This window comes from Eubalaena glacialis, chromosome 3 (assembly GCF_028564815.1).
Source record: "Eubalaena glacialis isolate mEubGla1 chromosome 3, mEubGla1.1.hap2.+ XY, whole genome shotgun sequence".
NCBI lineage: Eukaryota > Metazoa > Chordata > Mammalia > Artiodactyla > Balaenidae > Eubalaena > Eubalaena glacialis.
Genome location: NC_083718.1, coordinates 32457963 through 32527480, shown reverse-complemented (window position 1 = coordinate 32527480; position 69518 = coordinate 32457963). Strand labels below are relative to the sequence as shown.

The 69518-nt window shown below is 49.4% G+C and overlaps 4 protein-coding genes and 1 non-coding gene across 5 annotated transcripts in view; 2 read left to right on the top strand and 3 right to left on the bottom strand.

Moving 5' to 3' along the window:
• IL24 (interleukin 24) overlaps positions 1 to 3574 on the top strand; it is a 4044-nt gene extending 470 nt beyond the window's left edge. Inside the window, exons 2-5 of the mRNA XM_061185454.1 lie at positions 794 to 856; positions 1737 to 1895; positions 2355 to 2429; positions 3330 to 3574. Coding sequence (XP_061041437.1) covers positions 794 to 856; positions 1737 to 1895; positions 2355 to 2429; positions 3330 to 3413 — 381 coding nt within the window. The 3' untranslated portion in view covers positions 3414 to 3574. The remainder of the gene's footprint in view (positions 1 to 793; positions 857 to 1736; positions 1896 to 2354; positions 2430 to 3329) is intronic.
• Positions 3575 to 5366: 1792 nt separating this feature from the next.
• FCMR (Fc mu receptor) lies at positions 5367 to 25824 on the bottom strand. Its single transcript, XM_061185453.1, has 8 exons — positions 25788 to 25824; positions 11059 to 11394; positions 10182 to 10313; positions 8981 to 9203; positions 8693 to 8829; positions 8211 to 8369; positions 7874 to 7932; positions 5367 to 5570 (listed from the first exon to the last, which is right to left on the bottom strand). Exons 1-8 carry the CDS (start codon positions 25822 to 25824, stop codon positions 5394 to 5396), a joined length of 1260 nt encoding a protein of 419 aa, XP_061041436.1. The 3' UTR covers positions 5367 to 5393.
• Positions 25825 to 30471: 4647 nt separating this feature from the next.
• On the bottom strand, positions 30472 to 47992 carry PIGR (polymeric immunoglobulin receptor). The gene is made up of 11 exons (XM_061185452.1): positions 47862 to 47992; positions 40742 to 40837; positions 39667 to 40011; positions 38272 to 38925; positions 36748 to 37080; positions 35852 to 36175; positions 34295 to 34469; positions 33781 to 33902; positions 33013 to 33144; positions 32831 to 32889; positions 30472 to 31773 (listed from the first exon to the last, which is right to left on the bottom strand). The coding sequence occupies exons 2-11, from the start codon at positions 40782 to 40784 to the stop codon at positions 31678 to 31680; spliced, it is 2283 nt and encodes a 760-aa protein (XP_061041435.1). The 5' UTR covers positions 40785 to 40837; positions 47862 to 47992; the 3' UTR covers positions 30472 to 31677.
• A 10622-nt stretch (positions 47993 to 58614) lies between these two features.
• On the bottom strand, positions 58615 to 66954 carry FCAMR (Fc alpha and mu receptor). The gene is given in 6 exon segments (XM_061183714.1): positions 58615 to 58799; positions 59444 to 59562; positions 60210 to 60966; positions 61927 to 62265; positions 65414 to 65557; positions 66900 to 66954. Coding segments are annotated over 6 exon segments (1578 nt in total). The 5' UTR covers positions 66934 to 66954.
• LOC133089356 (U6 spliceosomal RNA) lies at positions 64489 to 64595 on the top strand. Its single transcript, XR_009700718.1, has one exon. It is a non-coding gene; the product is annotated as a U6 spliceosomal RNA (small nuclear RNA).
• Positions 66955 to 69518: the final 2564 nt, after the last annotated feature.

Here is a 69518-nt window from a genome sequence, read left to right as displayed (position 1 = left end):
AAATCCTTTGAGACCCACTAGAGTTTTCACCTACTGCTTTGCCAGCTCTTACTAGTCTGTTCCCACCTGCTTAGGCCTTGAGTAAAGGTCGAAGAATGTTTAATGCTGAGCTGGGAAAGAATGGTTAATAGAGCTTGTGACATGTACTCCTTAAAGGACAATCCAGATGCAAGGCAGAAAGAAGGAGCTTGATGAGGCAGCTAGGGAAGAGGGAAGGGTGCTGCACTGGAGACAGGGCACCTATGTATGATCTTCACCTTGAAACCAACCCGTACAGCAACCCCTACCTTCACCCCCATCAGTTTCCTTATTTGCACAATGAGGAGGTGGGACAAAGGAGCTCTAAAACTCCTTCCTCTCAAGCATTCTTTGGCTCAAAATTCAAGAACTGGGATGAGTGGTGGGCTGCAGGGGAAGCTCCAAGGGGCAGCCCCCCGACCCACCTCAGAATATGGAGGTAACATCCCGCTCCTAGTGGCTCTTAAACCACATGGGCTTATTTCTTCCTGCCTCAAGTGACCAAAGGAATCAAACACGTCCCTCATCAAAGCTCTAAGAGCTCCTGGGATTCCATCTGCCCCTGGGGGCCAAGATTGGTGATTTTCTGGGCCTGGAACCTTGAACCCCTACCCCAGGGGCCAGCTCAGCATGGCCTTTCCTGGGTCCTCCCTCTGGCCTCTGAGATCTCACAGACTGGATAGATTTAGGGGTCTGGGGAAGCAGCGTGTATTTGCAAAGTTGGTTTCTATGCTGACCCCCAACCTGGAGACATCTGTTCTTTCTGTTTGCAAAGCAAGCTCAGGATAATGTCACAAGCGCCCAGCTGCTGCGGAAGGAGGTTCTGCACAATGTCTCGGTAATCAGATGCTGGGGAAGGATGGTGCCTCCTCTGGGTGGCTGGTCTTCTATGGGTGACGCTGAGGGGTTGTCTAGGGGAGGCTGACAGAAGACTTCACTTCTGCCCTGGGCTGAGCCTGCACAGGACAGGGCTTGGTAGTGAGCCAGAGAAGTAATATCTGGGGTTGTCACCTCAGTATCTGGGGTATATGAACATATGGCATGAGGAGAGGGGCGGGGATTGAGGCTTGTAAACCTCTGTCTCCATTTAGCCAGAGTTGCCATCAATCTAGATTTCTCTTTCGCTTTTGTCAGCCCAGTGAGCATGTGCTTAGGCCACTTCCATGCCCCTACTTTTTTCTCACTTGTTACTCATCACCCATCTAGGCAGTGAGCACAAACGACTGAGCCCTGATCCCTGAGAGATGCTGAGCTTCCCTCTGTGGCACTTCAGAGGGCCAGTGTGCAATCTCTGTGCTCAGGGATACTAGTTTTCTTTTCTCCTCATTTCTTCTCCTTCCAAGCCTTTTCCCTGCCGACTCTCAACCAATCAAGATCTGGTGCTTTTCAAGGTCCGTCACCGCCCAGAGCTATTAGAGAGGCCATGTGGTATAGAAGAAAGAATACTAACCAGATGGGAGTCAGGAGTCCTGGGGGCTAGGCTGTGTCTGCCACTGACCGGCCATGGGACCCTGGGTGAGTCCCTCCTTTCTGGGTCTGCGGTTCCTCCTGTCAAACAAAGGGGCCTGAAGGCTCCTTAAGATCTAACATTTATCAGCATCTCCTAGAGGATCGCTGCCTCTACTGTGCTTATCTTGCCTTGCGTGGCACGTGAGTGGTTCATCCAGGGCTGGGGTGGGCAGAGGTCTTGGCTCCGCAGTGACCCCGCCCCTCCCCAGGAGGCTGAAAGCTGCCACCTCATCCATGCCCTGCTGAAGTTCTACTTGAACACTGTCTTCAAAAACTACCACGATAAGGCAGTTGAATTCAGGATCCTGAAGTCATTCTCTACTCTGGCCAACAACTTTATTGTCATCGTGTCCAAACTGCAACCCAGTGTGAGTAGAACAAAGCTGGGACTGAGGCCCACAGGATATGCTATGTTTTCAGAAGACTCGTCTTCCCTTATTTGGCCCTGGCTTTTATGCCACGACAGGGAGCTGCAGGTGTCATGGAAAAGAGCACAGGCTCTGGACACCAGCAGTTCTGGGCTCAAATCAAGGTCTGCTTCTAACCAACTGGGTGTGCATTTGCAAGGTGGTCAACCTCTCTGGGCCTTGGTTTTCCTATGTATAAAATGCTGATAATCACCCCTATGTGGCAAGACTACAGTGAGAAGTAAAGGACGCAGTCCCTGCTGCATGGTGGGAGTTCAGCATTGGCCACCTTGGGGACGTGGGATTCGGAGCTGTCCTCTTAGGCCTGGGGCACCCCTTCGGCGTCCTTAGGAAGGAGTGGGAGGGGGCTTGCCTCTGCTCCTACCCGACACTTGGCACACTTTTTTTTCTGTTATCCAGCAGGAGAAGGAGATGTTTTCCATCAGTGAGAGCGCACGCAGGCGGTTTCTGATGTTCCAGCGAGCATTTAAACAGGTAATCAAAGCCAGGAACTGAGAGCTGCCCAGCTGGAAGTAGACTAGCCTGAAGTGTCACACGATTGTTCCTCAGGGACCGAGTGCAGAATCCAGTGCAGCTGACTCCACCTGGCTGGCCCCAAAGCCACCTTACTTAGAACAGCTGTAGCTGCGTCAATTGCCATATACTCTGCATAAATACCACAAATGGCAGCCTATTTTTCTGCCAGTTTTCAAGTTAAAATGCTATTATATTTCCCTACAAGACGATTTCACTACCAAGGACATTCCCAAGTGAGAGTTTTATGGGTACTTGAGGTGGGCGATTGGAGTCAGAAGTGAGGGGGAAGGAAGGGAGAACCCCCAAGCACAACACACATTGCGTGTTTTCCATGATGTTCAAAGGGTCTAGTCTGTGAAAAAGAATTACGGGAATCATGTTGCCTTTTCCTAAATTAAGACAACAAAGAAAATCCCAATTTCATACCCAGCTCCCCCCCAAAGCAAATACAATTTTGGTCATTTTTTGAGGAACAGATACCCCAGTTTATAAATAAATGTTGAAGAGCAATAATATACAAGGGAAAGGGGCCACCCGGGCCTCAGTTTCCTCATCTGCACAGTGGACTCAGGGGATGGACGGAATCCACCCTGCCCTGGGATTCTGATTCTTGGTGACAGGGACTCCAGATGCTTTTCCCTTGCTCCTTATCCGCTGCCACTCACCAACCCATCTGTCCTCACCTCTGAAGCAGACAACACTCATAGACGGGGAATAATTGATGGGTAGGTGACTTTGTCAGAGGTCATCCCAAAGGGGACTCAGCCCATGATTTGGAGTCAGACCGGGTTCAGGTGCCGGAAGGAAACCTATTCTTGTGGCTAACATGACAGATCTTCAACTCTCCTTTCCCTTTAGTTGGACAGAGAAGCAGCTGTGACCAAAGCCTTTGGAGAAGTGGACATTCTCTTGACCTGGATGGAGAACTTCTACCAGCTCTGAAGGCCTAGGCCAGGATACCCTCCTCGTTCTCTGTGTCATTTCAAACAAGCGTCCCTCCCCATGATGTTCTCTGGGTGCTTCACATCCTTGACCATGGGCCCCATCCTTGGCCCAGGCTTATCCTCAAAGACTTCATTCTTTAAGTGACCCCAACAACAGTCGTGGAAGGTTCCCTTGGGTGCTGCGAATAACCTACAAAGCAGATTCTTATATTTATTATAACGCTATTTAATTCCTATCAGTGTTTTAACCGATGCCATATTTATTTGTCAGAATGAAAGTTCTGTGAAGGCAGCAACGACAGTGCCCCATGCTTCTCTCTGATCCTCCACAATCCTTGCCACCACGTGGGGTAGAGGATGGGTGCTCAGTAAATGCTTAATAAATTGGATTTTTTTTAACCTGTCTTTGAATTGTTGAGGAACAATGAGGGATGTTGGGATGTGAAGTTGAACTTTAGGGCATGGAAATCACATTGTCATGACACCTGCAGGGGTCATCTGCAGAGCACTGGGGTGAGGGTGAGGGCACTGGTTTGAAATATAAATGATAAAAGATATAATGCAGGGGTGTGCCCAGAACAAAGCAAACTCTCCCTAAACACTGCATTTCTTGCCCACACTCCCCACCTTACTCCCACCATCCCTGCCCCTTGAGTGCTCTCTTTCTTATCCTACTCACTCTTCCCTTATCTGCCACTTGGGAGGGTGCCAGTGTCAAGCTGACCTCGTGGATGGTGTCATCATACCTGGATGACAGGTATGATGGTGGTGTGAATATAATTTAGGGTTAGGTTAGGGTTAGGGTTAGGGTTATGTGTTATCCCATCTGTGATGACATTCCCTGCTCATAAAAAGCAGGCACCTCGGGAACCTTTCCTTTCTATCACTGGACCAGTGCCCAGAGAAGCTGAGTTGTGTGTCTGGGAAAGGCCTTCTTCCTAAAAGCAAGACTGGACATTCTCTAGTCTCAAGCTCTGACTGAACTTTGTAGTTGATTGCAATCCAAAGATATAATGTCTGCCTAACTCTGCTCTTGTTCAGAACACTCAAGAGGATGAATATATGTAGGAGGTGGGATGTCTCTTCTTCCATGACGTGAGTGCTCTTGCAGAACAACTGGCCTTCCAGGAATCCCATATCCTTGTTCTTCCCCACCTGGCTATAAGCCACCTGGACTGGCAAAGAGAGGAGGTGCATTTCTGAAAGCAGAGAGATGTAATGGCTTTGGATAGCTCAAATAGACCAAGGCTAAGATAAATGCACACATTTCAGTGCATGGAAGAAGGATAAATAGATGACAAAAACTATTCTATTTCTGAAAGGGGGAATGCTGGAGTCAGGGTGCTTAGGTGCATCAAGGGAGGAAGACTTAGAGTAAAGAGGGTATCCACATATATCACTAGCACTAACAAGCATGGTTCTGAAAATTTACAACCCTTCATCACATCAAAATAAATTGCCCTCACCATAGGACTCCAGACAAATAGAAGATCACTAGTAAATGCCAGCCCTAAGATCAGGGCAAAGAGGTTGTAAGGGGTGTTTCATAACAAGGTCCCTTCCTAGCTCAGGGCTGAAGCATGTCCTCACAAAGAAGTTCAGGCACCTTCTATTGGTGGGAAACCCAAGACCGAGAAGGGCTTTCAAAGCAACAGCTATGCCTAGGCTCCAGTCCAAGGCCATGTGGTCTAGAGCCAGGGCAGCAAAGACCGTGTGATCAAAGACACTCTGCAAATCCCATAGCCTGTTGCATGGCTTGGAAAGGAAGCAAGTGGCCTCAGGACAAATGCTCTGCATTCCCAGAGCCCACCTGAAAACCACAGGGGGCTGCAAAAGTGTCCAGGAAGAGCTGGGGGAGGGGGGACTGAGCAGTACTCAGGGCAAACAGACAGGGATGAGACTCGAGGTGGGACGTGGGAGTAATGAGGGTTCTGAAAACGGATGGAGTGGGTGTTGGAAACCAGCAGACAGACAAGACTCATTGGCACCAAGGTCTGGGCCCAGGGGGACAGCTGGAGAGCTGAGTCAGGCAGGGAATATTGACGTAGTCATCGGAATCCGTGTCCTCCATCTTGGCAGCAGGCTGGTGGTAGAAGCTCACATATTCACAGCTGATCTTCACAGATGGGGCATGGAGCCAGGGAGTTTCCGACACCTGGGAACAACCAGAGAAGCATCACTGGATCTGGGTAGGGTGATTGTAGCATCGACAGCAGGCAATGGGGCGGGGTGGGGGGGAAGCATGCATGTGGTTGCTGTCTTCTAGAAGGCAAAATACAGAGGTGGTTGAGCCCCATCAGGTGGCTCAGTCCTGGGGATTTTCAGGGTGGCGTCTCAACCCCAAATAACTGGAAAACACTTAGATCTAACGTGACAGGAAATGCCTTAAACGGGGCTCAGACTAAAATCATGTGACTAAGCATGGGTCTGAAGGAGAACCAGCTGCCGGAGGAGTTTCCCCTCTGGGATTAGATGGTGTGACTTGTGGAATAAATATGCATCTTCTCAGGGAGTTATCAGAAGTAGGATGAGTCATCCTCTGCACCTCCATAGGGCTTTTATTCCATGGAGAGCTTGTGACGTGACATGACAGTGCATTCCAGGAAGGAGCCGGCTGGTGAAGCGGAAGAAGGTGGCATGCCATGTGGAACTCCACTTCCCCAGAAAGAAAGTTCAGGATCATCTGCCTTCAGGATGGATCAGTTCTCGGAGGACAGGGCTACGCCCTGACTCTAACACGGCACAACTATTGTAACATCCACCCAGGAAGGCTGCAGTAGGGAGAGTCACACATTTTTAACACAAGCGCTGAGAACCAGAAGTTCAGCCCCCTGAACATAGTAGGCACTGAGTGAGTGCTCACTGAAAGGAGCTGTTACTTTCTGTACTTTACCAGAGAGGGAATGAGCAGCAGCTTGCTTCAAAAATACATCTCCCACTGCCTGATACAGTTCATCATTTGAGATTTATTTGGCTTAAAAAATTTTAAAAAGTCACTCCCTGTGAAGGCTTAAAATACTCAGTCATTAATCATAGGCACCTTGTTGTGAACTTGCTCCATCAAGATTTTTATCCCTGATAGCGGGAATGTGAGTTTCAAGCAGGGAGGAAGGGTAAAATTTGAGCAAGGTACTGGCCCAGGTGAGGGCATGTGTGGTCACAGAGCAGTTCCAGAGAAAAGGGCTGAGGTAAGTGTAGAGTAGATGGGCACCGCTGGACCTACCTAAGCTACTATGAACGTTCTCCAGCAGGGCTGAGTAAGGGCAAGCTCAAGAAGCTGGGCATGATGGGGGCAGAGCTGTTGCTTGTTGCCAGGCATCACTCTCCCCTTTTTAGCAAGGCACGGTTACTGAGCTGGGGATACATTATTCAGCCTCCCTTGAAGGCAGGTGTGACCACGTGACTAAACTGTGCCCAGTGGGATGCAGGTAGAAGTGATGTGTGAAATTTCTGGGTCATGGTCTTAAAAAAGCAACTTTCTCTTTCTCCCTCCCATGCGCTGGGATGCAGACATGGTGCTGGGGATTGAGCATTGACCACGGACGGATGGACGCGGCAGGACTCCAGGGGATGGTGCAGCAACAGGCAGAAGGCATTTGAGTCCCTGGATGACCCCATGGCTCAGGCTACCTCCTCCTGGCTCCCTGCCTTTGCTTGAGAGGAAAATAGGCTTCCATGTTGTGGGCCGTGGTTTAAGGTTTGCTGCATTAGCTTAGCCTACACCCCCTAATTAAATCAGGGACACTTGCCACACTTAGTTTTTACTGGTTCCTGAAGTAATAATGTTTCCGCTATGGTAGGCTGCTTTAGAGAATAAAATGGGAAATTTGGGAAAACAAACACGAATGAATAGTTTAAAGGTTTTTCACACATCTGCCAAATGACCATCGATAGAAAGATGAGAAGAAGAAAAAAAAAAAGTTAGAAAGATGAGTTCCCTATGTCCAAACCTAGATTTCAAGAGGAATCTTCTTCATCCGAAGTGTTGAATCTTATCTACGCCTCTAGGCCAGGCTTAACTGCCTTCAGTGATGGGTAAACAACCTCCTGTCATCTTCGAGGGCTTACTAGAAAGTACTTCCTCATACTAACGCGAAACTGGATAACTTCCACCCCCTTAAGATCTCCTAGAAATCGAATCTTTTCCACACGAAAGCCCTTCACGTAGTTGTAGAGGTACCATCTATCATCCTCTACTAAGCTCCCATTTATCCCATGAGAAATGCTTGGCTAAAAGCCGTGTAACTAAGTCTACCACAATTGTTGCGTAGTCGTCTACTGACACCATCCAAGGAGGAAACTGATACTAGTTCCCAGACTCAGGGCCCGGGGAGCCACTGCGAAAGCCCGCGCTCTCCAGCTAAGCCGAAGCTCCACCAACTACGCTCGGGTCCAAGCCCAGGTCTGGGGCCGCCCATTAGGGCCGCAGCTGCCAATCAGAGGCGGGGCGGAGCTTACCTGCGGCGGGGCTGGGGGCGCCGATGCTCCGGGGCCTGGGAGAGGTGCCGCCCCTTCACCTAATGGGAACCGGGAGGGCCGACATGAGGGCGGGGCCGAGGGTCCAGCCCCACCCACAGCTCCGCCGGAAACCCTGGGGAGGAGGAGCCGGCCGCGCGGCACGCGGCTGTTCTGGAAGCGGGGTTCTTCTGGCTCACCCTCTGCGCCGCGCAGTTTCTACTGCTCCTGCGTGCACGCCCGGTCCGCCCCGCTCTCCCCCAACCTGCCCCGCTTCCCCCAACCCGCCTCCCTCTCCCCCCGACCTGTCCCGCTCTCCCCCACCTACCCGCCTGCTCACCAGCAGCGTCCACCTCCCGAGGGCGCCGAGGGCAGGCGCTGTAGACGTTGTTTTGGGTGCGTGGCCGCTGCGACACGCGTGGCCGCTGTGACAGGGGCCGCTGTGAAGCCTCCAGGGCGCGCATCCTCACGGCCATTCGGCGGACCCGTCTGGAGAGAGCTTCTCGGTAAAGCCAAAGGGAAGGAGAGAGGAAGAGGGCGTCAGAGGCCCGTGGCCACCCCCTCACAGTCTTAGAAAACTAAAGGCTGCCTGTTTCCCGGTGTTTGGCAATGTCTGACATGTGGGTGCTTACTGAAGACCAAAGGGCCCAGGCCGCGCTCCTCCCCGTCCCCATTTCCAGACCATTGAGCCCCGTGCCACGTCCCCCATACCCCAGGCTGCTCATCTAAAGCTCCTGAGTGTCCCCGGGAGATCAGAGGGGTCTGAATGCGCTGGGATCTTTGGGAAGCTCGGCTCTCCGAAAAGGAGCCCGACCCCCTCACCTTTCCTCCTTTGAATGACCCTCTTCGCCACCAGCCCCAGAAGTGCCAGCAGGATGAGACCCAGGATGGTGGGGGTCAGGATGTAGAAGCCTTGATCTTCCATCCCAGACACCGGGCCTGGGCCGTGGTTGAGTGCTCTGAGGAGGGAAGGAGGGGGAGAGAGAAGGGAGAGGTCAGGAAGGGAGGGGGTTAAGGCAAGCACGCAAGTGGCCAACTTTTTTGGAGGTAGCTCACAAGTTTGTCCCTTTGTTAACAGAATTCTCGCCCTGGATGGTGCAGGCCTCTTACCTCTGCCTGTGAAGCCTGCTTTGGTGGTTGTAGCTGGCCGTCTGGAGCCTGAGCAGTTCCTCCCGTGCTGAGGTTTTGGAGGCTGTGGCAGGTGGCAGGAGGGTGGTGGGCTGGGCAGTTGCTACTGAAGATGCCCTGTAAACTCGAGGGCGGTGGGCGATTGAGGTGGTGGGGGAGGCATGGTGTGCTGGAGGGGCCTCGGTCCTTTGAGCTGCTGTGGTTACTACAGAAGACAGCAGGAAGAAGTGACCTTCCACACACACACTCTAGTCTCCAGCAGCCTTGGGCCAACCATTTCTTTCCGGAACACATGCTTCCCTTTTACCTAGACTACCTTTGTTCTCACAGTCCTCATCACCTGAAATGCCTCCTGAGCATGCCATCTGCATGTAGTACGTTCTATCTATATTTGCTTCAAACTCCATTTCCTACAGGAAGTCTTCCCTGACTTCCCAGGCAGAAGAGCTTGCCCTCCTCTAAGCATGGACAAAACCTTGTTTGTAGTTCAATTCCCACTCTGCCTTGTGTTGTATCTATGTGCTTGTCTATTCTCCCCCATCCCACACCTGTCAGTCACAACCTTGAGTATACAAAGAGCTCAGTTACACGATCCCTCTCTCAATGGCCAGCAGTCTTTTAGTGTAACAATATTAAATTAATGTATCTACCTCACAGGGCAGATGTGAGGATGTGATGGAACTATTGCATGTCAAAATGCATTTAAGACAGGAAAATGGTATAGAAATGTAAAAGTATCATTAGTATAATCATGATTAATCTTTTTATGGTAAAATAGAGCTGTTAAATCAGTATGCCAGCAAATGGAAGACAGCCCTATGGGGAGCAGGAAGCAGGAGGACCTCTGGCTGGGAAACGTCTGCCCAGTCTTGGTTTCCCGAAGTCATTCATAAAAGAGCTAGATTTTTGTGAATGGAGCACAAACTTCATTACATGTGGTGCCACCTGGTGGTGATGGGTAATTTCTGCAACTAGTGCCAAGTGTACAGGCTGAAGGATGGGCTTGAAAGACTTGGAACGCAGATCCCAGGGAGGTACCCCCTCCTAAGGCAGGGAAATACACATCTGAGACGCAGCTCTGCTCTGCCAACCATCCTATGAGCTGAACATATACCGCCTCCTCCATTTTCACAATGCCATAGAATCTCCCCCACCTCCCCTACCCTACCTTTGGGGAACTGACCTTTGGATATGAATTCCAAAGAACTGGCATGTTCAGGCATCTGGAACCAAGGAGGCATATGCATTTGGAGAAATCTATTAAACCATGCTGGAGGCTCAGGCACTGGCTCTTCTTCCCAGAAAGGCCCGTAATCTACCGGAGGCAAGAGGAGTCCATTGGTGGTCTCTAGGACGAGACTGAAGCCTGGGGAAGGGACTGCTGGTATGAGCTGAGGCTGACTCAGCTAGGGCAGATGGCAGTGAGGGGATGAGGGCAGGGAGCAGAAAAATAACCAGGCTGGGGGCTTCCCTGACAGAAATCCTCTTTCACCCTAACCCCGTCGGCATTCCCTGCAAAACCATCGGAGACCATTGGGAATCTAGGTTGTTGAATTAGTGCTGTGTATGTCTGAGGAAGTCAGTGGAGAAAAGAAAAAAGGAAGGATTTGGGAGAAATAAAGAAAGGATCAGATCATAAAGTAACAAATTTGGCCATCAACTGTGAAAAATGATTGTCTTTCCTTTATATTTATCCCTGATATTTTTCATGGGACAATTATGGTAATAATTATGTCCTTTTGCTTCCAATTTCCTTCAGTCTCAGAGCCCCTCCTCAGTCTCACCCCACACTCGCCTCGTGCCCTGGGTAGGATGAGTAAAATACCACACAAGGAGAGCACCTATCCTGTCCCTTTCATACAGTTTGGATAGAAAATTTGGTGGACCATGAAGTTCATTGACTCTATGAGGTTTCAACTCTACAGATCCCAATTCCTACTGGACTTGCTAATATGGCAATAGTGTAAGAGTGTGGGGACTGCAGTCCCATTGTTGTCCCAGCCTTCCTGAGTGGAAACGTTTTCTGGGTGGCCAAAGCCTCCATCAGGTGGGGCACCTACCACTGTGAACAGACAGGGTGACCTGCTGGGTCTTGCCCCGGTCTGTGTCCATGCCCGCCCCACAGGCATAGACCCCGCTGTCACTCTCGACCAGCTCTGTCATCTCCACCAGGAACAGATTCCTCTCTGGAAACAGCGCCAGGGTGACTCGATGCTTGAATTCCTTCTTGACGAAGTTCCTGTTGGACACCACGGTGGCGCATCCTCCAGACGCAACAATTGTCCGGCACAGATATAGCCTCACATGCATTTCAGGAAGCGGGCACTCGATGACAACAGATCCTCCCAGCATTCCCTCCACCTTTACTTCTGGAAGGACCCTCAGGGCTCCAGCTACTGCAGGGAGAGGGAGTTAATGTAGAGGAAGCCCCATCCCCAGCCACATCCCCAACTCCAGCCCTGTTTCCAACCCAGGCCCCAGCCCAGCCTCACACTCATCCCTACTTCCAACTCCATCCCCATTAGCAGCCCAAGCCTCAGCCAGCCCTGAGCCTCAGCCCTCTCATGATCTCTAGCCCTGGCTGCATCCTCAGCCTCTTCCCATCCCCAACCCTATTTATAGCCTTGGTCCAGCTCTATGTCCATCCCTAGCCCTATGCCCAAGGCTGAGTCTCTCCCCAGCCCAAGCCTTAATGTAATCCTCAGCCTCGTTACCAAACCTGAACCCATATGGACCCAGACATCAAACCCCTGAAAATACAGTCAAAGCCACTACCCCACTGCAGAGGGAGAGAATGTGCCACAGTGATCCCCCCAACCAGCACATGATCCCTGAGTGACTTCAGGGTGGTGTCGGGAGGCATATGGTACAATTAGCTCCAACAGGTTTTCTATCTAGTTTTGTTTTGCTCAGATCCATCCAACCAACCAAAACAACCATTCACCTCCAGTTTTTTTATTCAATAATTCAACAAGTATCTGTTGAATGCCTTTCATGTGATAAGGTAGCTGGCATCCCTCCCTCACAGAACGAATCATTTATTGAATGATACAAATGGACGGCCACTATGTGACAGCAGAGTGTAATAAATCCCATGGCGTAGGTACACAGGGCTCCTTGGAAGCAGCAAGCAGGAGCCCCTGATCCAGGCTGCTGCAGAGGATGATATAATTTGAGGAAGGCTTTCTGGAAGACATGATGTGTGAGTTGTGACCTGAAGGACTGGGTGTGGAGGGCAACTCAGAATGATGGTTGTCTTCACTGAGGAAGGGAACACAGAAGGAAACAAGGGTATATTTGAGTGTGTGTGCACAGTGTATGTGCATTGGGGGTGGTGTGGAGCAGGGTGGAATAAATGGTGTGGTTTCTGAGTCCCTGACATCAAAAAGCTTATGCTTTGGCTGAGAGAAGGCAGGTCTAAGCTGGAGAAGAAAGTAAGTCCAAGTATGATTAATTGTCAGCTAAGTGGGTCCCACTAAGTGTCTGTATATTTCTGGGAAGACAATTCAGAGGATGAAGTGTGTGTGGGGGGAGGGGGCTGTGGACTAGGGTGGAGGAGAGACCCTTCTAGACAGTGAGAACCACCCCCAAAAAGGCTGGGACAGGAGAGAGGACATGGCATGTTCATGAGGCGGGGAGGGATGTTCACAAACTTCCTGAAATTCATCCATAGAGCAAACATTAAGAATAGCTCTAGGACTTCCCTGGTGGCACAGTGGTTAAGAATCCGCCTGCCAATGCAGGGGACACCGGTTCGAGCCCTGATCAGGGAGGATCCCACATGCTGCAAGCAACTAAGCCCGTGCGCCACAACTACTGAGCCTGTGTGCCACAACTACTGAAGCCCGTGTGCCACAACTACTGAAGCCCGTGCACCTAGAATGCATGCTCTGCAACAAAAGAAGCCACCACAGTGAGAAGCCCGTGCACTGCAACAAAGAGTAACTCCCAACTCACCGCAACTAGAGAAAACTCACGCACAGCAACGAAGACCCAACACAGCCAAAAGTAAATTAAAAAAAAAAAAAATTCTCTCTTTAAAACAACAACAACAAAAAGAATAGCTCCAAGGAGTCAAGGAAAGAAGTGGGGCTGGAGCCTCCTAGATGAGCAGAGAGAGTCGAGGAGGATGTTCTGGGGAGAGGGAAGGAAGTGGACAACAGAAACAACCATGGGAACATGAGATAGGGGTAGAGGAGGCTAGAGAGGGGCTAGCTGGGGACACTTACAGGAGTATGTTAAGATCTGAAAGTGTAGCTGGTCAGTGTGGTGGGGAGAAGAGGGGCCCACCAGACATGTATCATCTGACATGGAAACCCTTCATGAATAACCCAACACTGCTTTAAATCCCCTGGAAACAGACGTGTGAGGTAGCCCTGTGACTGGAATGTGCCAGTGGAAGGGTGACCCATCAAAGGACAAACACCCAACCAAGGGGATAGGCGAATCCCCTGTATGTCCAGAAGGACCATACCTGTGTGTAAAGCCCAGCACCTGAGAATGAGCATACAAACATTTTTGGACCAACCCAGCCAGAAAAGGGCATGCCTGCTGCTTTCTCAAGGGTGAGATGCTGTAAAATAGGCAGGCGCAAGACAGAGCAGAGAGGGGTCATCAGATGCCTCCAGTGGCCTCTGTCTGCTCAGCAATGAGCTGCTGGTAACCCCCTGGCTTGCCCAGATCCTCTGTTATGGACTGTATGTTTGTATCTCCCCAAAATTCATGTGTTGAAACTCCAACCCCCAAAGTGATGGTATTACGAGGTGGGGCCTTTGGAAGGTAAGTAGGGTTAGATGAGGTCATGAGGGTGCAGCCCTCATAATGGGATTAGTGTCCTTATTCGCTCCATGTACACAAGAAGAGACCATGTGAGCACACAGGGAGATGGCTGCAAACCATGATGAGGGCCCTCATGGAGAATCATACCTGCCAGCACCTTGATCTAGGACTTCTAGTTTCCTGAACTGTGAGAAATAAATGTCTGTTATTTAAGCTACGCAGTCTATGGTATTTTGTTACAGCAGCTGGAGCTGACTAAGACATCCTTATTGTGCAAACTTTGGATGGATGAAGCACAAGGAAAGCTTCTGGGTACACTGAACTCTGGTCCCAAGGAAGCACTAATGGGTGAGATAAAAATGACCAGATCCCACTCTCCTTGGAGTTCATAGTAGCTTCTAACAAAAGCAGATTTCCCAAATAGAAAAAAAGGTAGATATAACCTCCAGGTTTAGAACTTAGGCACAGTGTGCGTAAGACTCCTGTGGGGGAACTTGCTAGGATACAGATAACCTGGTCCTGCCCTTAAGCAATGTGATTATATCTGCTTAGGATGGGGCCTATGAATCTGCATTCTTAGATAAGCATCCCAGGTGCCCTTGAATTTTTGCAATTCTGGACCCTTTAACTACATTTCCAAATGATTCAGGGGAAAAAAGAAAGGGGTGGTAGAAGGTATCTAAAGGAACCAAGCTGTTTAATATTGATATTTTAGAGAGGCTGCTGACTAAGTGTCATTAATCTCTAAGTTGGTGATTTGATTTTCAGTGGTGATGGTAGGGGAAACGGATATATGTAGCTTAAAAAGTCACTCTCAACATATAATTGGATATAAATATCCAATTTGGAACATAGAAAATATCTTGTTTTCATAATGCAAAATAAGGTAAAGGCCCCCAAGGCCTTGGCTGGTGGCAGTGCTCTGGGAATAGACTTTGGATTCCGTGTAGCAGTGATTTTCTAGGTGGGAAAAGCAATGAGGACCCTATCAACTCAAGTCACAGCAGAATCTCTGGAAGAAGGGAGCTGACCTGAGAGTTTTATGTTTATCCAATGGAGCGTGGATTTTTTTAAAAGGATGGGAAGCATCCTATGCTCCTTCCCACTTCTGCCCACACTAACCTGTGTGTGTCTGGGCCCACTGTCTGCCCTCGGCCCTGTCGCTCTGGATGGAGTGTCCCCCTCCTCTCAAAAGCCAGTCCTTTCACCTTTATCCTGAATCCATCCCATCACCTTTTTTAGAGCATGTCTTCTGCAATCACCCCCTTTCTCTGTCTGTCTCACTGGTTCTTCTCCTCCAGCATTGCCATGGCTTACACACACGCCCTGATATGGCCCATATTGGAAAAACCTTTGGTCGACTTCTCCCCTCCCCTTCAGCTGCCACCCCTCTTCTGTTCACTTTCTCAAAATTACTGAATCCACTCCTCCATCTCCCGATTCCTCTTCCACCTACATCTGTCAGAATTATGGCTCCAGTATTCCACTGAAACTGCTCCGGTCAAGGTCACCAAAACTTTCCTTGTTGCCATGTTGGATGGTCACTTCTTTATCTTTTTTTGCTTGCTCTCCTGGCAGCATTTGGTGGAACTGAGCCTTCCTGCCTTGAAATGCTTTCCTCTCCTGGCTTCCCCGACATTACACTCTCAATGGCTGTTCCTTTGCAATCTCCTGACTTACCTCTCCTTATCTGTTCACTTAGTTCTCCTCCTCCTTCCTTCCTTACTTCCCCTTCTCTATCAGCATTGGGCCTGACGCTGGGCCTGTTCTCTTCTCTGTCCTCCTTGCTTCCCCCCCCACTAGCTCATTTACTTCCATGGCTTTTAATACCAACTCTATCTAGGTCTCATCATAATATGGATCTCCAGTCTTGTCTTTACCTCTGGGCTCCAGACTTGCCTTTCTGACACCTGCTCTTGCACTTTACTCAAACATATATTTTCCAGACTTACAATGGCAAAAACAAACAAACAAACAAAACCCTCTTGATTTCTCTTCCAAAGCCTGTTCCTTCACAAGCTCTTCCCATCTCCAAAACTAGCACCAACATCCGTCCAAGTGCTGAAGCCCCAAAGTCATCCCCATATTAAAGAATCAAGAATAAATTTTAGGTATGCGTATGTGTACTGGGTCACAGCATCAAGTGTATGTATGTATTATTATTATGGGTCAAGGTAAAAAATGTTTGAGGGAGGGGCAAGATGGCGGAAGAGTAAGACGCGGAGATCACCTTCCTCCCCACAGATACATGAGAAATACATCTACACGTGGAACTGCTCCTACAGAACACCCACTGAACGCTGGCAGAAGACGTCAGACCTCCCAAAAGGCAAGAAAATCCCCACGTACTTGGGTAGGGCAAAAGAAAAAAGAAATAACAGAGACAAAAGAATAGGGACGGGACCTGCACCAGTGGGAGGGAGCTGTGAAGGAGGAAAGGTTTCCACACACTAGGAAGCCCCTTCGTGGGCAGAGACTGCGGGTAGCAGAGGGGGGAAGCTTCGGAGCCACGGAGGAGAGCACACCCACATTGGTGCGGAGGGCAAAGCGGAGATTCCCGCACAGAGGAGCGGTGCCGACCAGCACTCACCAGCCCGAGAGGCTTGTCTGCTCAGCCGCCGGGGCGGGCGGGGCCTGGGAGCTGGGGCTCGGGCTTCGGTGCTAGCCGGGAGGGAGTCCGGGAAAAAGACTGCAGCTGCCAAAGAGGCAAGAGAATTTTTCTTGCCTCTTTGTTTCGCGGCGCGCAAGGAGAGGGGATTCAGAGCGCCGCCTAAACGAGCTCCAGAGACGGGCGCGAGCCGCGGCTATCAGCGCGGATCCCACAGCAACAGGGACGCAGAGGGAAAAACGGAGAGATTCCCGCACAGAGGCTCGGCGCCGAGCAGCACTCACCAGCCCGAGAGGCTTGTCTGCTCACCCGCCGGGGCGGGCGGGGGCTGGGAGCTGAGGCGCGGGCTTCGGTCGGATCCCAGGGAGAGGACTGGGGTTGGCTGCGTGAACACAGCCTGAAGGGTCTAGCGCACCACAACTAGCCGGGAGGCTGCACGAGAAAAAGTCTGCAGCTGCCGAAGAGGCAGGAGACTTTTTCTTGCCTCTTTGTTTCGCGGCGTGCAAGGAGAGGGGATTCAGAGCGCCACTTAAACGAACTCCAGAGACGGGCGCGAGCCGCGGCTATCAGCGCGGACCCCAGAGACGGGCATGAGACGCTAAGGCTGCTGCTGCCGCCACCAAACAGCCTGTGGGCGAGCACAGGTCATTCTCCACACCGCCCCTCCCGGGAGCCTGTGCAGCCCACCACGGCCAGGCTCCCGTAATCCGGGGACAACTTCCCCGGGAGAGCGCACGGCGCGCCTCAGGCTGCTGCAACGTCACGCCGGCTTCTGCCGCCGCAGGCTCGCCCCGCCTCCTCCGTACCGCTCCCTCCCCCCGGCCTGACTGAGCCAGAGCCCCCGAATCAGCTGCTCCTTTAACCCCATTCTGTCTGGGCGGGGAACAGACGCCCTCAGGGGACCTACATGCAGAGGCGGGTCCAAATCCAAAGCTGAACCCCGGGAGCTGTACGAACAAAGAAGAGAAAGGGAAATCTCTCCCAGCAGCCTCAGAAGCAGCGGATTAAAGCTCCACAAACAACTTGATGTGCCTGCATCTGTTGAATACCTGAATAGACAACGAATCATCCCAAATTTAGGAGATGGACTTTGGGAGCAGGATATATTAACTTTTCCCCTTTTCCTTTTTTTTGTGAGTGTAGATGTGTATGCTTCTGGGTGAGATTTTGTCTGTATAGCTTTGCTCTCACCCTTAGTCCTAGGGTTAGGTCCGTCCGGTTTTTTTTTTTTTTTTTTTTTGGCTTAAAAAAAATTTTTTTTCCCTAATAAATGTTTTCTTAATAATTTTTTCCTTATTTTCTATTTTTAAAAAAAATTTTAATAAGTTTTTTCATATTTTTTATTTTAAAAAATTTTTTTTCTTAATAAATTTTTTTCTTATTTTTAGTATAAAAAATTAATAAATCTATTTTTAAAAATTAAAAAAATTTTTTTTCTTAATAAATTTACTCTTAATAATTTTTTTTCTTATTTTTTATTATAATTGCTTTATTTTATTTTATTTTATCCTCTTTTTTTCTTTCTTTCCATTTTTTCTCCCTTTTATTCTGAGCCGTGTGGATGAAAGGCTCTTGGTGCTCCAGCCAGGCATCAGGGCTGTGCCTCTGAGGTGGGAGAGCCAACCTCAGGACACTGGTCCACAAGAGACCTCCCAGCTCCACGTAATACCAAACGGCGAAAATCTCTCACAGATCTCCATCTCAACATCAAGACCCAGCTTCACTCAACGACCAGCAAGCTACAGTGCTGGACACCCTATGCCAAACAACTCGCAAGAGAGGAACACAGCCCCATCCATTAACAGAGAGGCTGCCTAAAATCATAATAAGGCCACAGACACCCCAAAACACACCACCAGACGTGGACGAACCCACCAGAAAGACAACATCCAGCCTCATCCACCAGAACACAGGCACTAGTTCCCTCCACCAGAAAACCTACACAACCCACTGAACCAACCTTAGCCACTGGGGACAGATACCAAAAACAACGGGAACTACGAACCTGCAGCCTGTGAAAAGGAGACCCCAAACACAGTAAGATAAGCAAAATGAGAAGACAGAAAAACACACAGCAGATGAAGGAGCAGGGTCAAAACACACCAGACCTAACAAATGAAGAGGAAATAGGTAGTCTACCTGAAAAAGAATTCAGAATAATGATAGTAAGGATGATCCAAAGTCTTGGAAATAGAATAGACAAAATGCAAGAAACATTTAACAAGGACGTAGAAGAACTAAAGAGGAATCAAGAAACGATGACAAGCACAATAAATGAAATTAAAAATACTCTAGATGGGATCAATAGCAGAATAACTGAGGCAGAAGAACGGATAAGTGACCTGGAAGATAAAATGGTGGAAATAACTACTGCAGAGCAGAATAAAGAAAAAAGAATGAAAAGAACTGAGGACAGTCTCAGAGACCTCTGGGACAACATTAAACGCACCAACATTCGAATTATAGGGGTCCCAGAAGAAGAAGAGAAAAAGAAAGGGACTGAGAAAATATTTGAAGAGATTATAGTTGAAAACTTCCCTAATATGGGAAAGGAAATAGTTAATCAAGTCCTGGAAGCACAGAGAGTCCCATACAGGATAAATCCAAGGAGAAACACACCAAGACACATATTAATCAAACTATCAAAAATTAAATATAAAGAAAACATATTAAAAGCAGCAAAGGAAAAACAACAGATAACACACAAGGGCATCCCCATAAGGTTAACAGCTGATCTTTCAGCAGAAACGCTGCAAGCCAGAAGGGAGTGGCAGGATATACTTAAAGTGATGAAGGAGAAAAACCTACAACCAAGATTACTCTACCCAGCAAGGATCTCATTCAGATTTGATGGAGAAATTAAAACCTTTACAGACAAGCAAAAGCTGAGAGAGTTCAGCACCACCAAACCAGCTTTACAACAAATGCTAAAGGAACTTCTCTAGGCAAGAAACACAAGAGAAGGAAAACACCTACAATAACAAACCCAAAACATTTAAGAAAATGGGAATAGGAACATACATATCGATAATTACCTTAAATGTAAATGGATTAAATGCTCCCACCAAAAGACACAGACTGGCTGAATGGATACAAAAACAAGACCCATATATATGCTGTCTACAAGAGACCCACTTCAGACCTAGAGACACATACAGACTGAAAGTGAGGGGATGGAAAAAGATATTCCATGCAAATGGAAATCAAAAGAAAGCTGGAGTAGCAATTCTCATATCAGACAAAATAGACTTTAAAATAAAGACAATTACAAGAGACAAAGATGGACACTATATAATGATCAAGGGATCGATCCAAGAGGAAGGTATAACAATTGTAAATATTTATGCACCCAACATAGGAGCACCTCAATACATAAGGCAAATACTAACAGCCATAAAAGGGGAAATCGACAGTAACACAATCATAGTAGGGGACTTTAACACCCCACTTTCACCAATGGACCGATCATCCAAAATGAAAATAAATAAGGAAACACAAGCTTTAAATGATACATTAAACAAGATGGACTTAATTGATATTTATAGGACATTCCACCCAAAAACAACAGAATACACATTTTTCTCAAGTGCTCATGGAACATTCTCCAGGATAGATCATATCTTGGGTCACAAATCAAGCCTTGGTAAATTTAAAAAAATTGAAATCGTATCAAGTATCTTTTCCGACCACAACGCTATGAGACTAGATATCAATTACAGGAAAAGATCTGTAAAAAATACAAACACATGGAGGCTACACAATACACTACTTAATAACGAAGTGATCACTGAAGAAATCAAAGGGGAAATCAAAAAATACCTAGAAACAAATGACAATGGAGACACGACAACCCAAAACCTATGGGATGCAGCAAAAGCAGTTCTAAGAGGGAAGTTTATAGCAATACAAGCCAACATCAAGAAACAGGAAACATCTCAAATAAACAACCTAACCTTGCACCTAAAGCAATTAGAGAAAGAAGAACAAAAAAACCCCAAAGCTAGCAGAAGGAAAGAAATCATAAAGATCAGATCAGAAATAAATGAAAAAGAAATGAAGGAAACAATAGCAAAAATCAATGAAACTAAAAGCTGGTTCTTTGAGAAGATAAACAAAATCGATAAACCATTAGCCAGACTCATCAAGAGAAAAAAGGAGAAGACTCAAATTAATAGAATTAGAAATGAAAAAGGAGAAGTAACCACTGACACTGCAGAAATACAAACGATCATAAGAGATTACTACAAGCAACTCTATGCTAATAAAATGGACAACCTGGAAGAAATGGACAGATTCTTAGAAATGCACAACCTGCCGAGACTGAACCAGGAAGAAATAGAAAATATGAACAGACCAATCACAAGCACTGAAATTGAAACTGTGATTAAAAATCTTCCAACACACAAAAGCCCAGGACCAGATGGCTTCACAGGCGAATTCTATCAAACATTTAGAGAAGAGCTAACACCTATCCTTCTCAAACTCTTCCAAAATATTGCAGAGGGAGGAACACTCCCCAACTCATTCTACGAGGCCACCATCACCCTGATACCAAAACCAGACAAAGATGTCACAAAGAAAGAAAACTACAGGCCAATATCACTGATGAACATAGATGCAAAAATCCTCAACAAAATACTAGCAAACAGAATCCAACAGCACATTAAAAGGATCATACACCATGATCAAGTGGGGTTTATTCCAGGAATGCAAGGATTCTTCAATATACGCAAATCAATCAACGTGATACATCATATTAACAAATTGAAGGAGAAAAACCATATGATCATCTCAATAGATGCAGAGAAAGCCTTCGACAAAATTCAACACCCATTTATGATAAAAGTCCTGCAGAAAGTAGGCATAGAGGGAACTTTCCTCAACATAATAAAGGCCGTATATGACAAACCCACAGCCAACATTGTCCTCAATGGTGAAAAACTGAAACCATTTCCACTAAGATCAGGAACAAGACAAGGTTGCCCACTCTCACCACTATTATTCAACATAGTTTTGGAAGTGTTAGCCACAGCAATCAGAGACGAAAAAGAAATAAAAGGAATCCAAATCGGAAAAGAAGAAGTAAAGCTGTCACTGTTTGCAGATGACATGATACTATACATAGAGAATCCAAAAGATGCTACCAGAAAACTACTAGAGCTAATCAATGAATTTGGTAAAGTAGCAGGATACAAAATTAATGCACAGAAATCTCTTGCATTCCTGTATACTAATGATGAAAAATCTGAAAGTGAAATTAAGAAAACACTCCCGTTTACCATTGCAACAAAAAGAATAAAATACCTAGGAATAAACCTACCTAAGGAGACAAAAGACCTGTATGCAGAAAATTATAGGACACTGATGAAAGAAATTAAAGATGATACAAACAGATGGAGAGATATACCATGTTCTTGGATTGGAAGAATCAACATTGTGAAAATGACTCTGCTACCCAAAGCAATCTACAGATTCAATGCAATCCCTATCAAACTACCACTGGCATTTTTCACAGAACTAGAACAAAAAATTTCACAATTTGTATGGAAACACAAAAGACCCCGAATAGCCAAAGCAATCTTGAGAACGAAAAATGGAGCTGGAGGAATCAGGCTCCCTGACTTCAGACTATATTACAAAGCTACAGTAATCAAGACAGTTTGGTACTGGCACAAAAACAGAAATATAGATCAATGGAACAGGATAGAAAGCCCAGAGATAAGCCCACGCACATATGGTCACCTTATCTTTGATAAAGGAGGCAAGCATATACAGTGGAGAAAAGACAGCCTCTTCAATAAGTGGTGCTGGGAAAATTGGACAGGTACATGTAAAAGTATGAAATTAGAACACTCCCTAACACCATACACAAAAATAAACTCAAAATGGATTAAAGACCTAAGTGTAAGGCCAGACACTATCAAACTCTTAGAGGAAAACATAGGCAGAACACTGTATGACATAAGTCACAGCAAGATCCTTTTTGACCCAGGTCCTAGAGAAATGGAAATAAAAACACAAATAAACAAATGGGACCTAATGAAACTTAAAAGCTTTTGCACAGCAAAGGAAACCATAAACAAGACCAAAAGACAACCCTCAGAATGGGAGAAAATATTTGCAAATGAAGCAACGGACAAAGGATTAATCTCCAAGATTTACAAGCAGCTCATGCAGCTCAATAACAAAAAAACAAACAACCCAATCCAAAAATGGGCAGAAGACCTAAATAGACATTTCTCCAAAGAAGAGATACAGATTGCCAACAGACACATGAAAGAATGCTCAACATCATTAATCATTAGAGAAATGCAAATCAAAACTACAATGAGGTATCATCTCACACCGGTCAGAATGGCCATCATCAAAAAATCTAGAAACAATAAATGCTGGAGAGGGTGTGGAGAAAAGGGAACACTCTTGCACTGTTGGTGGGAATGTAAATTGATACAGCCACTATGGAGAACAGTATGGAGGTTCCTTAAAAAACTAAAAATAGAACTACCATACGACCCAGCAATCCCACTACTGGGCATATACCCTGAGAAAACCATAATTCAGAAAGAGTCATGTACCAAAATATTCATTGCAGCTCTGTTTACAATAGCCAGGACATGGAAGCAACCTAGGTGTCCATCATCGGATGAATGGATAAAGAAGATGTGGCACATATATACAATGGAATATTACTCAGCCATAAAAAGAAATGAAATGGAGGTGTTTGTAATGAGGTGGATGGAGTTAGAGTCTGTCATACAGAGTGAAGTAAGTCAGAAAGAGAAAAAGAAATACAGTATGCTAACACATATATATGGAATCTAAGGGAAAAAAAAAAAAAAAAAAAAAAGAGGTCATGAAGAACCTAGTGGCAAGACGGGAATAAAGACACAGCCCTACTAGAGAATGGACTTGAGGATATGGGGAGGGGGAGGGGTGAGATGTGACAGGGTGAGAGAGTGTCATGGACATATATACACTACCAAATGTAAAATAGATAACTAGTGGGAAGCAGCCGCATAGCACAGGGAGATCAGCTCGGTGCTTTGTGACCACCTAGAGGGGTGGGATAGGGAGGGTGGGAGGGAGGGAGATGCAAGAGGGAAGAGATATGGCAACATACGTATATGTGTAACTGATTCACTTTGTTGTAAAGCAGAAGCTAGCACACCATTGTAAAGCAATTATACTTCAATAAAGATGTTTAAAAAAAAAAAAAAAGTTTGAAAGTGTATACCCTATGCTACTGCCTTGCTTTATTACGGAACTCCACTTAGGGCCCCAGGCGATGTGGCCTATAGTCTGTGCCTCACACACTGGGCTGTGGGACCAGGACCACCGCCACATTTGCAGGACCTGGGGCAGGAATACAAATAAGACCCAAATATCATACATCTAAATATTTTAAAGTTAATTAGCAGGCTAAAAACCTGTTGAATAAAGTATCCCCCTATCTTGACAAATTTACACACTCCTTGGATGTCCACTCTGATACATGGCTATGCAGGGAAAAATGGCTCCAAGTTTCCTGCCTCTAGCCTCTGGCCTCTCTCCTTTCTGTTCTCATCCCTGGCTCCTGCCCACTCCACAATGGTCCTGGTATATACATGGGGGATGACCCAGCTTGCGTGTACAAGCTCCATCCATCTCCTTCCCAAACAGCCACCTGTAGCCACCCTTTTATAAGCCAAGGGGTCACCCTAGGATAGAAGACCCAGGATAGAATCTCACACAGTCATTGAAGGTGGTTCCAGAGACATTTGGACAGGGAATTTGAGGTCTAGAAGAGGGGGTGTGGGTGTGGGCTTGGAATAGGCACATCCCTTTGGGCCTTGAACTCCTCACCCTGTGGAGATGGGCACAAGTGGAGAAGGACCAGACCCAGAGCAAGGACCCCTCTGGCTAGAAGGGTCATATTGCTCAGGACAGACTGCAGGGGTACAATTTAGGTACCCTTCACTCCTAGACATTTTCCACGTCTACCCAATCCCTCTTCCCTCTCAGGCCTAAGTTTAGTTAACCATCCACTGTGATCACCTATGTCCTACTACCTCTCAGAGTCTATTTCATTAAAACTTCATTCCCTTGGGTTTTTAGGGATTTCCAATATTTGATTAAAAGATTTGACTTTCTTCCAAACTCCAGCCATTACAAAGAAAGCAAGTATGAATAAAAAACAACTTTGACCCCCAAGAAGCTTACCATGGAATCAATAAAATAAGGTGGACACACCTTGAGCTACAATACAAGGTAGAACGGGGTCAGCTATTGGGGTTCAGAAGAGGGACCTCTGGAACTTGTACGAGAAGGTGGAGGTTGAGATGGGATTTGAAGGACCCATAAATGGTGGAGGTGAGTGGAAGGCTATTCCCGGCAGAAGGAATGGCATGAGCAAGGGCATGGTGGCAGGAAAGTCTAGCACATGTTCAAAGAGGCATCCCATTGGCTGGAGGTTAGGAAAACACAGGGGAGTATGATAAGCTCAGAGTATAAAAGGGGAGGCCAAGGGAGGAGTTTGTATTTAAGGAGTTCGATTCAGTAGGCAGTGGGAGCCATGGAAGGTTGTTGGAAAGGATGATCCTATGATCACAGTCAAGATGAAGGAAGGTTGATCTGGAGCTACAGGCTGGTCAGGTTGGAGGAAGTGGGAGAGATAGTTAAGAGGTGATCCAGTGTTTTTCCTTTCCATTCCCTCTGTTATGTCTCTAGTAGGGGCTGCCATGGCTTCTCATCCTGGTAAATGTGAATCTAGAAACTACATGAATTGGCCATTGATTAGGTCAAAGTCTGGTTGGGGATAAATGGGAAGAGGTGGTAAAAAGCTATTTTGGCATTTTACAGCTGATATCAGAGATAGTTAAGACAGAGAGAGTAGCTGATTTTGGTGGTGACCAGTGAGGAATTTGAGGTTAGGTGTTAGGCCTGTTGCATTTCTGATCTCGATGGGGTATGGAAGTGGGAGTGCCCAGGAGACAGTTGTAAATTGAGATATGGAGCTCAGGAAATGGATTAGGGCTACCAAATGGGTTAGGGAGACTTCATTTAGACTGGAACTTTGAAAATTCAGGAGTTAAAGAGATCCAAAGAAAGAGAATGTAGAAGTAAGAAGAAAGAACTTTGGAGGCACTTGCTTTGAGATTCCATATTAACAGGCCGATATGTCTGGGAGAGGTGGCACCTTCAGCCCTTACAAGTCAACTCCTGAGCGAGCAGGAGGTGTGTCTGGAGTAGAGGGAGGCGCACTAACTGGGAGTGGGGAGGGCCTCCATCCACGTCCTGCCCTAGGTACCGGTTTACAACTAAATCCATCCAGAAACTTCAGAGCTGGAGATGCACAGCAACTCCCCTACCTGTGGCCAATTCAGCCCTCATACAACGTCCAGGGTGTTTCCCCACAGCACTTACCTGGCAGGAAGTAAAGTGACCAAAGCCAGAGGTCCATGGCTCCTTCCAGGGCAAGGTCCCATCCAAGAGCCCCTGGAGAGGGGGACAGAGACCCACTGCTCACCCAGGAACCCTTCACTGTTTGATGCTTGAAAGAGATTTCTGGCCCCCACAAGGAGTACGGCTTGAAAATGAGGAAATGACAACCTATCTTATTTGCTTATTAGTTTTAGATGAAAAAGAAAATACCAGCAAACCAAAGAGGAAGTCAGGAACTGAGAAAACATGTTGTGTTGAGTGAGAATGGGTCACCAGGGTTCAAAGTGCCTCCAGGCAGCTTCTAAAGACTATTAGAAACTACCAGTTCTGCTATTTCTTTGCCTTGGAGGGTCCTCTCATGCTTTACGTGCTTTATGTGAGCCAGAGTCATTCCCCTTATGCCTGTCTTCAGGATAAAAGAGCCTCCTTACCAATTTTCTGCATCTGAGGACAGCTGTATGGACAGAAGCTTGGGCTTGAAGTCAGAAGGTGCTGGTTGTAGCCCTTGAACTCATTGGACAAATGCTTTGGGGGACCTACTATGTGGAAATACTAACTGTGGATTTTGAGCAATTCACTACCTTTCTCTGAGCCTCCATTTCTCTATCTAGGAAATGAAGGTGGGACAAGATGATCACTGGCATTCTCTCCCACAGAACATCATTCCTGGGGTCTTAACTGCAGCTCATCCCCCCTCAGATCAGCCACCCCTCATCTTCCCCGACTATCTGCCTAAGGTGCTGCCCTCTCACAGTGGCCCAGGCACAGTCCAGTGACCACAAGGGCAATGCCCGGAGAGGGTGTGACAGGTCACACAGCAACTCTGTCTAGAGTCACAGCAGCCTGGCAGAGCTACCCTTCAGAACCCTGACGGTCGAGGGCGAGGGCCAGTGGCCGGGACACTGAGGCAATCAGCTGACAGTCATCATGGAAGGAGCTTTGGGCTCCAGTCAGAACCCGGGATTCTCTTCCTGGCTTGGCACTTTCTAGCATGGGCCTCAGTTCTCCCACGGATAAAATGGGATGGTGCCTGCCCTGCCTCCCTCCCACAGTGTGCCTGAGGCCCCGCAGAAGCCATGGCCATGCAGGTGTCTCTAGAGCCCCTCATGCGGAGGCGTGGAGGATGCTACTGATCGGAGGGTTCAGCCTTCATCCTTGGATGCTGTCCACAGGTTGGTTCCCAGGGCCCCCACCTCCAGGCGCTGCAGCCTCCTGTGCCCACAGGGGACTCTGGCTGTCCCCATACCTTTCCAGGAGGCCCCTCCAGCCCCCCACCGGCCCCCACAACACAGGTCTGTCACACGCTCTCCAAAACACAAAAGACAACATCCGCAGTGGAAGTGGAGCGTGAGGCTCGGAGCAGGTGCAGAGGAAGTGTGGGTGGCGGGGCGCTGGGTCCCCACCAGCCCAGGGCAGCTGCGGCTGAGATTTCTCCCCCCGACGCCGAGGTGTCGAGAGCAGCCTCCGGGCTCTGGTTCAAGCGAGTGACTCTAGGGGGTCTTCCGTCAGCCTCCACCCTTCCCTATACTGAGGCCTCTTCCCAGCCCTGCAGCTGGTGCACAGCTGGGCTCTGGCATTGCCGGGCCCGAGGCCTGGGATGCCTTGGAGGGAGACAGAATAAATGAATGAATGAAATGTGTGTGTGTGTGTGTGACTGTGGGCGTGACGGTGTGAGGTGTGTGATGTGTGAGCATGAGTGGTATGTGACTGGAATGTGTGAGTGTGTGACAGTGGGAGGAGCGGTGCAGGAGTGTGTTGTGTGTGATGTTAGTGTGTGAGCGTGTGATGTGTGGAGTAATGATGTGTGTGTGTGATGTGTGAACGTATGTGTGCTTGTGAGTGTGTGGGTGCATGGCTGTGAGTGTGTGAGTGTGTGGGTGCATGGCTGTGAGTGTGTGTGTGGGTGTGTGGCTGTGAGTGTGAAAGTGCTGTGTGTGTGAATGTGTCTATGAAGACGAGGGGTCGGCTGGGCTGTGGCTGGGTCTGCCGGGTAGTGCAGGGATGTGTGGGATAAGAGCATGTAGGAGAGATTTTCACATCATGTGTGACCCAAATAAAGCCCTTAACAACATCACGTTGGGCTCTTAAGAGTGAATATTAGGGATCTGAGGATGGCCAGGGAGGAAGTGAATGGAGTCTGAGGGACTGAAGCTCGCAGACCTGGGCCGTCTAGTCTCTACCTTCAGATGTTGCCCCCGGGTCTTGGGGGTGTGGCCCCAGGGGAAGGCTGACCCCTGGCTAAATTGCCAAGTGGGAAAAGTTAGCCAGCCTCACTCTCTTCTCCCTCTCTTTCTTTTGCCCATCCACACTCTATTTCTCCTTTCTGACCGACAGGGCTGCTGGATGGCTCTGGTGCTCCCACGCCCAGGAGAAGCTCTGAGGAGCTGCAGCGCCCCGACAGGCAGGGGACTCCGTGGCCTCATGTCACGCCAAGGCTCGGCCAGAAGGGATAACTCAATGGAAAAAATTCAGAGCCCAGTGACCGGCGGGTGGAGGGAATAAATAATACCAGATAGATCAGGAACTGTGCTAAGTCCTTCAGGTAAATTCACCTACTCTCCATAATAGCTGAGGTTTTATTATCCTACCTCTGTTACAGATGGGGGGAGAACGTTTCTCATAAAGTTCTTGTGAGGGTTGCAGAAGGCAGGCATTATCTAGGGCTGGAATATAGTGTGAGCGCCGAGGAGACTAGCCCTTGTCATCAAGGGGGACATTGTCCTATGTTTCTGCTTGGTTATCGCATCACACTGCTTTGACCTTCCCCTTGGCCAGGCTCTGAAGAGCCATCTCCTGACCTTTCCAGAGAGAGGGCTGAGATCCTCAGGTGGCCCTCACTATGACCCAGCACTGCTCTCCCCAAAGACAGACCGTGAGAGTCCGCTGCCCCCTGGACTCACCGGGGAGCCCACCCAGGTAGAGGCACCTGGCTCAGGCATCCTGCAGTTCCCTCTTTCTGAGAACTTCGACCACAGGCTTGTCTGCTATAAACAGATTCTCAACCACTATTGGGTCTTAGTAATGTGTAATCATTGTTACATAATGGATTTTTAAAAAGAAAAAAATCAAGATAATTCAAGAACTTGAGGATGATTTTCTTGCCATCAGAAATATTGAAATAGTTCTCTGCGTGGCTGCTGGACACTAATCCTTGTTATTTGGTTTATCATTATCAACCTCACAGTTGATTGTTACTCCCCTATATTGGGCTGAATAGTGTCCTCCAAAATTCATGTCCACCTGGAACCTCAGAACATGACCTTGTTTAAAAACAGGAACTTTGCAGATGTAATTCATTAAGATGAGGTCAAACTGGATTAGAGTGGGCCCTCCATCCAATGACTGGTGTCCTTATAAGAAGGCATGTGAAGACACAGGGCAACACACAGGGAGAAGGCCATGCGATGATGGAGGCAAAGACAGGAGTGATGCGTCTACAAGCCAAGGATTGCTGGCAACTACAAGAAGCCAGGAGAGAGACATGAACAGATTCTCCCTCAGAGCCTCCAGAAGGAACCGACCCTGCTGACACCTTGATTTCAGACTTCTAAACTCCTGAATGGTGAAAAAATGAATTAGACCAGCTTCCTTCTTCATAGGAGGGTTTTTCTGTCCAACATCCTGCATGCGGAGCAGGTGGATTTGGGGCAGGACATATTACTAAACTTCTTGTCACCTATTGACAATGTCAGTTAAGAATAATACAAGATGCAGCTTTAGTGACATTTCTTGGCCTTTGATTCTAGGGACTGGGATAGACTGCCTAAGTTCAGGGCTGGCTTGTAGGTTGTTGCATTAACACAGAAGCTGTATCTTAATTCTTCTGCCCCAGGCATGACTCTTTGGTGGGTCAGAGAGCAGCTTCCTGAGGGTAAAACAGTGATGGGTACCTTGTAGTTTTGGTTCTCCTGCAATGCTTTGCTATCCAGACTGGGGAAGTACATAGCATGGAAAGCATTATGTTCAAGGCCCGGATAGAAGCATAGGTTCTATCCCACATCAGGTGGGCTAGACGGCCAGTAAGAACTCTCTCCAAGAGAGAACTCTCTACACACTGGCACCCTGAGGAAGAGTCTAGGGGTGGCATGGGGGCTTATAGGATATGGCAAGGCTTACAGAACCTACGAATGGCCTTAGGAGACAAGGGGGTCCTTTACCTAATCACTGTCCCCAAAGAGGCTTAGGGTCAACTATTCTAAAACCTAACTCATCATCTAACTAGCCTCTAGTCTATGGAGGGAGTTTATTCATTTGGTTACTTGAGTTTTGCTTAATAGCCTCTTGATCTTGGAGGATACCCCAGGGAGGTATGAGATTTAAGGTCAGGTGTTCCATGGATTCTGTACCAAGATTTTTTTTAATGCCTAAGAGGAGCACTGGTTATATCTGCTTTCAGTTTGTTCCATCATAGAGAGTCTTTCCTTACAGAGCTTTGACATCTTGACCACTGGTGTAGACCCCGAAGTGCTCTTTTATTGAAGAGAATCTTGGTCCCACTTGCAAGCTGTCCCCTAGCCTCCCTCAGCCCAGCATTGGAGGTGGGGGGAACTCTGGTTTAGATACATGTTCTGGGGTGTCTAAAAGTGGGACCACAGCAAAACTGCTCTGAAAGGGTTGCCTGGGAAACAAATGGTATGGGGGACAAATGCAGTCTGAGCCTCCTTGGTGGCAATCACTGTCTTTAATTATTAATTAATTCACATTTTTGATTTGTTAGCAAGTGCCAGCTCGTAGGTGCTAGTTGAAGTACAGAGCTTAGAGGGAAAAAGACCTTAAAACCTTAGCTCTTTGGAGATCAGCCCCTCCTTGGCACCATCAAACCCCCTCTTTTCTCCCCTTTCACTCAGAACTCTTCAAATACAGGGGTTATGAGTGTTTGACCGTTCTCTTACCCTATTAGGTCTCTATGAGTGACAGAAAGGGAAAGGGGTATCTTCCCTGAGGTGGGGCTTGTGAAAGACCAGTCTCTATTTACATTTTTCTCCTCCCCCTCCTTCTCCTTACTGTAGAATTCTGTCTCCATCAGGAGAGCAGAGGCTCTTATATGGAGACAGGAGATGCGAAATCTAGCTTTGACACTAGTGTATCTCATTTGCTGCCCTTGGACAAACTTCTTCACCTCTTAGGACCTCAATTTTCTCACCTGTAAAATGGTAAGAATGTGTTTTTGATTCCTTGTATGTATGCCCATGTTACATAATCCCTAAGGCCTCAGGACTCCAGACATTTTATGATTTCTCCCAGTATAGGCAGAGGTGAGAATACCTGATGAGGATTTTAGTGAGTGTAAATACACAGAGATGCTGTGGCTTCCAGGGATTCAGTGATGTTTTTAGAAAGGTTGCTAGCCGGGTTTGTGGCCTATCTGTCCCGGTGTCTAGCAGAGCACCTGGAATCTAGTGAGTATCCACATGCGTATTTTTAATGAGGGAAAGAAGAAGAGAAGATGGAAAGGAGTGGGGGATTGGGAGATTTGGGGATGGAGTGGAAGGGAGAATCCCACTGACGTCCCCAAACAAGGGTGCAGAGAAGCCCTGAATGGCTTTCTGAAATTGTCTCCCCACCCACTGTGGTCCCTTTTCTTTCTGAGAGGTCCCCTTAGATCTTAATTCTCCTCCCACACCTTAGTTCTTTCATTAGGAATAAGCTGTAGGTGGGAATGCCTCACGTCACCTCACCCCCAACAGGAACAAGTAAGCCAGGCTTGGATGCCACCGAGAAGGGACCAACATACCCTCTGAGGACAGGTAGGAAAAGCCTAGGTGGGGTGTGAGTGCAGGGAGTGGAGCCCCGGAGCTGAGGGCCCTGAGGATCAACGTGATTCGGAACGTGATTGCCACGTGCGGAGGGATGGGTGCAACCAGGGCTCTGTCTAGGCTTCTCCGGGGCCGTCCTGGGTGGCAGCGACAATGTTGTTGGCCTGGAGCAGGAAGGCGGTGAAGGCCATGTCGGCTTCCTCCTTGGATGACTAGGGGGCAACAGGAGAGGGGTCAGTGTTTGGGGCATTAGCTCAGGGAGTGGGGGTCGGAGGGAGGGGATGCACTAAGTATCCTAAATTAATAATCTTGGCCTAAACAACCCAAGACTGTGTTGACCCACTGTTCTCATTCCAGCCACCGTGCTCACCAAGAGGGACTAATTTTGAGAAACGGAAAGTTGCAGCTTCTAAAAATATCTCCCTCTGTCTCACTACCTCCTTCCAGCACATGGAGTGGAACCATCTCTGTTGCCTGGGCCCGTCCCCGGAAGCCCTGCCCCCGGTCACGGCCAAGGTGGCCTAGGCTGGCGTCAGCTACAAGGTTTACATTTTTCTTTCTCTGCCAGTTCAGAGACACAACACCAGGCTGGAGGGGAAGGCTGTCTCCAGGACTGACTCATTCCCCTAATTGTTCCCAGTGCTGGGATCTCTGCTGCCGCCAGGGAGAGTAGATATGATAACAAGCGTTAGTGCCTTGGGATCAGGGAAGTACGAGGAGAGGGTAACATGTGACCCAAAGGCAGGCAGGATTTCAAGTAACGTGGCACTTGGTTGGGGTGGGAAGGGGCCTCTAGTGACTATCAGTACCTCCCATGAGCAAATGTCTTCCAGGCCCAGGGAAAATGCTGGTCCCCACAAAACCTCAAGCGAGGGTGGTGACCTGAGTCTATGGGTCCCATGGCCTGGGAAGAGCACCCGCCTAATTGCCAGCGTTTGACATTTGACCTGCCCACCCTGTGGCTGAATCTTTAATGCATTCGCCTTCCTCATCCCCTGCCAACCACTCCCCCTGCTCCCCCCCACCACTGCCGTCTCCCTCCCTCCTGCCAGTTTACAGCCTATAAATGCAGCTTACCTCCTGCCTGGGCCTCAGCCACGTCAACACCACAACCAGAAAGATGCACTTTCCAAGTACTGTTTACACCCCCTTCCCTACTCTGGCACCAGCCCCACTCTGAGGTGGTTTTTCCTGATGTCTAACTGCAGTCCCTCATGCTGCATTTCCTCGTCACCCGCGTGAGGCCTCCTTCTCCCTCCTTGTCCTCACCCTTTTCGCCTTCTTGGGTTCTTCCTTCTCCACGGCATCCTCGGTAGTGGTGGCGAACTCTGTGTGTAGAGCAGGGGAGGGTGGATCAGCCCTCCCTGGCCTCCTATTCCCGTCCCAGATGCAGAGTCAGGGCTAATTCTTGTTCCCCAGGGACTGGGCATTCCCTTGAGTGAGGGATGTACCGTCTTTTCCTCTGAGAGTTGTCTCCTGAGTGTCTGGAGAGGCTCCCATGTTGTCATGGGCTCCAAAATCCCTGGAGTTCTCGAAGTCTGACATGCTAATGTCTGTCCTGTAGCTTCTGATTGAAATCCGGTCTGTCAGGGGGGAAAGAGGAGTTGGTGTAGAGATGGAGGCCGGGGCGTCCCCGAGGGAACCCCACAGGAGAGCTGAAGGGGGGCAAGTTCTCTGCTGCTCATCTCTGACTAGGACCCAAGGCAGAATGGAAATGACCCGAGTCTCCTCCCCAGTCCCTTTTCACAGACAATCTAGACTCAACAGTCGCTGACCTTTCTTCATCACTCTGCAAACTTGCAATGCGCAGGACCTTGTTTTGTCCTCAGAGATGGTTATTCTTATCCCTGTCTTGAGCCGTGAGGAAACCAGAGGTATGAAACTGGGACACCCCGAGTCACACAGCTGACTGGTCCTCACACCAGGCTGGAAGCCCAGGTTTCCCGGCACCCTGCCCTCCTCTTCCCAGTGGCTACGCCTCTGAACTTAGACCCCCAGCAATTGAAGATGGACTTCCAGCAGAGATGACGGCATTTGGACCACAGCACTTAATGTAAGCTTTGAGCATGTGTGGGTTTATCATTCCCCACCTCACTTTCCTGGACCCTTCCTTTGAGCTGATAAAAGAGAACAGATCATGGCAATTCCCCTCAGGGCCGCTGAGCCAGGACTGAGGCTCAGGGTTGGAGGTGGGGGGCAGGGAGCACCCCGGGACTCACCGACATTCTTCCTGTGTCGGGCTCTGACCACCCCAATCGCCACGGCCCCTGCAGCCAGCACCAGGGCCAGGGGCACCAGGGTGGAGACCAGCGCTTTGGAGCTCCCACCTCGTCCTGCAGAGCTGGAGGAAGCATTAATTGAGTTAGTCCCTGCAAGGGACACTGGGGATCCCAGGAGGTGCTGGCTGGTTGGCTACAGCCAGTTCTTCCTTCCTGGTTAATCCACTGCGTCCTCCTGATACAGCTGCCCGATCTCTGTTCTTCTAAGAAGCCCTCCTAGACAGGACAAAGCTGAGGACTGGGCCTTGCCTGCACCCCCGGACTGGGAAATTGAACTGAATGGTGAACAACGCACTGGTCGCGGGAGAAGGGCAGAGAGCACAAACCGAGGCAGTGAGGGCTGCCTCCACTGTCAAGAAGCGGACAGGCTCTCCTCCTTGGGCCTGGTAGCCCAGCCTCAGGTCCTTGGTCTCCAGAATGTTCTCCAGGTGGGGAGCCCCAAATCCCTCCTCACCTGCCGGGATCTGCGGATGCTCCGCTCCCACCAGCTCGATCTTCAGTATCCTTCCCTGCTCTTCCCTCTGCAAAAAGGCTGGGACCCAGAAGGACTTTGTTCTCAGTCTCCCTGGCCCTCGGCTCTATCGCCTCCTCACCAGGAGCAGCATTCACTCCACTGGCATCTTGGGATCCTGGAGAGAGCAGAGGGGGCTGGATTATGGTTCTTTCTGTCCTTGAGTTTAGGGAGTCTGGGGAGTGGGACTTCATTAGGAATCCCAGGGTCAGGGTGAGATTTCAAGACTGTTAGGATAGGGTCTCGAAGGACACTAGAAACAGGAGTGATGGTCTTCTCTAGCTTGTCACAGATGATCTCTGTCCCATTCATACCAAATTCACTTCCATCTACAAGGTTCCATGTCATTAGATCCAGCTATGCATAATGGCTGACCCATCATTTGTGGACAGGGAGATTTTTCACAGCTTTGAAACCCTGCTCAGGGCCTCTTGACTACAGGGCTGGGCGCCATAGTGCTGCCCCCTGGTGATAGCTTGGTTAGGGTTCCCTCAGTGAGCCTGACCAACTAGATGCTGACATAATCGGATTTCTGGAGGGACTAAAAATACCTTCATTAGGGATAAAACATTTCATGTGATATTTTAAAAAGAGGCTTGAAATGCAAACTTATTAGAAGATATTGCCCCGATGTTCTCTATCAGACCTTGTACATGAAGGTTATCTGGCCCTCTTTTGAGCAGACTTTGGCAGAGTACGATGCATATAACAGTGACTTTGACATTTCTACATATAGAAGAAGATCTCTCTGTATAGAAAGGGCTTCAAAGTGGCCTGAAGGAGCAACTATGGGACTTGTCTTGAAACTGAGGTTAAATGGCAAATCCACTATTTTTAATTAGTTTGTATATTTATTGAGATGCCCTTTCTGGAAGGCTAAGTTAGACCAGGTGGGGGCATAATCTACCCCACCCCCCACCCCCGCCTCTTCTAGCCAAACCTAGGGGCCACCCCTGATGGAGATGTCCTTAGGCAGCTTTCTGTGGGGTCCCAGCGTACGTGGGCATGGCCCTCGGAGACTCACCCTTCACCCTCTTCTCTACCTCCACATGGACAAACCTAGGGGCCACTCCTGATGGAGATGTTCTTAGGCAGCTTTCTGTGGGGTCCCAGCGTACGTGGGCATGGCCCTCGGAGACTCACCCTTCACCCTCTTCTCTACCTCCACATGGACAAACCTAGGGGCCACTCCTGATGGAGATGTTCTTAGGCAGCTTTCTGTGGGGTCCCAGCGTACGTGGGCATGGCCCTCGGAGACTCACCCTTCACCCTCTTCTCTACCTCCACATGGACAAACCTAGGGGCCACTCCTGATGGAGATGTTCTTAGGCAGCTTTCTGTGGGGTCCCAGCGTACGTGGGCATGGCCCTTGGAGACTCACCCTTCACCCTCTTCTCTACCTCCACATGGACAAACCTAGGGGCCACTCCTGATGGAGATGTTCTTAGGCAGCTTTCTGTGGGGTCCCAGCGTACGTGGGCATGGCCCTCGGAGACTCACCCTTCACCCTCTTCTCTACTTCCACATGGACCGCCACGGTCTCTCCGTATTGGTGGCCCTCCTTCACTCCGCACCAGTACCAGCCTTCGTCCTCGCTGGTGACGGAGTTCAGGTTCAGGGAGATGATCCGGCTCCTCTGGTCGCAGTTCACAAAGGCCTGGCTGGGGCCTTCGTCCTGGCTGGGCAGGGCCCTGCAGCCTCTGTTGCTCCACTTACACCAGTACTTCTCGTAGGAGTAGTATTTGCACGGGAAGTGGCAGGAGATCTTGAGGGTCTCTCCCAGCCAAGCCCTGACATTCTTGGGTACCTTGAGGCTTGGTTCTCCTGGAGCAGGGAGGGAGAAATAGGCACAGAAGTCAGCGCTGGTGATGCCGCAGAAAAGTGACTGGGGGACTAGGGGGGTGCTTTGTCCACAGCCTATTTCCTCTTTGGACAGCATGGTAAATAAACACACTATACTGAACACAAAAGCACTTGTAATTATGTGCCTATGTAATAGATTATTGGTGACCACCGTGAGTCACTCTAGTCTATCACAGACCATAGACCTTGCTAATGACTTCAGTTTGCTTTCCTTGTTGTTATCTGCTCTCCTAGACTCAAGATAGCCATACTCTACTCAGCTGACGCCGTATGTACTGTAAAAGAAGCAGATGCTCACGATCACAGGAGGTGCTACGTGTGGTAGTTGGAAGAGTGTGGGGCAGGAAAGGGTTTGTTACAGGTGTGAACAGGTGGGGGACGGGTGCTTGATACAGGTATGAGCGGGTGGGCTCTCTCCATCAGCATGGAGGTGGGGGAAGGTGGGAGGCAGAGTGGTTGGGGGGTGATGCTGCTGCTGACTGGAGGGGTCCTGGGGCTGCCTGCCTTCCCTCTTGCCCCAGTTCAGCAATTACCTTCTACAATCTTGAGCTCCACCGTGGACCTCCAGCGAGTATCGCCGTTGGTCAAACACCAGTAGAAGCCGGCGTCCTGGGGGGTGAGCTGGTTGAGGATGACGGTGTAGGTGCCGTTGCCTGGCTCCTCGTACAGTGCGAGCCTGCCCTCGTACTGCTCCTTGACCAGCCCCTCGCTCTGCACCAGCTGCGGGCAGCGGCCATGTTCAGTCTCTTCCCAGCGACACCAGTACTTCAGGCTGTCTGTTTCCTTCGGGTTGTAGGCGCAGGACACGGCCACGGAGCTTCCCACCACTCCTTTCACCACAGACCGACTTGGGGGAATCGCGGTCTCTAGAAGCACAGACAGGGATGGGAAGGGAGAACGCAGTGTGGTCTGGGCAGCCTCTTCCCCGTGGGCTCAGCCAGGGTGGAGAGTGAGGTTTAGACCAGTCACCTCACCCGCCTGAGAAAGTGAAGAAGATTTTCCTAATGTCACAGAGCCCAGCACTGGAGCCTTCACCCAGCCTCCAGGAGACTTCCCCACTGGTCTGGCAACCTTGATCCCTTCCCCACCTTATTCTGAGCAGAGAATGGAAGGAGTTTAAAGAGAGACTATTAGCCTTTCTCCTTGGGCTTCTTAAAAAATCTCTGCCTAGGTAAGTTTTTGTCTGTTTATTAGCTTGTCCCACAAAATGGCCAGATGTTTTTTCTCCAAATTAAGAAAATGTATTAGAACAGTATGATTTAAAATATACACTATGTAGCACAGATAAGTTTAATTGTTGAGCACCCCGACTGAGGGCCATGTCCAAGAGAAGCATGGCCTCTCTCCAAGAAGCTGAAGTTGAGGTTCTGTGAGAACTCCGGATGACTGAAGATGCTGAGGGATGTGGTGAGGACCAAGCTAGATGGAGAAATGATGTACAGGGAATGTGAGCCCCTTACAGGAAAGTCACAAGGGCAGTGACCATGAACTTCAAGTACTAGTTCACTGTTTCTCACGAGGGTAACTCTGTGTGGAGTGCTCCAGGGTGAGAAGGAGTAGGGATTTAACCTGCTGAATAACAAGTAACCCTAAGAGATGTTGGAGGGGAGATTTTAGAAGCTGGGGCATTGCCTTCCTGGGAAAGCTTTGCGACCAACATAAGTCAAGACTTCTTCCATCTGAGTGTGAAGGATGAGGTGCCATGCTGCTCGAGGGTCAGGGAGACTCCGTGTTATGTCCTCACCATGGCTCTCTGAAACCCAGACAATCTACAGGTCTGGTCTCAATCAGGAGCTTCACTCCCCTCATTCCTATTGATCAGGGACGGCCATCAAAGCCCTTTGATAACAGAGCAGAAGAGTTAGGAGATCACACAAGGCAGAGGCTATGTCTTATAGCTCTCTTGTACAGCTGCCCACAGAACATCTGATCCAGGGCTCGTCAGTGAGCAGATATTGTCAGCTGACTGACAGAGATTAAATAGATTCACAGGGAGCCAGTGAGGCTCTCCCCTGCCAGACTGCCCACCTCTTCCCTCTCCCCCTCTCAGGTCTCACCTTCATTGACGAAGAGTTGCCAAGCCTGGGTGGGCCAGCCTTCCTGAGGCTCACCATCAGGGTGGGCTCCACACAGGTAGAGCCCCGCATCCTCTTTCCTCAGGCTGGTGATGTGCACACTGAAGAAACCATTATACTTGGGAGTGAACAGGATCCTGCCCTCAAAGTCCTGAGCCTTCTTCCCCAGCGTGTTGATGATCACATTGCAAGCTTCCCCATTTTTTAGCCGGCACAGAAATTTGGCCACTTCTGCCACCTCGGGGCCCAGGGCACAGTCAAAGGTCACCGAGCCCCTCAGGTCTCCATAAATCAGCTCAGTCTCGGGCTTCAGCACTTGGAGGTCAGCATTGCTCTTATCGGCGCTGGCATCGTCCCCAGTCTGGCAGACATACATCCCAGCATCGCTGAGCTGGATTCGGTTGATGACAACGCTAAACACTAAGTTGTTGGTACCCTGAATAGCGAGATGTACTCTGTTGCTGTAGCTGGGGCTCACATACCCAGTGGAGTCGATGACTAGCATGCAGTCCTGGCCTGTCTTCTTGCACAAAGATTTCCTCTTCTCAGAATTCACAGCCCTGAAAGGGCAGTTGATGGTCGCTGTTCTGCCCAGGTCTGCTGTGTAGACGTGGACGCCATTGTTCTGCCCAGGAACTGCAGGATGAGGGGCGGGGGGCAAGTTGTGATTTTGCTTTCTTGCAACATAGGACTACTCAGTGTTCCCCTTGAGGGCTGGGTGTGCCTGTCACCTGGAGTGCCCTCTTTTCCAGAGGGACACTGTCAGAATGTCTGCCAAGGCCCAACTTTACTGCTGCTTTCCTTTATGAAGGCTTCCCAAGCTGGCACTAATCTCTCCCTCCTCTATTCTGTCTTGATACTTACACCTGTATCACTTATTACATCCAATCTTGTGGACTTTGGGCAAGAACTGATCATTTACTTTACGCTGAGAGTTTTGATGGACTAATGGATCTCAGGTTAGAAAATATATTTTAAAAGAAGCCTTCTGGTGACCCAAGGTCTTGATCTGAAGGGTGCTCTAATAGCAGGAATTTAAGGATCCCTATGAATCTCTCCCTGCTCATGGGCCTCTTGTCCCTCCTGCAACAAATATAATGAGAGAAGCCGTCCCCCTCATGCTCTTCTAAGCTAGAGCCTTAGTAAAACCTGAAATGTTTCAGGCCCTGAAGACCTAGAAAAGTGCCCCCGCACCCCACCACCAAGTAGGTCCCATCTGTCTCGTTTCCATGTTCTATTATGCAAAGTCCTTTCCTCCAGATGGACCCCTAGCCTTCCCCATGCCCTTTCAGGAGAGCCTTCCTCAGGCCTTCCTGTTGCTCCTGGGATGATTCCCTCTCACTTTTCCCCAGAAGTCTAAGGCACCTGGATCCTTACCTTGACTGACTTCCAGGCTCACATCAAAGGACAGGCCTCGGCTGCTAATGCCCAGACCACACTTGTAGAGCCCCGAGTCATTCCGAGTGAGATGGCTGATGTTCATCACAAATGTGCCGCTCTCTGGGAAGTTGGTGAGGTTGGCTCTGCCCTCATAGTCCTTGGAGACGTAGCCCTCTGAGGAGATGAGGGTAGTGCAGCGGCCCCTGGCTCCCTGCCGGCACCAGTACTTCCGGGTATGCCGGTTGACGGAGGTGGCCGGGTAGTAGCACTTGATGGACACGGAGCTGCCTTCCACGCTGTTCACCTCCTGGGGACCGAATATGGGACTCTTCATGGAGACCACTGTGGGGACAGAGACAGAGGCTTTCCGAGGCTGCAGGAGGGTACAGCCTGCCGAGGGGCTCCAGACAGCCCACGTCAAGGACATGAACGTTTCCTCCCAAGACATGTGCCTTCTGTGGATTAATTACCATGTGCTACAAGCTAGGCAATTGCTAAATTGCAAAACTATTAAACAATTCTTAAATTTTAATCGTAATTCATTAATGATAACCATTTTAAGGAAAATGGAATGGCAAACTTATTTAGTGATATCCCTTGTGTGTGTATATATATATATATATATTTTTTTTTAAACGACCCTCGTGGGGTGCTACATTATTTCATTTGTTATCTGTTATTTCCTTATATTTCTGAAAAAGCTTTTCAGATTACTTTGTTTTTTTTTCCAGATAAAAATATTAAGAGCCACAAGGATAAGTCATTTCCCCAAAACCCCAAAGCAACTCATAGTGATGCTTCGTTCAAGGTCAAGGTCTTGTTTTCTTTATTCCCAGTGAAGACCCTTCACCAGACCCCTGACCTTCAAATGAGGAAGTGCCATTTCTGTTCCCCATCCCCAGTGCTGGCTCACCAATCCATTTTCAGATGTGGCCTCTCTGCATTGTCTGTGTGGTTGCTCCTCAAGGAGTAAGCAAGCTTTGCAAGGGACATCCTTGGGGACTGGCCTGATTTCGGGTCCCCCAGGGAACTGGGTCTGGGATAGGGGTGGGCTGGGACCTGGCCGACGCACCTGGAAAGACAGCCAGCAGGCAGGCGAAGAAGAGGCGCGACATCGCTGGTGGCTCCCGTGGGGCTGTGCCACCCAAACCGCCTTCTTGCGTGGTTGCTGAAAGACAATAGCACGAGGTGATGAAGTGCCTTTGTCTTCCAAGACTAGTTGACCGAGTTCCTGCAACACCTGTTTGATTTTGTATCTCCAGTAACCGACATAAAACCTGTGGAAGAATGAATGGCTCTGCCTTTCCTATTACAGTTCAAAGTCCCATCATCCACAATGCTTTTTTGTTCCTTAATAGGTATAAGTAGATTTTCATCTTCTCAACTAAGCTGCAAGTTCCTTTAGGGTAGGGACACGCACATGTGTCATTTCCTCTGTATCCCTATCCGGGGGTCATGGTCCTGGGCAAGATCCATTACAGCTCAGGAACAGCTCACTGGATAATTGGTTACTACCAAGAAGTGGCTCCATCTCTCTGTTCCAGCTGCCCTCCCTACATCCCTGGGAGGTGGAGGGGGGCTGGCATATTTTATGGCGTGTCATATGAGTAAGTAGAGATGCATAGAGGCAGCCTAGCAAGGATTAAAGCGATGATGATGGTCATAACCACCATGAATGGTCCTTGTACCATGTTCCAGGCACTGTGTTAAATAATGTACCTGTATTATCTCATTTAAACTTGATATCACCCCTAGGAGGTGGGTATTCTATTTTTGTTGTTGTTGTTGCTGCTGAGGAGATGGGCATTCTTATCCACATTTTACGTAGGAGGAAATGAAAGCTTTAATGTTAAGTGCTTTCCTCGCGTTCACACAAGGATTAAGTGTGGGGATAGGTAGGGTGGGAGTGGAGGAGGTGGGCAAGACCTGAATCCTGCTTTGTCTGACCCCCAGGGTCTAAGCTCTGAGCCTCTCTTACTGCACTGTATTGCACCTCAAATAGAGTGGGATGCTTATCCCTCATGCTTATTCCTGTTATTTGTAGAGCCCCCTTTGCTTATCAAAGCATTGTCATTTACACTATTTCACTGGAGCTCTATAAGTTCCCTTTAAATAAAACAGAACAGTTGTAATTACAACCATTTCATAGATAAGAAGGTCAAGGTCTTGAGATGCTGAGTGATCTGCCCACGATTTCCCAGAGACTCAGTTATAGGGTTGGGGTTAAAAATGTAGGTGTGATGGCCTCTGTTATCCTGGTTGCTGAGGTCGGTCAGACGAGGATGGAGAATCCAAGGTAAGGCCACTCAGAGGGTGCAGCACGTGTGGCCCTTGTAACATCTGTGGACATAGCCCAGGGCTGGGGAGGGTTGAGGGCCCCAGGGCCCAGCCTGACCACAGCTGTCCTCTGGACCCAGACTGCAGCCTAAAGGAGGAGAGAGGTGAAGAGGGGAGTCCCCACTTTCCCACGGACTGTGACAGGCTTTCAACTTTGGAATGGACTTGACGATGAGGGTGTGAAAGGAGAAAACTGTGTTAGCAAGTGCTGGGCAGTAACCAGCACCCATAAAGATAAGGAAGCTCTAAGCAGCAGGGAGCGTGGAGAGGCATCTGCCAGGCTCCCTTACTGCCTTGGCCCTGTTCCTGCTCCCAGAGACGCCCTCCGCTAGCTTGAGCCAAAGGAAATAGAGCTGTTTATCTTGGTTATTTCTTTTCCGTGAGGGAATTTCCCAGCAAGGCACCTTTTTATTTCCTTGTGGAGATAAAGGTATTCTGTTTCTCCAGTTCTTCAGAAAAGTAAGAGGAGCGGGTTAGGGGAGGTGGGGACAGATATGGGTGTCGGGTGGCAGCTCGAGGCTCTCTTGATTCTGGTTAACTGCCCTGGACTTTTCATACCAGGCCAATGATTAACTTCTGGAGTGGGGCCTTAGCCAAACGCCAGCGTCCGCCCCAGCCTGGATGTGCTCCGGCAACGCTGGCTTCAGGACCACCTGAGTGGGCACCGTGGTGGCCATGGGATTGACTCCCAGGTGGGAGCAGGGGTCAGAGGGCTGGGAAGTCTCTCTCCTCTGGAACACTTGGGACGGGCTCGCTGCAGAGTCCCAAGGACTCCACCACCTACCATTTGCGCTGGCCTTGGTTGCAGTGGCCAGTGGGAGGACACAGTGCCACGTGCTTTGAGCAGCCCAAGACAACAGCAGCTCTCTGGTTCTGGTCGCTGTTCTCACCTGAGATCAACAAGCGTCCTAACATTTCTGTGAGACTGGAGTCAGTCTTCCCATAGGCTGAGCTGGGGGATGCAGCCCCTCCTCTGGACTGGTAAAAGCAATTTGTCTTGGGTTACATAGAGTCAGATGCCAGATTTTCCAAAGCGGGGGTCCCGACTGCCAGCCCAGGCTTCTCTCATCTGTGACATGCTTGGGGGGCTGTGAAGGTCCACGTCCGGGGAGGATGCGCACACGTACCCATTACCCTTTGCATAACCTCACACCAGGGATGAGATCACCAGGCATGCGCAGGGGGAGGGCAAATCTGGTAGAAGTTGACCTTGGCGAGGAAACACACAGTCCAGTCCCCAGGGATACTGGACTCTTCCCGTGCCCCCATGCTCTCAAGAGCAGGAAATCTCTGCTCAAAGCTAAACTTGAAACACAATTTCTCTGTTCGCAGCTGAAAGGACCCTGGGCTTTGCGAATCATTAGAAATCCCTTCCTCTCAAAACCAGACTTTCTCCCAAACCTGGGAGATTCAGGTCTCAGGGAGGCCCCAGTTCTTTGGTAGCTGGGGCTGGAGTCAAAGGATTTGCTTTAGGAAGGAAAGAAGAGCATAATATTTATTGGGCATCTAGTATGCACCAGATGCTTTGCTACCTTCTTGTCTTATATGACTTCATCCATCATCTCAGGCACCCAAGGGATAAATAATATCTTCATGTGCAGATGGGAAATCTAAGGTTTAGAGAGATTCTTGGCCCCAAGACTCCACAGCAGAGTGGGATCGAATTGCTACCTTATTATCACTACTTGGATGCTCAGAGGGACCTGTTCTTTTGGGATCTACATGGGCTAGTATATCATGCAGGAAGGCACATTTTCTGGCCTTAAAAAAGGAGCCGTATTTTTGCTATTCAGGCTGGGATATTCTAAATCATTCTCATTTTACCAAGTTACTGACCCTGAAATATTCATAATGTATGTCTACACAATTGTGGGTTGGGGCAGGGTGTAGGCCCTGCTGAATAGTAGAGTCTATCTCCTCATAGAATTAATCTAGCTAGCTCCCCTCAAGTTAGAGCGGTTGGTCTTCAGCTCTCACGGCTTGGAGTCAAATCTCTGTCCATCTAATCTTAGGTTTTCCTCCTTTTTCAGAGGGAGAAGGCTCTCCTGGACCAGGTCCCGGCTTGGCTGCTGGTGAGCACAGGCCCTCAGCAACTCTGGGTCCTTCACCTGTGAGTGTGAACTTGGGGGAACAGGAAGCTTGGGGCTCAGAGGAGCAGGGTGTGGCTGGTCTGGCTGGGGAAGGAGTTTTCCTTGGCCTGGACTGCATGGCCAGGAGAGGCACTGCCTGGGTCCATGTGGGACTATCACTCTCCTCTCCCAGGGGTGCAGAGGCCGAGCACAGACTAGAGTGAGCCTGGAAACCACAGCATCGCGAGGGGAGGGAGGGCAGTCTGTGTAGTCTGGAAGGGCCTCAGACTTGTAGTGACAGGCAGGAGCATAGGAGAGGTTATGAAGTTTATGGAAGCCCTGGATTGTGGGAGAATCTCCAAGTAAAGGCAGTGTTGGAGAAAAGGAATCGGAACTCCAGAGGGCAGGGAGATGGAGAGAGAGCAGCCACAGGGTCCAAAGGATATATGAGCTAGAAAGACCCAAGACTTTCTGGTTCCATTCCTGTCAAAAGTCAGAATGCAAGACTTCAGCAGAAATTAAGCATTTGGGATACAAGCTTCATGAAGCTCTGGGAATAAGACTTGTGGATTTTCAGATGGCCTTTCAACAAAGACTGAGAACCCCTGTTATTGACTCCATCCCATTCTACCCTGACGTGTAAGTGTTTACCTCACCCACTCTACCAGATGGCAAGCTCCTGGAAGTTAGAGTCAACTGAGATCAATCTCCCCATCTCCAGAAGGCCTTGCTCTCCAGAGAGTGCCTGGCAAAGACCAGCTGCTCAGCAAAGACTGATTGGATTGGGAATGGTTACATCCTCATTCCCTCTCTGAGAAGGGCAAAGTTTGGGCTGATTTCTCTCACTTTGCCCAATAGCTTCTTCGTTCTGGGCACTCAAGGGAAAGTAGCATGAAGAGGAGCAGGGAGGATGGAAGAGAACCCAGAGGTCCAGAGTCCTGCTCTGTCACAGGCTACCAGAAGAGCTCTACCACTTGGGCAAAATATGCTGGCTCAACTTGCCATCTGTAAAATGGACATCATGGTCCCTGACTCTTCTAGTTGAAGGGCTACTGTGGGATGGGGGACTATGGAGTGGAATAACAGGTTAATATATATGGAAGCACTCTGAATAGTGTAAAGTGCTCTTCCACTGTAAGAGGTTGCAATTACTCGTTAGCACAGGAGAGTGAGGGTCTGTGCACTTAACTTTTACGGTTGCTGTGCGCTTGGAGAGTAGCACAGAGCACGGACTCCTCAGCTTGGCTATCGTCTCTCTTACTTGGGGGTTGTGTGATTTGGGGCAGGCTATTTAAACTCATTGAGCCCCAAGTCCTCACCTGTAAACTGGAGATAATTGTACCTAGTATAGTGAGTCGCTGTAAGGATTAAATGAAGCAACATATGTAAAGTCCTAAGTAGGGCGCCGGGCTTAAAAAAAAATAGTTCCTTGCCCATATCCTCTCTAAAATCAACAGAGTCTTCTCTTTTTCCTGTCTTAGAGTGAGAGAACAGAAGTCTGTTTGCTGAGCATCCTTTGAAGACTGGGGGGAGCTGCTCAGATTAGACCAGCATGGCCTGAAAGAGGACTAGGTTAGAAGTGAGGGATCATAATTATAGCTAGCACGTACTGAGTCATTTTCAAGTGCTTTACATGTGTTAACTCATTCAATCTTCACAACCACCCTAGAAGGTAGGATAAAATGAGCAAACCCATTTCACAGATGAGACAGTTGAGGCCTAGAGAAGTAAGACATTTGTCCAAAGTTACACAGTAGGTAAGTGACTGGGATGGGATTCAAATACAGGCATTCTGGGTCAAGAGTACAAGATTTTAGTCACTATGCTGTACTGCCGAGGGTCTTAGAGTTGAGAGGAAGCAGTCAGGAGGGGAGGGAGCAGGAAATCCAATCTTAGAGGAGAAGTCAGTCCAGTTCTCGCCTCTCTGCTTTTCACAGGAAAGGTAGTTCCTGTGAAGAGACTCTATTTGAAGCCAGAGGTAGGTGCCAACAGAGAAATTTCTTCCTGAAAAATAATACTGGCTGCTATTTATTTAGCACTTACCATGTGTACGGCATGCTACATTCGTTTCCTATAACCAGACACATTGCCTTCAAAGCTTCTTTCTACTTCATCACACTGTGTCAATGCCAGGGACTTTGGGCTCCCAGCTTCAGCCCACCCAAAGAGGGGGCAAGACATAGATGAGGGGATCTCTGCTGAGCACATGCATGAATAATGTTATTGTTTTTAAAGTTGGGTATTGTGTTTTTTAGGTGATGTCAGAATGTCCCCATGACCATATCAAAATGACTGCCCCAAAATGTTGTCATTTGTACTTGCTGGGTGAACTTACACCACTCACATTAACTCACAGTCTTAGTTTCCTCAACTGTAAAATGGGATTTGATACCTACCCTGCCTACCTCCCAGGTTTGTTTCAGGTGGGAAGGGAATGAAGCTGTGAAAGCCAAGGGTAAGTGTGTTTACTACTTGGAAGCTGCTGCTATCACACTATTTGTAAAATAAAGCCACAGCGTCTAGAGATGCTAAGAGACAGGCTAAGAGACAGCTAGCTGCTCTCCTGGCTCCTGGTTCATTGCTTTTTCTGCTACATCACCACACCCAAGGCCAGGGAGAGAGATGGATAGAGAGTTTCAGAGCTGGCTCTGGGCAGACCAGAGAGTTGCCTTCTACCCTAACCCATGAATTGGCATATCTCATCTCCAGGTGTTCAGGGTCCTGTATTTCCCCTAGAGAAGGGGGAGAGTGATGGTGAAGGCTGTGGTGCAAAACAGCGCCGGCAGCTTAGGTGGCCTGGGGCAGTTGCAAAAAGGGAAGTGGGGGTGGTGAGAGATGGAGCTTGCACAACAGCTGTGCTTGTGCCGGAGGGTCCCCTGGCTGGCCTGGGGATGTTGTCGGGATGGGCCAGGGGAAAGCCTATGTCTGAGGCCTCCGGGCTGCAGAGCCAAGAGGAACATCAGGACTGGGGAATGCTGCCTATGCCTGGGAGGGGGCTCTGCCCGCCTTACTCACTTTCCCAGGAAGGACCTCATTTTCCCCACTTTAGCAGGTGCAGGATGATACAGTGATACACACTATATCTCGAAGTGGCAGGAATCTGCGAGAGCAAAGCTGGGTTGAAATTGGAAAGGATCTCAGAGCCTCTTCGAAGCCGGGAAAAAGGGGCTGCCTGTGCCCTCACCAGAAAGCTGGAGGTGGAAAGCTTCAAGGACTAGAAGAGTACCTGCCTCGTGCCAGGCACTGCATATGCCTTATTCTATCCAGGCCTTTCTGGTGCTCAATAGTCCTGGAATAACTGAACCGAACTGAAAAACACCAAACAACTGTTATTTCGCTCTAGAGTTTTCAAAGTCATTCCACACGTTTTCTCATTTGAATCTCACATCCACCCTAAGTGATTGGCCTTATTTGTATCCCCATCTTACACATTAGGAAACCGAGACTGAGAGAGTGATTAGGTGACTTGCCTAAGGTCACAGTTAAGTTATAAAGGAGTTAGTAGGGAATTCAGAGACCAAACTTAGAGCAGAGCTACATGTGTTGACCCAAGACATCCCTTCTTCCCACCTGCTGAGCTTTCACCCATGCGTCCTTACTCAGCTCTCCGGGCTGTGCCTGTCTACTCTCCCACAACATGCTCGGGCACACAGGCCACGACCACGTTCTCCTCACCCCGCTGTCTGTAAGCTGGGAGTCATGCACGCAGAGGGCACTGCCTGAGTCACCATCCCGGGCCCTTCCCAGATGGCATCCCTTTGGGGATCCCAGAGCAGCCACACTTACTTTTAGCCACTTCCTTCTATCCTGTCAGCTTCTTGGGCACAGCCTGCTGACCAGTCCGCAACCCTTGCCTTTCTAGAAGCCTCCGGCAGGACACTGGATACTGCTGCCAAAACTGAAACTGTGTGTGGTGCTTGACCCACACCTGGGCTCTTAAAGGGACACTCTCCCATGGGCATGGCGGCTGGCCAGTGGCACGTGACTCCCACAGATCCCTTGCTTTCCTTTCCTTTTGGCTTTCCTGGCTGGCACCACTTGCTTCTCCTTGACCTTGGGAGACTCTGTTCCTTGGGAATCCTCCATCTTTACAGCTGCAGGATGTGAGATGGGGTATCGAGCATGAAAAGCCTGTTCTGTTGCTTTCTAGCTGCAAGATCCTAGGCAAGTCACCTTCATATTTCTTTTCAGCTGGAAAATAGGGAGAGTAATACCAAACCTACAGGTTGTGGACATAACCAGATATTAGATGTGAAACACCTAGCCCAGGGCACGGTGTGGAATCGATATACATTGGAAGGGGTATAGGTGGCAGGAATAGCCTCACATCCTTGGACTCATATCTCCATTCACCTGGCAACATGTCCCCCACTCCCTGGGCTATTGAGCCTGGATTAAGTCCACTTGTTACGCATCTCCTGCAGAGCCCCTTTTGCCAGCTCCAGAGCTCCCAGGACCCCGGGGACCGTGCTCTTCCCTCCTCACTCACTAGAGGAATTGGAGATTCTGGCTGCCTCTGAGCTCCCCCGGGAATGGCAGACCTTGGAGTCTCGTTGGAACCTGGGCTTGGCGCCTCGGCAAAGAGGGCGCTGACAGACAGAGCTGGGGTAGAAACCTCCTTCCCTGACTCAGTTAGTCCTTGGTGCCTCCCTGACCTGACCCAGTTAGGACTCCCAGGAGCAACCCAAATGATCTTAGTCCGGAGTCACACAAATGAAGCCCACTCCCCAACACACATGTGCGTCCTCCACCCCTCACCTTCCCCCCCCCCCCACAGAATCCTGCCCCATCATACCTGCGCAGGGCTGGCCCAGGCTCTCCCTACAGATCCTACAGACTGAACCCCAAAAGGGGAAGGAGGAAAGGGGAAATAGAGTCCCGGAAAAACGCAAGGCAGTCAGAGCCCAGGTCTTATTTTAGCTAACCACTCAGTCACAGCAGGCTATCAACTCGCGATCACAGGTTTGGATGGCAAGAAAAGAAACCAGGTTTTCTATTATGGAGCTTAATTTTAGACCCTAAACCCACAATCTGACTGATGTAAGAAAAAAGTTACCTAGTCACTTCTGGGCAAAGTTGGTCCAATTCAACGATATCTCAGTCACTTTACTCCCGATTCAAAACTCGGTCTCATCCTGGATTTTCTTTCCTTTTTGTCTCCCCTCTCTCCTCTGGTGATTATGTGAACCCTGGGGAAGTGGGCATGGGTGAGGGGGTGGCTTGTGCCAGTGTAACTGTCGAGGCAGTGGGAAGGAGGGCCCCATCACGCTGGCCTTGCTTTGTCATGGTTCTATGTTGGCCTCATGCGCCAGAAGGAAATAGTCCCATCCACTGAGGTGTAATGTGCCCTGCTGGTTGGTGGCCTTTATACTGGCCCATCCTGAGAGGTCTGCTGTCCACTCTGTGTTCTATTTGTCCCTTCAATTGGGCTCCTTCAGGTAGGACCTCCAGGCCCCCTCAGCCCTTCCTCGCCCTTCTTGTGTATGCAGGGCAAATGTGGCTCATCTGCATCTTTCTGATGCCTTCGGGAGATCGTGTGCCTCACAGGCACGTTCTCCCCAACACCCCTTGTAGCCTTCTGTGCTCAATTGTCCCCATGTAACTGGGGCTGCAAAGGACATTGGCAAGATGCTGAACACTAAAGTTGCATACAGGACAAGCAAGGCACAGGCCCCCTTGGCTCTGGCATCTCCAAACCCTTCTGGATCTCTCCGTCATTGTCAACCTCCTCTCCTGACTGCAGCCCTGATCTAAGCCCGATGGTGGTGGGTGGGAAGGCACAAAGATGCGTCGATAGCTAAGCCATCTTTCTTCCCCTTTGGCAATTGTTCTTCCTCCCAGTTCCAGGGTCAATGTGAAGTGGGACGATGTGAGGGGAGATGGAGATGGTTTGGGGACAGTTAGGGGAACATCCTGGTTCTGCCAGATTATAGCTCCTTTCAAAGGTTTTCCTTCTTATCTCTCTCTCCTTTGGAACTCAATTGTCAAGATATTTGTAGGTTTTGTTTTCGCAGTCTCATTAACCGATTTCCTCCAAAGCAGGGATACCTTGTGTTGTCTGGGCTGGAGTTGGCATTAAGAGAGGCCCACTGAGCACTAAGACAGAACCTTGATGAGTGTAAGCCTGTGGGGAGGGAGGGAAGCACATCCATAAAACAGTTGCTTCTCATGCTGCCTTGGGGGCCCCAGATCTCCACTCCTATTCCTGTAGTCTGTGATGGTGGGAGGGTTCCTCGATCATGTTCTGCTGTATTCCCAGGAGTCCCCAAGACTATCTTAGCATACCACTCCCCCACTCACCCCCGCCCCGCCCTACATATCCAAGACCCGCCTGGATTAGTGACCCAGCTTAGGGAAAGAAGCAAATGAGAAGTAGAACCCAGGGAAGAACCACAAAGTCAAGACCCTGCGTCCTATTTTGGGCTCAGCCACATGCTGGTGGTGTGATTAGAGTCCCCCAGCTCCCCCTCTTTCACTGTGGTTTCCCCACCGGGAACCCACTGGCCCTAAGACATAGCCCCTGCATCCCAGTCCTGAGAGAGGAGAGACTGGCCAAGAGGGTCCAACTACCCAACTCAATAGTGATGATAGCAACAGGAATTATACCTCCAAAACTGCCATCACTTCATCTGCTTAAAAGCTCCCCCTCCCTCTTAAAATAATCATATGAGAAGAATATAATAATGAGAACGGCTTCTCATTTGGCTTTCACGACTCTGGGACTCGGCATGAGTCAGTGTGGGGAAGTGTAGAGCCCTGGTCTGGGGACAGAACGCCTGTATCGTGGCTCTGGCTCTGCCTCTAACTTGCTGAGCGACCTTTGCCAAATCACTTCCTCCTTTAGGGCTGCAGTCGTTTCATCTGTTGAATGGGGGGGCTGGACCTAATGGTCTCCAAGGCTTTTCCAGTTCTAGGATTCTGTGTTTTGATCGAGCACCACATTGGAGTCCTGTGGCTGCTGTAACAAAGTACTACAACCTGTGTGGCTTAAAACAGCTGAAATGTATTATCCCTTGGTTCTAGAGGCCAAAAGTGTGAAATCAAGGCATGGCTGCTGTGCTCCCTCTGGAAGCTCTGGGGAAGAGCCTGATCCTTGCCTCTTCTAGCTCCTGGTGGCTGCTGGCCTTCCTTGGCATTCTTTGGCTTGTAGCCGCACCACTCCGATCTCTGTCCTTGTGTTCACATTGTCTTCTGAAAGTGTATCTCAAATGTTTCTCTGCCTCTCTTATAAGGACACTTGTGATGGCATTTGGGGTCCACCCGGATAATCCAGGATGATCTCCTCATCTCAAGATCCTGAACTGAATTACATCTGCAAAGACCCTTTTCTCAAATAAGACAACACTTACAGATTCTAGGGATCAGGAGGTGCACATGTCTTTGGGAGGCCATTTTTCAGCCTACCACAAGCATCTACTATGCCCATGACCAGTTCAATCAATTTACCACAAAATTACGCCCACAACAAGTTCGAGGTCCAGGGAGATTTGAGACATGCAGGGGTATGCAGCCCTGTTCCCCCAGGGCTTATGGTTTAACTGAGGAGTCATCACCCCAACACACCACTGCCAAGGAACAACACCAGCCAAGCAGTGTAGCCTTGTGGGAAGCTCCCAAGCTCCAGACCCAGAACGCCCTGGGTTTACATTGGAGCCCTGCCACCTACTAGCGGGGGGACCCTTGACACGTTTTTTAATGTCTCTGGACCTTGGTATTCTCATTTATAAAATGGGGCTAATTACACTTACCCCATAATGATGGTATGAAATTAACTGTAATATGGACAGCGGCTGGCATCTCAAAGGTGCTTATTATCCAGCTCCAAATGAAAGGGACAGCATAGGCTTTTGGAACAGACCCCCACTGATCCATGAGGAACCAAGGGCGGGGGAGTGGAATGACTTGCCCAGGTTTGCATGGTGAGTTGATGGCATGGATGGGTTGAGAACCAAGGTCTCCCAGCATTGGGCACTTTCCTCCACTTCCCAAAGCCTTTACTCCCCCAGATGAATCTTCTGAATTGCGTTTCCCCAGGCAGCCAAGGGCTCCCGTTTGCACCCTGAACTGATCCAGGGAAGACTGGAGAGGGCCAGGTCCACACGCCTCCGCAGGTCCAGCCCTTCAGGTTGGCACCACTAGCGTGTTGCTCCCAGACCCGGGGCTGACCCAGCCACCAACGGAGAAGGGGAGGTCAACGCCATCCATTCCTTCCCCAGACCTCCGCTGCCCTTCTGGCATTGCTCACTGTGGACGGTCTCCATGAATGTAGCTGGACAAGTGCAATAAGATGGGACGGATGAAATGCCCTATAACTGCTGTTTACTGCCTGCTCTCTGCTCCCATGTGCGGATCTTTAGCTGAGTCAATGTTTAACCCTTGTCTGGAGTCAATGTTTAATCCCAGGTCAGCCAGCCCTGAAATTTAGCATTCCTTGGTAAGCCAATAATATATAGTATTTTAGTATCAATCACTGGAAAATAGAATTGTGACAGTGGATCTACTAAAGCTAAATAGCAAGCCCATTCCCCCCCTTTTTTTTAAAGGATGTTGACTGTTTGGGATTATTTATGCCAAGTATCCTGCCCTCGCCATCAGCAAATAATGATCTAGCATTTCTTGGCCCCAGCTGTCATCTACTGGCAGGAGCACAGCATTGGCTCTTCCTGTTCTAATTTCACCTTTGAGGCTTGGGAGAGGGCATGGGATGGGGACGACTGCCTTTTTGCTCAGCTGAGCGCTGCTGTCTGGCAACGTGGTCCCTAGTGTGGTCACTGCCTGGAATCCCAGACTAGAACCGTCCAGTTGGCTGGGCTTGCTCGGGCAAGCTTTTGGGGGAGTTTCTGAGCACAGACTTATGTTCAGAGGCTCCCTGGTGAATCTTCCCATTAGGAAGTAGGTAGAAGGAAACTTCATTATAAATGATCTATGTTTGCCTGGCTACTGGGTGATTTCATAGGGGCTCCCCAGGGCCCTTCTTCAGGAGCTTGGAGCATAGCATCTATGATCTGGCAGCATTGTGTCCATGACAAGAACAAGCTCAATGAAGGAAAAGTCAGAATGGCAAGCTGGGTGGTGGACATGTGGGGAGTGTGAAAGAGGGGGAGAGGGCTGCGACCAGATTAGAGGTTCAGGTTACTGGATGTGTTGGAGAGGGTGACTTACTGGCCAAGTGTGTGCACCTGAGCCTCAAATCTTTTCTTTTTTCTACATGAACTCACTGAGTCACCTCCTTCTCTCTGACTACCTGCCTCCCTGTGTCACTGCCCAGACGTCCAATCCCTCATCTGTTTTCCTAGCTCTGTTGACTCCCAATCAGGGAGTGAAAACAACATTTCTTCTAGGCCTTCTGGGGTGGTGGTGAGGGAGATTGTCTGTACTCTATCATTGTGGCTGGTGGGGTAGTGAAGGCAGAGACTGTGGTGGGTGCCCCCTGAGCCTATGTCTTGCCCCGAGGAGGCTAGGAGTGATGAAGCTGAACATGAAAAAGCCTGGAAATGGAAAGTTGGCCTTGGTCCCAAGGCTCCCTCTATTTCCCCTAAGCCAGTCCTGGGACCCCAAAGAGCTTTTATTCTCTGGTTCTGAGAGGCAGGAACAAATGAACAAACCATTTCTGAGGTTACCAAACCACTCTCTTGCCCTCTACTACCTCCATCCCTTGGCCAGGAACGGGCGGAAGAGGGAAGATTTTCAGAGTAGACATCCAAAGTCAACAGAGGGTCAGGTGACAGGGCCCAGCCCCTCTCATAAGCTACTGGTGTCCTCCTGAAGCCTTGTTGTTTCCTTGTTCCTGGTCTGAGCCTGGCCTTTAGCCCAAGGTTTGCCTAGCAGGCAGCCATTGGAAAAATATCCCCTGTGATCCCCTGCAGCCTGTGCCATCCGAGCCTCAACAATCCCACCTGTATAGTGGTGTACAATCTGCTTCTTTCTGGTGATGTATACTGTAATTAATTTTCAGTTTTCTGTGCTACACGGGTGGAGGAGAGTGCTGGCAAAATGAAAAGTTTAGACAAGTTGCATTTCCTAACCAGTCTGCCCTTCCCATGCCAGGCTCTAAAGAAGTGAACTCCCTGATGCCCTTTTTTTGAATTCGTGTCTGAAGTGAGGTGCAACATCTTCAAATTATGGGACAACTTGGAAAACGCCTTTGGTCATGGTCATCCTGGTTCTCTTCCTCTTGTCTAAGATACCCAGGGCTGGGGAGCCAGGACTCTGTAACATTAGGAGAAGAAGTGGCCCCTGTTGATTGACCCTCTACACTCAGAGCAACACTGGTAGATCTAGATCAAGGCAGCAAACAGGCCAAGATTGGGAACTCGGCCAGAGGTTGGAAGAGGCAGGACACAGAAGACGCCAGATGCTAATCAGGGAACACATGTCTTCAACAAAACGGGACCAGGAGGCAAATGGTGGCCTCCTGACCCAGTGCCTCAGTGCTCGTGGTTTCTACGAGCCTCTAGGAGTATGGCATAGGGTCCTTTCCTGCAGCTGGCACCTCTCTACTGCCTGTCTGTCTTTCAGCTGACCCCCTGGAGAGCAGGCCATGGGGTGACTGCTCATCCCCTTGCTGATAGTGAAGGGAGCAGGTTGGCCTGGGAGGGACAGTGCCTGCAAGCCAAGCTGTGTCACTTCAAGAAAAATGGAGGGCTTGGTGGCCCTGGACCCTGCATGCAAGGCCACCCACAGAGAGTGCGTTTCCTTTCGTGCAGAATCTCCATTCTCCACTGAACGTTTGTCAAGCTGTTAGCCCTGGGTTATCTACACCAATGGAAAACAATCACATAATCCATGTCTACTTGGCTGAAGTGAAATATAAGTCTTTCTGTGGAAGTACCTTCCTCTTTATATCTGACTGGAGCTGTTATTTAACTGATTCTGTATTTCCCAGACCCCACTGGCTCCTGGAGAAGAGGAAGAAATCCCCAAAGTCTTAGTGGAGAGCACGAGAAGTCGTCTGTGGAGTTAAACGTTTGCCCTGAGTTACCTGTGACAGATGGACACCCCTGAAGGCGATTAAGATCTGAGCTCGATTTGTACAAATGCCAATAAGGACCTCGGGGCTGGTGAGAGAATCTTTAGCTCTTAGTTCCAGCTCCCTTAACTTTTCCACTTCACTTAGCCAGGACAGGAATAAGTCAGCTCAGTGATTGAAGAGAACAAATTACTGGAAATGGTTATGAAATTTTTACACCCAGGCCTAAAAGAGGAAAACAAGGATTTCTCTAGAACCTTAAACAGGGAAGGCCTGACCAGCTATGCAGGCCATAAGTCCAAGTATGGAGGTGCAGCGCCGTGATCAAGGATCTAGGCTGTAACTGCTGTGCGTTCAGTGCCCAGGTGTGTAGCTACTTCCTGTCTCCAGCTTCAGTCTTCTCATCTGTAAAATGGGGATTATCCTGCCTACCTTACAGAAATGTTGCATCTAATGAATACGGAATGTGAAAACACCTAGGGGCGTGCCAGCTGTGTAGAGATACTTAACGAACAGTAGCAGCATTAATAAGTAGCGGGGTGAGAACGGGAGGGTTGAGCCCTAACCCGGAGAACATGCTTGATCCTAGGAAAGTCAGTGCTTCCCTGCCCTGTAACTTGGATTAGAAATCTCCACGGACACTTCCCTGATTCCAGCTTCAGAGATGGAGTGTCTCCCTGCCCCTCATCCCAGAGGTGTGGGTATCATGCTAGCTGGGGATATGAGCTTAAAAAACCAAAGCATTGACAATACCCAGCAGTGGACGTGGCCTGCTTAGCCTGCTTAGCCTGCTTTGGCTCTGGCCCCTTAAGTCCAGGCTCCTGCCCCACTGCAGGCATCCTTTAGCCCATAAAGGAGAGCTGTAAGCCTTCGGGGCTGCCCAACTTCCTTCCTGGCCAAGATTTCCCTCAGATCTTATCTCTGCTCAGCTCCAAAGACTTTGATCTTGGCTCTGCTCCATCCATTTGAACTTTTACTGGCTCCTCCTGCTCGAGGACCTCAGCTTTCCCTGGAACTCTGATTTGGCAGTCTTTCCTACTTCTGGAAGCTGCCCCTGACTCCAGCCCCTTGGCCAACACCCTTGCTGGTTGGTCCCCTCCTTCCCCCAGGCAGGTGGTCAGGCAGAATGCCCCAACGGCTGAATCCCAGACAGAAGGATTACAAGAGCTCAGAAGGAGGAGGGGGCAAGGAAAGGGGTGGTCAAGGGAAGCTGTTGAGAAGGAGTGATCCTTCATATCAGAGTGGGAACAGGAGAGTCTCAGTTGGTTTTATGGCTTAATGCAGGGATTGGCAAATTATGGCTCTCGAGCCAGATCCAGATCCAGCCTGCTTCTGTAAATAGTTTTGTTGGAACATAGCAAAAGTCATTCACTTATGGATTGTCTCTGGCTGCTTCTGTGCTGCCAGGGCAGAACTGAGTAGTTGTGACAGAGGCTGTACGGCCTGCAAAGTCTGAAGTATTTACTATCCGGCCCTTTCCCAAAAAGGTTTGCGGACCCCTGGTTTAGTGCATCAAGCTTCCTCAAACAAGAAGTGATTTGAGGAACCCAGTCCTGTGAGGTTGCTTCACCAAAACACAATAGTCCAAAACCCAGGGAAACACACACAATGTCCCCACCCCCCAGAGCTAGTCACAATGCACCTTAGTGAATTAAAGTCTTCCAAAAATCCTGCACAAAACCTGTTTTTTGTTTAACCCACATTTCCCAAACTTCTTTGGTCTACCAAACCTTTTTCTCAGCATACCTCTTAACAGTCCTCAGAAGCTAGCATTCTGTGGACGCCTCTGGAAAACTCTATCAGGTGGAATGATCCTATACAGCCTGGGTTCTCTCCCGTCCCTGCCTCTAATGAGCTGAGTGACCATGGTTGAATTACATACCATTCAGGGCCTGCTTCCTCATTGGTTGGATGGGATAACAGTGGCTCTCCTATCTCTTTTACAGGTGTTTCAGGCAGGTCCCTGAGATCATGTGCATGAAAATGGTCTGGAGCTAGGGCTGTGGTGTCATTGATTTTTGACGATGAGTTTTGCTCTGATACATTGTTTAGCAAAGGTGAAGTGGGGAAGCCACCAGGTCAAGGTCGTGAGTTCCCTTTTCTAGTCCTCACCCTGCTATTCCTAACTGGGTTAACTGAGTGACTTTCAACAAGTTACTTCCCCCCATGGGGTCTCAGTTATCTCACCCCCGGCAATGGATTTTAGACTGGTTAATCTCTGAGGATCTATTAGCTCTGAAATTCGGTGATTCCATTTGGTTAGGTGCAGGCAACTTCCCTGTTTATCCAAAGCAGTGAGTCTTTCTCTCCCAAACCATGAAAATGGCATCGTATTGATTTTCTCTGGACAGTGTCTGGGTTCAGCCCCAGCTATGAGGAGGTAGTAAGGAAGGAAGGATTTCTGGTGCTGCTGACAGCTTAGGAGAGAGGGCCGAGCCTTCTGGGAATGTCTACCTGACAATTCTTGACTTGATACTGGAGCCTTTCTTTCCCTTCTCTTCCACTGCTCAAGGGCTGCTCTGTCCAAACATGAAGTTCAGACAGCTTGCTGACAGATCTGGCAAAATAAAAGAGCAGATGCAATTCCTGAAAAGACAGTGGGCCCAAGAGTGGAGCAAAAGTCCCCCAACAGGCATGAGATAAACTGATTGTAAAGCAGAATCCACATAAAATTCCTCTTGGCCACCTTCTCTCTTATCTGTCCCTCTTACCATAACTACTTTCCAGCTTCATCATCAGTCCTTGATATCAAGGATTTACAAGCAGTTGAATAAGAGGAGCTTTATGAAGGACATGAGAATCTACTGAAAAATACCCTCTTCCTTCATGAACTTAGGAAAATACCAGAAAATCTTGACTGGGTCAAAATGTCTACAGCATAATAACTATGGGGCCAAATGGGCAGGGATGAATTGGGAATGAGGGTTCTTCCTTTTGGTCCCTGTGTAAGGACCTATGGGATCATCTAGGGGACTCCCAAATGAAGGGGGATTCAGAACATCTGTGTTGGCAGGGTCCCCAGAGGTCACGGAGCCCATGCCCCTCTGGTCAGCCATTCAGTCACAAATATTTATTGGGGGCCCTACTGAGCTGAAGTTCTTTGGGGACATAGTGAGATGGAGAAAACACAATTACTGCCCTAAGAGCTTAGAATGTACTTGAAAACGATATAGTTTAATATGTGCAGCAGGCTGAGTGTTAAGAGATGTCAGAAAAAAGGGGCACCTACCAAGGGCTAGGAGTGATGGTTGACATTTTGTTAATTCTCCACTCTGATTGGAAGCCTCTCATATTTTCAAACCTCCAGGAACGGAAATTCCACTTTTTCCAGGTCCACTGACCTCCTCCAGTAACTAATAGATCCTTTCTTGCAGCCTTCTTTGAGTCATAGTGTCACCTTTGGCCATGAAAAATGCTGCGCCTTCCTTGGTCCAGTGATGGTCAGCCTTTGCTTCCCCAGATGGAGTCCCAGCTCCCCAGGCTTCCCTTCATACAGGCGGAGGAAGGAAGAGAAGAGGCTGGGGCTATGGTATTCGGTCCTGGTTCTTTTTTCCACGGTGACTGCGTGGCTTATCCTTCCATTCCTCGGGGTCCAGGGTCCCTCTCCGGGGTGCTCAGGCTGGCACGGAGAGGAGGAGGGTCATCCTGGAGCATCTCCCTTTCCACCTGGGGAAGCTGGTCTGGCTGGAGGCTCAGCTCCGGGAACGGTGTCATCTGAATCAAGGTGACCCCTGATGACCTTTCTGTCTCCTGAGCTGCACAGACACAGAGCACACTGTGAGCGTCCTGGGCACTGAATTTGATTCCTTGAGAACCACCTTCACCAACCGCAAGCCTCAAGGACTTTCTGACACAGAGGATTTGCAACTGAGCCCTTAGATCGGCAGGGATTGGGCCAGGCCTTTGGGGCGTTGGGTCTGAGAATCTTAGCCCCTTTGACTTGCTCCCAGAACATCTCACCCTTTCCTCGCCAGATCTAAATGCCGTGGAGCAGTCCCTTTAGGAATGTTTAAACCTGGACCTGGTGCTGTAAGAGACTTCCAGCTGGGCCGTGCAGAGGGTGCAAATGCAGTCTGGTTCCACATTTGGGCCCTGTACTCCGGTCTGCTTTCGGGAGTGTTCACGTGGTTCATATGACTACCAGCTGTCTTGCCATCTTCTGAAGAGCTTCTCCTTAAGCTCTGGGATGCCATTGAGACATAAATACATAGACTACTTTCCCATCTGCTTGATAAAGGAACCAAGGCCAAGCTTGGTTAAATGGCTCAGACTAGAATTTAGCAACACTTCTACATCCAGAAGTCCTGGTACCAACTCTGACCCCGACCCAGTCCTAAGGGTGTCAGATGGGAACAAGCACTCCCCTTCCCGGCCTTGGGGTGACTTAAGCTCCACTTACAGCTCTTCTTTCTCCGGAGCTTCCTTCGCAGCAGAACAAGAGCCGTCAGCATAAGCGGACACAGCACCGAAGAGACTGGTGTCAGCATCCGAGAGATGTTTTTCTCTTCCAGAGAAGCACTGGAGTGGAAGCAGCAGAGGAGGGGATGGTAAAAGCACAGGAGAGGGGAGGTTGGAGCTGGGTAGGAGACTGAAGACCCTTTGGCCCTTGCCCCTCATTTTACAGCTGAGAAGCTGAGGCCAAGGCAAGCTGTCTGCCCGAATTCCCATGGAGGGTTAGTTGCCGAGCTGGGACTAAGTCCCCTGCCTTCTGGTTCCCAAGCCCTGATCCTTTCCCTCCTCCACCAACGTGCCACAGTGGGCAAGAGAAGTGAGTGAGGGTCAGGGCATCTACACTTGGCATTTGGCTTTGCCACAATCTGTCTTTGCAGCTTCAGTGAGTTACCCCCCGACCTCGTCGGAGCTTTGTTTCCTCATCTTTAAAAAAAAAAGAAGTCCCAACAGTCCCACCTAAATATTCCATTATTCTAGTGCTTATATTTTTGCTTGAAAGTCACATGAAGATACTCAGATAGCGTTCTCCCAGCAAGGACCCTTGAATGAGGGAGGATTCTGACTTTCATGTCCCTTGCGCTTTACTGTCCTGAGGTTACAAAGCGAGAGGAGTGGGCAGACGGAGGGAGTCACAGAGGTTAGCTCACTGAGGGGCGTGCAAAGAGATGGAGCAGATGTGGAGCCCCAACGGAGAGGGCGGCCTGGGGGTTTACCTCTTCACGTGGGAGTCCTTGCCCAGGGGCCTGAGGGGCCTTGCTGCCAGGGCCTGGCTTGGCGTCACTTGGGGACCACTGTCTCCAGCAGAGGTGTCTAGGTCTCCTTCACTGCTTCCTTCCGCAGATGCCATCTCTAGGCTGGTCGGCTCCAAGGTCCACACAACTGCAACTGGGGTGGTTCCTTCAATGGAGCGCAGGGCTTGTGGCTTAGAAACCGACATTTCTTCTTGGAGGGTTTCCCACATCCATTTTTCTGAGACCAGGGTTGATGGCCTAATTGTCGCCATGACCTTCTCAGCTGTGTCTGGGGCTATTCTGACCCTCTCTGTGTCCTCTCTTTGCCTATCAGTCCCAGTAGTTGTTTCCCTCTCTCTTTCGCTGGCCCTAGCCCTGTTTGCTTCCAAACTTCTGGTGCTCCACACTCGATCACCTTCTGTTGGATTGGACACACCTCTGATGGCTGAAGCTGGACTCTGTGGAGTGGGGATGGTTGCCCAAATGGAACCCTCTAGCTGGCTGCCTGTCCCTGGAGCTACTACCCCAGTTGCTCCTGGGGTTTGTCTTCCCTTAGCTGAAGCTGTGGTTTTGCTGGTTCCTAGAGTCAGAGCAACTCTGTCCCATCCTGTCCCTTGTCTCTCTATAGTCTGGATAGTTCCTGGTGTCCGTCTGTTGGCCGCTGGCGATACTGTCACAGAGGATCCCGTGATGAGCTCACCAGCAGCCAGAGTGGCTGCGGGGATGGTTCTGGAAAGACCTGTGTGAACAGCAGAAGGAGACCAAATGAGAAGGCTATCCGGGCTGCCTACAGGACACCAGGCTGCAAAGGACACCAGGCTTGACGTGTTTGCTCCATGGAATGCAACTTCACTAAGCAATGCAGTCTTTGGTCAATATGTTGGATAAAATAAAAAATTGGGAAAACCAGATGTGTTCTCTAGTCTGTTGCCAATATTGACATTTTATGTCCCTATCTCCTTTTACGCCCGCATAGTCTCTATCCAGCTGCCCCACGACACCATGCTGTCCCCTTTCCTAGGGCCCACATCCCTTCACGTACTGCTTTTCAAATAAGAAAAAAAGAAAACTCCAGTCACAGCAGAGCAGCCAATGTCAGCAGATGGTTAGAGAGCAACATCTAATCAAACAAGTCCACTCTCTGGACTCCTGCCTGCCTGAGCCATCTCTCCGGTAGACCAGCCTTTCATAGCCTGGATGCCCTTCCTTGGACTCTGGGTACCTGACTCTAGATCAACTCTCCAGAACGAGCCACACACGGCATTGGCCTGGTAGCTGTCGGATGTCTGCTGAGAGGCTCAGCCTTAGGAAGAGCTCAGTCCCCATTCTTCTGCTTTGCCTGTCTTATGTGCTCTGCATGTCTGAACAAAGAGACATCATGACCGTAAGAAGCCATGTCCTCCAATTCACCAGTTTCATGGAGCTCTCTTCAAATATATGTGCCACAACTTTCGGGGGGAATTGGGTGAGATAGATTACGGGGATTCAGTTGGGACGTTTTCCCTAGTATCTACCTTCCCTCTGAAGGTGGTCTCCATCTGAAATGAAAGTCTATGTCTTAAAGTCCTTGCCTGACCCCAGCTTTTCATCATCACTTCCCTTGTGTTTAAAGCCCTCCTGGACCTCTGGTCTTCTGTTGCCCCTTCCCCTTCCTAGCATTCAGGTCACCAAACTTGACCTGCCAGCCATCAGCCCTTACCTGCAGAGATGGTCAGCTTCATGCTGAAGAACAGCATGTTGTTTGTGTTTCCAATGCCACAGCGGTAGTGCCCCACATCCTCCGGGGACAGCTGGGAGAGCCTCACCACAAACAAGCCTCTTTGTGGGAAGTCTCTTAGGACCACACGGCCACGGTAGCGAATGTGAGTGTAGCGGTTGGTGGACACGATGGTGTGGCAGACCCACGTCAGGGGGCTTAGGCGGCACCAGTACTTCCTCGGGTGGCTGTTGATGGAGAAGGGTGGGTAATGGCACTGGATGGTGACAGCTCCCCCAGGCTCCCCAGACACCAGCCTCGGGCCCTTCAACGCATTTGCAGCTGCAGGCAGAGAAAAAAAAAGTCCGGGGCAAGAGTGCTGAATTTGTCACTGTTTGGGGAGCTATGAGCTCCAAACTCTGCCAGAGAGGGAACAGGTCAGAAAATGCCTCCGTGAAAGTGAAGCTAAAAAGAATCAATATAGAAATGTCAGAGCTTAGCCACTAGGTCAGGAGTAGCTCCAAGGTATGAAATGGAGCTGTGTCCAAGGCCCCATGGAGAGATGAAAATGCAAGAATAATCTTACCACTATTTAGCTAACCACTGTTGAGCTTATCATGTACAGGTGATCTTGTACATGTCCGTCCAAAGCCTGGATTCATGCCACTGTGCTCCAGTGCAGATGTTTTACAAAAAATGCAAATGTTTAAGAAGCTGCCATCTAAGCACCTGTCAGAAGGCCAAGGCAACAGCTGACAGAAGGGCTGTGGTTTATTTGCATGGAATGTAAAAGAGAGATGTTAAAACAACAAGGTCCTACAGTATAGCACAGGGAACTATGTTCAATATCCTGTGCTAAACCATAATGGAAAAGAATATGAAAAAGAATATATATATGCATAACTGAATCACTTTGCTGTACAGCAGAAATTAACACAACATTGAAAATCAACTATACTTCAATAAAATTTTTTTTTAAAAGAGGGATGTTAAATAGTAAAAACAGATGAGTGTGACTTCTGCTGAAAGGAGAGGGTGCTGGAAGCACAGGAATCCTGCTCTGCTTGGTGGGTAACTCCCCAGACCATCGTTTTCAAAAACGTTCATACTGCCCACTTCTCTAGAAATGGAAATAACCAAGTGCCACTGTCAAAGCACAGCAGAATTGTGAATATGTCTGCTTTGGCGGTAGGCATGAATCATAGTTGAAGCACAGTCTATGGCCCTTTTACTGACTTAAATTTGATCCAATGCAAGCAGAAACAAAGTTTACTCTTTCTCTCACTGCCTCTTCGTACTAGCGCTGGGATGTCTCTCCTCCTTGATGAAATCTCAGACATAATTTCAAGTATAGTAGCTTTCATAGTCTCACTTGGAAAGGAAAATGTCGAGCCCAGTGACTGCTGCAACTCCAGCCTCTTATCCAACTGAAGCCTTTTCCTATTTCCCAGCTACACTTGGAGGCCTGATGTGGGGGAGGGGGACAGGTCGGGGTCTCTTGCTTTGCTCGACCCCTTCCCCTACTCAGAACTGCTCTTGGGGCCCCTCTGGGATTGGGTGTGGAGGGGAGAGACGAGATGTGAATGGAAAGTCGTGATCTGCTGGTGGCGCCCTCCGGGCATGGCAGACGTCCAGAGCTGCGTCCTTCCCTTTTGCCTCCCAGATCGCTTGTCCGTGGCCTCTGGCTGCAGTTCCCTCCTGGTAAGAACTGCTTCTCCTCCTGCTGGCCTTTTATGACTCCTCCACCACCAAGCCTAGGACTTCTGGCCACGTGCCCCTCTCGTGGTTACAATCCCTTCTGGGTAGACCTCTTGGTAGAGGCCCTGGGGCAGCTCCTTTCTGTGGGACCTACATTTGGCCCCAGGAAACACACCTTTGTCCTGCTGTCAGGAGAAATCTGGGACATACAGCAAGCTTGTTGTGTGGCGTCCTAGAAGTTCCTTCTCTTACTTGGCTTAAAGTGAGGAGGAGGTGATCCGTCTTGTCCCCCAGGAGCAGGTGGTGGAGAGCACAGCACACTGTCTCTCTGCAAAAAGCTCTTCTCTTCTACCTCTGATGATTCTTCAGGAGACTACATACACGGTGGGCTATTTCTGGAACAACTAGCTTTGCCATCTCTCTCCATAGTCCTGCCTAGGTGGTTCAACATGTTGCTTTAGGATATGGGTGCCTGGCATCTATCAATTTGTTCTATGTCTTTAGCACCTCTGAATCCAAGAAAGTTTAATCCTGTTGCCAGGACTGGCTACATAATTTGCAGGGTCCAGTGCAAAATAAAAATGGAGGATCCCTTATTCAAAAGTTACTAAGGATTTCACTATGGCAGCAGTGGAGCATTAAACCAAGCACCTTCTGAACGGGGCCCTGTGTGACTGCACAGGGCACATGCCCATAAAGCTGGCCCTGCCTGTTGCATATGTCTTGAGGTCTCATTATAGGAAGAGTCAAGGCCATAAATGTTAGGGATAAATCAATACTCATTGTAGGTTTAATTAAGCGACACACCACAACTATGCCACTATTGCTAAAGTTAAATGGCAACTTATCATTAAAAAGTAAGAATCTGTGCTCGCTTCGGCAGCACATATACTAGGATTGGAACGATACAGGGAGGATTAGCATGGCCCCTGCGCAAGGATGACACGCAAATTCGTGAAGCGTTCCATATTTTTACACTGCCAAATGTAAAGTGGATAGCTGGTGGGAGGCGGCCGCATGGCACAGGGAGATCAGCTCGGTGCTTTGTGACCACCTAGAGGGGTGGGATGGGGAGGGTGGGAGGGAGGGAGATGCAAGAGGGAAGAGATATGGGAGCATGTGTATGTGTGTGGCTGATTCGCTTTGTTGTGGAGCAGAAGCTAACACACCATTGTAAAGCAATTATACTTCAATAAAGATGTTTAAAAAAAAAAAATGAGCAGAAAAAAAAAAAAAAGTAAGAATCTTCGTAATTACAAACAAGGACCACCTCAAGATGACAGTGATGGTGCTCTGATAAAGTGTTCACACCTCATGTTTCAGGAATCTGCATGTGATCTACATGCGGCGCAGGCAGAAGGATTAAGGAGCCCCATTCATCAGCGGGAAGGGCTGTTCCGACTTCGCAGCTGAGAGCTGGTTAGGAATCCTTAATCAACTTTTGCAATAAACATTTTTTTCTTTTATAAATACCAAATTTCACTTACCCTTAAGAACTTATTGGGTGGATGACTAGTAGCTCTTGGTTATATATAATAAAGGTTTTTGGAATTTTGTACTAGTTGCCTGTGAGAATTACAGAAAGGGCTGGCATTTTAGGATCAATGCGGTGCCTGCCAGGGGTCCCTGCAGCGGAGGCGGTGCCCCTGCTCTCATTCACCCGTCATCTCCCAGCAGTTGCCCACTGTACGGCTTCAGTCAGGGATGGGCGAGTGAGGCCTGCACTGGAGCTTGACCTGGTCTGAGGAAGCGCAAAAGGCCTGCGACAGGAGCAGGGAGAGCAAGGTGGTGCCTGGGATGGATCACTCCTCCCTCCAGCAAAGGGGTGAGAAAACCGGGCGTGTTTCCTTGGCCCAGAGGGTGGGCCCAGAGGGGAGAGAGCCATCCCACAGCCACCTGAGACGGGGTCTTCCATGTGGAGGGGCCAAAGCAGAACCTGGGGCACAGGGAGGAGATGGGCCCTTGAAGGATCCACAAAGGCATCCACAAGAGGAGGAGCCAGCTCGAGAGCCCTGCCAGGCCAGAGAGTTCCAAGCCATCCCATCAAGTAAGAGCTGCCTGGCTCCTGCTCTCCTCCCACCTGCTGCTGTGACCCTACTGGCGTCCCAAGTGCCAGCTGCCTCGGCGGGGAGGAGAAGGAGCAGGGGAAGGGGGAAGGCAGCCCCCGGACCCCTCCCTGCCTTCCTGACTGCAGGCCTTGGGTGACGAAGGGGCATTAAATTACTGACCAAAATATTTAATTGGCCACTTACAATGATCAAATTAGAACATCTGAGACTTAAAGGAATTAGGTTAAGACTCTTATATGTTCGGAGAAAAATCATGGGCCTGCCTGAGTTTTCTTCTGGGGGCTGGGGAAGCTTGCTCCTACTGAAAAATTTTAAAGGGGGCATTGGGAGATGAAAATAAAGAGGTGGTGTGATTATATCACAGAGGGTTCTCGCCCAGATATAAGCTACCTTTGATTCATTAAAATTCTGGTTTGTTTGTAAGACAAACACAATTGTTAATCTTTTTTTTGTATTATCATAGCTTTTATTTATTCATTTATTCTTTCAACAATCATTTGTTAAGCATCTACTTGGGTACCAGACACTCTAAGCACATACTCACTATATTCCTCAATGGCTCCCCATTACCATCAAAATAAAACCAGATACCACAGCATGGAGACAGGACCATTGGTCCTCTGAGCCTGATCAGCACACCAGCCTGTCAGGACCTACAGAGCAGGAATTCTGTCTTTCATCCGTGTGTCCCTAGTGCCTGGCACATGGTAGGCCCTCCATAAGTATGCGTTGACTAAATAAGTAAATGCGTAGATGTAGTATTTACCCATCTGGTTTCTTTGTAGACTCTGCACTCTTTGGAGTAGGTCAGGGTTTTTATGTCCCTAGTACTGGGTCTGGCACTTGAGCGTTTTTGGAATGAGTGGAAATAGAGCAGTGCTACCTCTGGCTTTTGCACACCCTGGAACCCATATCTTGCAAATGCAGCCGACTTTCAGTCATCAGCTTGAATGGAAGAGAGCAGAGACAGATCAAAACTGTGAATATTCCAGCAATCATCAAGTCAGACATATGCCCTCTCATGTGAGCTCTCACCTCCCTCATTCCCTCTGACCCAGATCTGACCACTCCCTCGATCCAAAGCCGTGCAGATGCCCGAACTACGGTGCGGGTGCTGAATGCCGTTGAGGTGCCCGCCAGGCATGTCTGCAGCCTGGAAGGCTTGGGTCTGGGTGTACAAGCTCTGAAGCTGGGCTGTTTGGGACTCACCCTGCAGCAGGCACAGTATGAGGAGGATACGCATTTTCCATCCTGCCCTCTGGTTGGTGACCTGCAAAAAAAAACACTGTAGATGAAGAGTCCTGAGAGGAGACGAGTGAGAAGCTGGGTGAGCAGCCCTGGGACCTGGGCGAGCTCCTTCTCACTCTGGGATCTTGGTTTGCTCAGCGCTGGGGCTGGATCACCTCCATCTAAGAGCAGGACGTACCTGCCCTCCGAGAGAAGCACAGCTCCATCCTCACAGCCCTAAACACGCACATTTGGCCTGGGTCACCGCCACCAAGACTAAAAAACTCCCTCTGGGGGATTCCAGCCCCAGCACCCACCTGCCAGCATGGAGCTCTGGATTTGGGGAAGCACTGTGTAGTGGAAAGACCCCAAGCTAGAAGTTTAAACCTTAGCTGCAATTGTGGGACCCTGGAAAGGTTACTCAGTCTTGGGGATCAGCTTCCTCTCCAGGGGGAATGAGAATCTGTACGGGGCTGTTGTACCAGTTAAATGAGACTGTGTTAGAAGAGTCAACAGCAGGCCTGGTACTGAGTCGCTCGCTTCCCCTTCTCTTTTGCGGAAGGAGAATTGCTTCCTTCAAGGGAAGCTTTCTGTCTCACTGGTAGTGCGCCGCCAGTCAATAATAGGAGTTAATTAACTCTCAGGCGAAGTAGTTTTCTGTTCAAGGGTCCTATTCTGTTTCTTCTCCACAGTTTCTAGAAAGCCCTCCCTGGCCCCCAGTCCACACTGATCTTCCCCTGCTCTGGTCTCTCTCACTGGCCTGGGGACCTCCTTGAGGGGAGGACTTTGAGCCACCAGGCTCTGAACCGGGATCTAGGCCGGTGTAGGTGCCCAAGGCACAGCTACTGTGAACAAGAACCTTCCACTCTTTTGACAGACACCATGCTGACCACTACTCAAATGGCTTTCTGTTGCTTGCTGATTAAAAAGGCAGGGATGGTACATTATACTTCATTGGTAGTTCCCACAGGGTTTCGTGGATGCTTTCTGAGTGACTAAAAATCTCTTCTTTGAATCTATCTACTGCCTGCAGTTCCTGGGACCTGTGGACTCTTTTTTCTAAAGAAAGCAAAATTAAGTTAGCCATAGTTTTCTCCTGCCAACGCTAATACATGTCTCGCTAATGTTAAGAACAGGCTCTGACAGTCAATGGTCTGGTCCCCTCGCCCCACCCCCTGTACAACTAGACAAAGCCACACAAGGCCACTGGCCAGTCTGGGCTGTGGGCTAAAGGGAGAGAAAAGGGAACAAGGTGAGGAGGAGAGGGGGAAGGCAGAGGAAGTAGGAGAAGGGGAAAGGAAAGGTAAGGTGGGAGTTGAAAGAAGGGAGAGAGGAGAGAGGAGAGAAGGAGATAGAGTCCATGGCTGGCCCTGTAATGCAAGCTGTCGCCTCAGTGTGGCTCTGCCTAGCCATCTCCACTAAAGCCTCTGCCTGCTCTATCCAGGCAGGGCCCCCAGAGTGGCCAGATCTGGAAAAGTCCACGGGCTCCTTCTGCTTTCTGTGCCCTCCCCTTAGAATCTCCCGGGTCTTGGGCACCATCATGGCAGCCTCAGGCCCTCCCTGCCCTCCAGAGCTGCTGGTTTCCTGCCTGCACCTGGGGGATTTCCCAGGTGTGCCTGCAGCTTATCTGTTGTTTGATTAATATTCACCAGGTCCAGGCTAATTCTGAGGCTGGTGCCCAGGTTCCCCCAGGTGAGTTTTTCAAAAGTGCTAAGTGCTGACACAGCACATGCTGGGGCCAAAGTCTGCACTGCCCTGCTGGGGTTCTCTGAAGTGTGCACCAGTGGGTGCAGCTATCTCTCGGCTTCAGGAGCAAAAGCCGCCTCTGAGGGGCAATGAGGAAGCACAAGGTGTGCGATAAAATGTCTCCAAGGAGTTATCGGCCTTGACTAGAGGCTGCAAGGATAACATTCAATGGAAAGTCTCCAAGTCATCCACCTGCCGATAACCTTCAGAAAACCTCCCTCCAAGAGACAGGGAGCCGCAACTCAGCAGCTTGGGGCCACAGGCCTCTGTGATCGTGCACAGCATTTTAGGGGACAAGGGCACATTGGGGAATTCTCTTGTCCCTCAGACCTGCTGGGAAGGGATCTACCCCATCTTCAGCACAGGCTGGTGTAAAACTCCCCAAATCCCTACTGGCCCCCTGAGCCCCACTTCTCTCCTATACCCCCGTCCCTGTGGCAGCAGACAAGAAAGGAAGGAGGCAGATGTAGAGGGAAGAGCACAGAACCGGGATTCAGGAGGTTCCACATTGCCCATGGCAATGACCTTGAGCAATGCCTCTTTCGTCTCCACTGCAACACAAGAGCTTTGACTGCAAGAGCGCCATGCTTCCTTCTCCTTCTTAATGTTAGCTGGCTCTAAATCCCTCAGGGGGCTGTACGGAGTCATGCACTCTGGTGGGAGGGAGAGTGGGGGTGAGCAGAAGAGTAGGGGGATGCTGGCCTGAACTCCAGAATCCTTCCCTGGCCCCCGGGAGCGAGGCCAGGCTGCTCTGGGATGGCCGCGGCTGCAACTCACCACCCACATCTGGAGACAAGCCCCCAACCTCTCGGGGGAAAGCCTCACCACACCTTTTGTTCTCCGGGCTTAGCTGGG

Excerpts from the sequence above, each read along its gene's own strand:
- PIGR (XM_061185452.1), bottom strand. The coding sequence starts at position 40,784 with ATGTCGCGCCTCTTCTTCGCCTGCCTGCTGGCTGTCTTTCCAG. Across the intron at positions 34,470-35,851 it reads AGTAGAGAAGAGGGTGAAGG|GATCCCAAGATGCCAGTGGA; the intron begins GTGAGTCTCCGA and ends TGCTCTCTCCAG. Across the intron at positions 32,890-33,012 it reads AACTCTCAGAGGAAAAGACG|AGTTCGCCACCACTACCGAG; the intron begins GTACATCCCTCA and ends CTCTACACACAG.
- FCMR (XM_061185453.1), bottom strand. The coding sequence starts at position 25,824 with ATGGACCTCTGGCTTTGGTCACTTTACTTCCTGCCAG. Across the intron at positions 9,204-10,181 it reads TTTGGAATTCATATCCAAAG|TAACCACAGCAGCTCAAAGG; the intron begins GTCAGTTCCCCA and ends TGTCTTCTGTAG. Across the intron at positions 5,571-7,873 it reads CGCCCCCAGCCCCGCCGCAG|GTGTCGGAAACTCCCTGGCT; the intron begins GTAAGCTCCGCC and ends GGTTGTTCCCAG.